Genomic DNA, 72089 nt, shown 5'->3' on the forward strand with positions numbered 1-72089 from the left:
GAAAATATAAGTAGAATTCCAGTTATATAAAGAAGTAACACATAGCACATAGAAAAATACAATAACATGCTTAACAATATAAATGTAATTAAACATAAAAACAAATAACCAACAAAAGGGAGACGAGGGGAATGGGATAGGCATGGAGAACAGATACAAAGGGGAAAAGAGGATGGACTATCATACAAAAATAAGTCATGATTAAATAAACAATAAAAGGGAAAGGGACAAAGGTAAAATGTCAACATGTAGAAAATAAATAACCAACAAAAGGAAAAAGAGCAAGGTGATCATGAAAATAAAGCAAAGAAAGTAGTAGAATCCCACATAAAATACAAACTCATAATGGTTAGAACCTAAGATCCCCAACAGAGTTGTCATTCTATTGCGCCCCATTTTTCTCATGAAAAGCAAGATTCGACGTGATAACTCTTTTTGAGATTATCTTAGAGATGTTAAGAGTCGCCACCTAATGAATTAAGGTGCGTTAGGTCACCGTTCTAGGCTAACTACGAACCTATTTTTTTGCTTTAGTCTAGTTCACCTAAAATTTGGGTAAGGGTTCAAATTATCTCAAAAGGAAGGTATTAGGCACCTTTCGAGGTCCACAAAGATGGTTCCCAGCCAAATTCGTACTTTATGTGGGGATTCTATATTGAATATAAGGTCACTTATTTATTTAACTTAATGTTACTAAGTGGCTAAATATGAACAAAACATGTAATTTAATTATTTTAACTATCAATTACCTAAGTGATAAAAATCAATAAAACATCAAGATGACAAGCAAGGAGAGAAAAGAGACACAATTTATTACACAAATATTTATACTAAACTAAAAAGTATAAACTACCCCAAGCAAGTAAACATATGAAAATAAGAAAGGAATAGAATAAATCTGCAAAGTTGGACGGGGAAATGTCTTGGGTTATTCAGATCAGTACCCAACTCGTCAATCATATCCAACCCAATAGCCAACAGTCGAATTCTAGATGAGTGATAATATCATATGTCGTACAGTCAATAAATGTTTGGGTATCATCACTTCTGAATGTCTCCCCCCCCCCCCCCCCCGGCTTGTTGTCAAACCTAAAAGCATTCTAAAGAAAGGATAAAACTAACACCTCTAAAATGCCTATTGTCCTAACCTATCATCCAAAAGGCATTGGACTTTGCTATTTTGGATTTGTGGCCTAGACAAACAAAGTTAGGTTTCCTAATTGGACTCAAAGCACATCAAACAATACACGTTGGAAAACAAGTAGCAAGCAATAATCTCAAACTGTCCTCTTGGTTAATTAAGGGTTGCTTAAAGTGATTGACATGTCAAAGCAAACAATTGTCCAATTTATTGTTCAAACCTATAAAAATGACAGCTAATGTTGTCGACTGGTTAATCGTGTTTCGGGAAAACGTATGAACAACAACTAGAATGTGATCATCATTTCAAATAGAATAACTATGCCACTGTGATAAAGATATACATAATAAAAATTATGCGTGGGTGCTAAAACAATATATATGAAATTTGTGGGTAGATAGAAAACATTTTTATCATACTGCTGGAATTCAAAAATCTAACTTGAAGTAATTTTTTAATCTAAACGAAAATTATTCTGTCCTAGAGGAATTAATGCCGGAAATACTTTTATATGTGTGTTGTGAACTTAATATTGAATGTATATATACTGTTAAAAAAAGGGTAATGTTGAAAAACATTATTTGTCAAGAATTGATAAGATGTATATGAAATTAATGCTAAAGAACATTTCCATTGTCAGAAATTAACAAATTAAGTTCTGTAAAATTACTTAATTGCTAAAGACTACTTTTTGTTGCCCAAAAAATGTTAAATCAGCCAACACTTTCTTTAGATATTGCTGAAAATTATTTAAAGGTCGAATTTATAAAAGGGACGATTGAAAGACTGTCATTCACGTGTTTTGGAAAGTTTAAACTAGATGATGCGCATGAGTCAAAAATTGACCAACATGTTACTACCTAATTTGGACCTACTCGGAGTTGATTTTAATTAATGACAAATTAAATGTTGATCCTAAAACATGCTTTCTAGGTTTCCAAATAAATTGATTAATCAACCTAAAATATATTTTCCTAAGTTATTCATGTAGCACATAAAACACATAAACCCCTCCCGTGAATAGTAAACATAATTTTATTGCATCTTTAGCGTTTTTACAATAAATTACAGACCAATAAAACTAGACTAAACTAAAAAATGAAACGCCCTTCCCAAACTCCCATGAGACTTCCTTTTCCAAAATACCCCCTAACAACACCTATTAACACAATCAAAATACAACAGCATATACAAAGAAAACTAGATACCAACACACTCAAGCGGGGAAAGCAATGAGATAAGAACGTTGGAAATAAGCACGAAATAATTTTTTGGATTAGATCCTATAGGCATGCTTTCTAATGATTTTTACAACATACCACAATTATCACGCAGAGAATGAAAATTACATCGATAGGGACTTACCGGTTGATGATAACAAATATTAATATGAAAATCAAAAAGCACAGGATTCAAGTACGAATTACCATAGAAAGGACAAAACCAATGCTCCAATAGTAACAACAAAAACGTAATAAAGTAAAATTATTTTTTTTTTGATTAAAGATTATGTGTGAGAGAATGTATGGGTTGCAAGTTGTCCCAAAGAATAGGGAGAGGTTATTTATAAAGTGTGAGGGAGTCTGAAAAATAAAGGAAAGGGAATACGTTTATTAAACTATTAAGGAAAAATAAAATCAATCAATTAAGGAAAAAATAAAAGGAAAAATCATACTTCACCATCAGCTAATAAAATTTCCTTTCTAACAAATTGGTAAAAGTTGGTTACTGGCCGGAGCTATATATAGTTTTAATATATATGAAAATTCAGCAAAGAGAAAGAAAATATTTAAAATAATATGTTCAACGAAGTCAATCCAAAATCATCTAAATAAGGTGCGGCATATCATACGATTTTTATCTCATAAAATTAAATATCCAAGCTGTCTAAAATATGAGAAAGGAATGTAATCAACACAGGCATATCAACCTAGTTTGATTGACCAAAATTACAACAAAAAATCAATTAACAAGGTTGTCTGTCTTAATTATATGAAAATCACCAGTAAACAATCAATCAACAAATATATGATGTCAAATTAGTATATCACATGGACAATCAGTGTTTACTCGTAAAATTAAGGCTAAACGAAGAATTTGAAAAAAAAAATAGGAATTTACACATATGTCAATCTTGGCACAAGAAATTACAAAAATCAACTCAAAATTTGTAATCAAGTTTTTTCAATTTCAAGTCTAAAGAAATAATCAAAAGAAAAAAGGAGGGAAAGAAGATGATAACATACTAGACATGCAACTAAAACAGGAAATCAAACCTTGGACGAATTCTTAAGAATCCTTCATACAAAAATAAATAATTATATACTCTCGGCAGGCTTGACTAGGGCAAATTACGGTGAGAGGCAGTGGCTTGAGGGACCGTTTGGTGTGTTCTTTTCACCGATGGAGTAAAGGTGGCAGTACTAGTCGCTAGTTGTTGTTGTTGTTCAGGTGATGGATGGTCTGCATAGATGTAACTCGCCGGTCATCAACTCCAGTGAGTCAGCGGCCTGAGAGAGGAGCAAGTGGAATGGGGTATGGCTATTCTGGTTGTTCACTCACCGGTTGCATGGTTGCTTGCAGCGGCGGCTGGTGGTGTTGGGCTGGTTTATTCACCGACGGCTAGTTAGTGATTACAACAGGCTAGAGTGGTGGAGTGGTGATGATAGAGGAGAGAATTGGAGAGATAAAAAAGAGGGAGGTAAGGCATCAGTGGCTGGAGAGGTGGCTATGGCTGGCTGGCGGCAGCTTCTGTTGTAGAGAGAAAGGGGAGAAGAGAGAGAAAGAGGGAAAGAGGGGAAGTGCGACTGTTTTTTTGGAATAGGATTAAGGTTTGGGGTGTTTGGTATAAAAGGAAAGAAATTGTTGTGTTGATCTCAGCCATTGGATCAACTTTGATCTACGACTGGGATTAAAATCATTTAAACACAGGTCAGAACTGGAATTTGATTTTATGGCCAAATTAATGTCAATTTTGACTACAATTAGCACAAATTGAGTACAACAATTGCTAAAAATTAAATACATAGGAGAATAAATTGAAATTGGTTGATATTTTAATAAATGTAATAAATATATAATAATAATAATTAGCAATTATAATAATAATAATTAGTCATTATAATTGTAAATTGTGAGTGTGCAGATTTACAAAAAGATAATTTATGAAATATTAATAAAATTATGCGAAAATGTTGTATTTAAATTAATAACAACAACGAACCTAGTGTATTCCCATAACATGGGTTCTGGGGAGGGTAAGATCTACGCAGTCCATACCGCTACCTCCGAAGAAGTGAGAGGTTGTTTTTGATAGACCCCCAGCTCAAGATAAGGATAATAAACAAGGGGATAGATGACATAACCGAAATAAAGAATAGGAAATAATATAATAAAATCATAGGAATATGAAATACGAGAAATAAGAGCAACACGGAATAAGAAAAATAATTTTGCACATTCTTAAATCATGAATTTAACGCATCAGTATTTATTTAATATCAAAATAATGCATAAAGAATGTTAATGTTAGAAAGTAATAATTTTTACAAAATAGCAGTGTAAATAAAGTATCGGGAGGTCAAAATTGGGTGTCAACACCATGCAAACCACTAGTTCAAAACCTTAATTAAAGCACAAAAATCATATGTAACCCATGGGAAAACATTGTTTGACAATAAGCATTAAAAACCCTCAACCCTTGTTACAAAACCAACATGAATTTTTCATGAACAATACATTAAAACATGTTCTTTTCAAAAATTAACTATGAGGGAAGAGCAACATGCCTTACATATCAAGAAATTTGAAATCGACCTTCAGCCCTTAGATGACCAACTTGATGAAACTCTAGCTTGACTTGCTTGAGGGAATTTATATAGCCTTTTGGAGTGTTTGAGAGGTAACATAGATTTGTTTTTTAATGATAATGACAGCCTAAAGGGGCTATAAGATGTGGGTTTCAATTTGGTTAAGAGGGGAAATATCTAGAATACCCTTAACTTAAAAGCTGAAAAAGGGCTGCCATTGACTATGGGTGAATCGTTTACTTATAGCCACTCCTTACGAATCGTTACCATGATTCATAACCAAGACAATGTCTAGGACCCATACTCGTTGTTTACCCTACAACTTAACCGGTACTACTCATAATGAGACACTACGACTTGTAGGGTCCAGTCGTAGTCGCATAGAACTGAATTATTTAAACACTGGCATCTTATGATTTGTACCCAACGACTTATTACAAGTCGTTACGGCTCATAGTGAGCCACTCGTACTTAGAGCAGAACTTAGCCACTTAATTTCTGATTTGGTTATGATTGGGACCATAGGACCCATAAGACACATTATGCCTCGTTAAATAAGTCATTGCCAGGTTAGAAAGCTCAGAACTCAGAAAAATTTTCAAAGACCAAGGACCCGGGGCATTACATATTCCCCCTCTAGGATCATTAATCCTCGAATGATAGGACAAAGCATTTATTAGCACCAATTGACTCCACATACCACTACTCTTACCATTAACAAAGATAGAAAACAAAGATGCCAAAGAAATCACCATTTTCTTTATCAAAGTCCGAAAACAAAGATGTAAAGAAATAAAGATACCTTAAGCAAAATTATTCAGAACGGGAAACAATAATGGATTCTTGGACTTTATGTCCTCCTCGTCTTCCCACATATCTTTCTCAAACTTTAGGATCCTCCAAACAACCTTTATCGATGCCACATCCTTGGTCTGCAACCAATGGACTTACCAATCTAAAATCTCAACCGGGACTTCCTTATACGTCAAGGAATCTGAAATAACCACCTACTCCAAAGGAACAACCATTGAAGGATCATCCACAAACTTTCTCAACATCAAAATATGAAACTCCAGATGAATGGAGCTCAAACTAAAGAGCAACTCCAATTCATATGTGACATTACCAACCCTCTTTAAAACCACGTATGAATTAACTTAACGGGGACTGAGCTTTCCCTTCATACAAACCATATCACTCCTTTCATGAGGGACACCTTCAAAAACACCGAATCACCAACACTGAACTCCAACTCCCTTAGCCTCACATCTATGTAGGACTTTTGGTGACTTTGGACGGCCTTAAGTCTATTTTGAATCACCTTCACATTCTTCATAGCTTGGTAAACCAAATGAAGGACAAATAACTTATTTTCACCAACCTTAAACCACCCAATAAGTGACCTACACCTCCTACTATATAAGGCCTAAAATGGAGTCATACTAATGCTAGAGTGATAACTATTATTGTAGCATATTCTATGAGAGGCAGGTGGTCAACCCAACCACCCCCAAAATAAAAGCATATCTTCCAAGACTTGAATTATACTTTTTACTTTCCCATCTATCTGCAGGTGGAAAATGGGATTAAGGGCTACCATAGTCCCTAAACATTGGTGGAACAACCTCCAAAAGTAAGATGAGAACTGAGTACCCCAACAGGATATGATGGAAAGTGGAGTACCACGCAACTCACGATCTTCTCAATGAATAACTTAGCATAATCCTCACAAAAGAAATTAGATCTCACTAGCAAGAAGTGGGTAGAACTATTCATCTTATCCATGATGACCCAAATTGAATCAAATCATTGGCGAGACTATCGAAGGTTGATAACAAAATCCATATTAATTATCTCCCATTTCCACATCGATAATTCAATCTCTTGGGTCAACCCATCGGGCCTCAAGTGCTCTACCTTCACTTGTTGACACACCATGTACTTAGCTAGAAAATTAGCCATATCCAGCTTCATATTTTTGACTAATAAATTTTCTTAAGATCACAATACATTTTTGTCGAACTAGGATAAATAGTATCATGTGACTCATGAGCTTCAGTCAAATTTCTTTCTTACAACCCATCAACATTGGGAACACACAGTATGCCTTGGTAACTCAAGATAGAATCACCAGCAATCTCTAAAACTATTACTCTAGGCCTACCTGCATCATTTTTGAGTTGTATCAGAGTAGGATACAACACTTGCTTCTCCTTTACTTCAACACCTAGAGATGACCTCGTCACCTCTTGAAAAATCACAACACCATCCTCAAATTCCAAGAGATGGACTCCTAGATTAGCCAAACGGTGAATATCCTTCACGAAATCCCGATTCTCCTCGTCTACATAGGATAAGCTTTCCATGCAAAACCTATTAAGAGCATAAGTGACCATGTTAGCTTTACCTAGATGATAAAGGAAACTTATGTCTTAGTCCTTTAGCAACTCAAGACACCTCATTTGCATGAGATTCAATTCTTTCTGGGTAAATACGTATTGCAGGCTCTTATATCAACACGGACCCCTATAAAAAATGTCGTCACTTCTTTAATGCAAACATCACAAATAATAATTCCAAATCATGGGTCGGATAATTCTTCTCATGAACTTTTAACTATCTAGAAGCATATGCAACCACCTTGCCATGCTCCATTAGCACACAACCTAGCCTTACCCAAGATACATCACAATAGACAACAAAACCATTAGTTCTCTCAAGTAGAGTCAAGATCAGACCCGAAGTCAAATTATCCTCCAGCTTCTTAAAACCACCCTCACAAATATCAGACCAAAAGAATTTTACCTTCTTCTAAGTCAACATAGTCAATGGGGAAACGATAAAAGAGAAACTCTCTACAAACCTTATATAGTAGCTGGCTAAACCCAAGAAGCTTCGAATGTCAGATGGAGTCATGGGTATAGGACACTTCTTAACCACCGTAACCTTCTATCCATAATGATCCCTTCACTAGAAATAACGTGATCCAAATAAGTCACAACATTCAACCAGAACTCACACATAGAAAAACTTGTATATAAATATTGATCCCTTAGGGTCTGCAATGCAAGGCGAAGGTGATTGGCATAATCCACCTCGCTCTTTAAATACACCAAAATATCATTGATAAAGACAATGACAGACAGATCCAAGAATTGATAGAAAAACCAATTCATAAGGTCCATAAATGTTGTCGGGGCATTGGTCATACCAAAAGACATCACCAAAAACTCAAAATGACCATACCAATTTTTGAAGGTAGTCTTAGGGATATCTGTCTCCCTAATCTTCAGCTGATGGTAATCATATTGAAGATCAATCTTTGAAAAAAACTTAGCACCCTTAAGCTAATCAAAGATATCATAAATCCTCGGAAGTGGATACTTATTCTTCATAGTTATTTTATTTAATTAGTGGCAATCAATATACATCTGAAGGGAACCATACTCCTTATACACGAAGAGCACGGGAGAACACCATGGTGACATACTAAGTCATATAAAACACTTGTCAAGAAGATCTTTCAACTTCTCCTTGAGTTTTTTCAACTCATCCAGCCATCCAATAAAGAGAGATAGAATTAAGACGAGTGTCTGGAAAAAGATCAATCCCAAAATCAATTTCCCTATTGGGAGGTACACTAGGAAGATCATCAGGGAACACCTCAAAAATTAACAGACCACACAGAAAGTCTACAAATAAGGACCTTTGGATCTAGAATCCTTAACATGCACTAAGCAATAAAGGCACCCTTTGGAAATTAATTTTTAGGCTCTAAAATACGAACTGAACCTTTCCTTAGGAACTAAGAAAATACCTTCCCATTCGATTACTGGTTCATTTATGAAATAGAAACTGACCCTTTAGGTTTGACAATCAAGAGACACATAGGACGAATACAACTAATCCATCCAAAAAATCACATTAAAGTCCAAAATGTCGAACTCTATTAGATCCACCAAGGTCTCCATACCATGAACTGACATCACACCACCCCTATAGAATCTTTTGGAAACAATGGACTCGTCCACTGGGGTGGACACCAAAAAGGTATCCAAAATACACTCAGGATTAAAACCAAAATGGATTTCAATATAAGAAGTCACATAAGAGAGAGAGTAGACCCGAGATTAAGAAGACAATATACATCACGCTAAAAAAGACGCTAAAAAGTTAAAGTGTACCAATAACTACCTAAGAGGATGCCTCAGAACCCTAGAGAATGGAAAAAACATACAGACGGTTTCAAACAAAGTCAGAGCCAGAAGTAGAAGTAGCACTCTCTAGTACAAGAGCGGATGAAGTGGCAACAAGAATCTTATTTGCCCCAAAAGCAACCTTAGATAGATAATACCATTGCAGATGACAAGTCTGACCATATTTAAAGAACTTACTCCTCCTTCCTCATAAAAACCATGATGCACTTGAAAATAAAATCTACAAGGAGGATATGACGGAGCTGACAGAGCCCCACTAGCCTATGACTGGGCTGCTAGTACTCTAAAACCACTATCATACTAAGAACAACGGTCACCCAATGACTTTGGATGCAGAGAATTATCCATAGAGTAAGAACCAGAATTTTCCCACTTCTTTTTAGACCACTGTCCACCATCTCTACCAATCTGCTGCTAACTTCCATCATGATTTGAATAGTGAAACTTCTTACTCTGGCTCCCACTAATCTCCGCTTGTTTATTCTTTTTTTCTCCATTTGTTTTGTATACATCATAAATCTAGGGATGTCTTTATCCTTGTTGAAGCCTTGCTCTATAAGATTAACTCACGGGACAACTCTAAAGAAAACTTCCTCATTCTAGCCCTTATGATAGACACCAATGCTGGAGTATATCATAATATTTAATGAAACTTCAAGGCATACTTCTTTGATGACATCCTACCTTACTCTAGATTCTCAAATTCCTTGGCCTTTATGTCCCTCAATTTCTAAGGAAAGAAGCGCTTAAGGAAAACACTAGAAAAATAATCCCACAAAGTGGACTCAGCATCATCACCCCAAGATTAGTCCCACTCTTCATACTATTGGTATGATATATCCTTTAATTAATAAGCAACAAACTCTACACCCTCAACATCAGTAGCATGCATCACACAGAAGATATTTTCCATCTTATTAATAAATTTTTGAGGATGTTACTCAACTTTAATACTAGTGAAAATTGGAGGACTCAACCTCATAAATTGGCCCACCCTGGTTGGCTAAGATGATGGAGAAACAGACGCAACACACTCATTCTAGAAGGCTACTATCTAGGTAAGAAAATGAATCGACTGGAAAAACTTAGCATTAGACACATCAACTCAAGTTGCCTAAGCAGTGGTCAGGGGAACTACTAAAGCTCACTTAAAAAAATTAAAAGCCCCTCGATCGGATATGAACTCTAAGAGTTTGATAAGGTTCATCCATATTATTCCCAAACGGGATAAAAGTGTTTCCGTGAGCATCAAATATTATGGGAGGCATGATCTAAAAAGTAAATAGATGTGAATTAGAGGAGATTTAAGACCTTAAAATCTATAGCTTGAAATAGAACTATAATACCCCGTATTTTTCTAGCTTAATTTAACTCTCAGTACATGAGTATTCCTATAGAGAAATTTGAAAATACTAATATTTTTCAGTTTAGAGCTTACCAATGCATAGGAAATTTAGTCAGCTTTTCAACGATATAAAGTTTACCCAAATTCAATACCCGGGCAAAGAGTTAGAGCCATTTTCATAAATCAATGTGCCAACTGGTACTTTAGCGCGTCGCGGAGCCAGGCCAAATGGCATTTTGTAATTTCCAGTGGAGTTCCATGATACCACCACATCCCACTACCAGCCAAGTTCCTAATTTTCATTTTTCAGTGTTCCGTTGCGATCATGGCATGTTGCACCAAGGGTGAAATTCGCATACAAAGGGGTAACGCAATTCCACTGCATCGCATTGATGATCCAGTTCATAATTGTCAGTTTTCAGTGACACAGTGCGAGAGCGCCACATCACGCCAAGAGCCTAGATCGGATTATTCAATTATGAATTTTTAAGTTATTTTAAGGGTACTTAGGTCTTTTACCACGACCCTAATCATTCCAAAACACGGGATTTATACCCTAAATAACCTAATATCTCATTATTCACTTACTTTTCTCAAGATTTAAAACATTGTCTCTCAAGAGGCAAAAACCCTAGCTTCAAGAATCAAGGCTAAATTTCAAGAAATCTTTCAAGAGCTTCAAGAATCCATAAAATTTAGGTATGTTAGGTGTTCTCATGGGTTTCTTTGACCCATGAAGCCCAAGAACCTCTTTTTAAATTACAAGTTATAGATTCATGATTCCAATACTTGAAATTGATTGTACACATATCAATGATGTTAATTTGGTTCTCAATCCATGATTATGATAAGATTAATAAAAATAGAATAGTATTTATGGGGAATTATAAGAATTGCATGTTAAACCCATGAATTTACAAGTTTGGTCATTTTATTTGCAATGTTTATATGTTATCCATGATTATGTGCATTAAGTTATTCTTCCCAAGTGTTTGATAGAATGTGCACGTGAATTAAATGAGGCAATCATGACATGCTAGTATATGTACAAGCTTATACCCTACAAGTGTTTAATAAAATGTCTCTATGAATAAATTATGGACAAGTAATTATTATTATGTCTTTCAGGATTATGCTATGATTTATTTTCATGCTATCGAGTCATAGGGGTATTTAATACTCGATAATCTAACTGTTTGCCTAGAGCCAGTGTTAGTTACAGAATAGTATCAATCATGTCACGATTAGTAGAATTCAGTCAGCTATAGAACTCAATAGAACTCAGTCAGTTACAAAACTCAGGAAAACTCAATAAACTCAGTATCAGTCCAGTCCAATTTAGTATACTCAGTTAAGTGTCTTTCAGTTGGGAGTAGGATTCAGTATCGAGTGAACCCAAGGATGGGGGACACCTGCCAGTAGAGGGTGTGATCCTTAAAAATATTCCTTGTATTCCAGAACTACGTAGATAGCATAGGTTGAGACATCAACCTACCAGTTGAGGGTTGATGAGGTATTTTAACCTGCCAGTTGAGGGAACTACCATTCTCATTAGAGTACCTACCAGATGAGGGTAACTCTTTAGTGTCTTTACCCGAAGCACGATACTGATACCCTTCTAGCTGGGGTTATAGGTTGGACCCCAAATCTATCCAAAAAAGGGGTGTGTCAGTTAGATGATTAATTCCTACAGTCTTAGTTTCAGTCTCAGTATAGAACTCAGTTCAGTTCTACAAAATCAGGACTGTCAGATACAGTCAATCAGTTATTAGTAACTCAGTTATCAGTAATCTTAGATATTAGTAATCTCAGATATCAGTTACTCAGTTATCAGAACTCAGAACTCAGCTTCAGCAAAGCCTCAGTTACAGTAAGGTTTTGAACTTATAAATTTGACAAAAGTCAATATTTAGTGAAGATGAATTTGGAATAAAATTATGATAGTTTCATTTGGTATACAAGCTTATTTTTAGGTTGGTTAGACTTTTGATTTGAATCGTGAGATTTTCGAATGCATTTGGAGTCATTGGATGGAAATTTGAGAAACTTAAAACTTAAAAGTTGACTTTGACCAATAGTTAATCAATTAAGATGTCCTTGGATCAATGGTTTAATAATTTTAACAGCTTTGAAATGTCATGTTTAGTGTAGTAGCATATTTGGTTTGTATCAGATAGATGAGTTTTGGATACTCAATTTTCATTCTAGTTGAATTGAAAGTTAAAAATTGACCTTAATAAAAGAGTTGATTAAATAAGTTTGTATTCATGATCTGAAAGATCAAGCAGGTTTATATAATGATTTTGAACTTCATCATAAATTTAGTTTTAATTTTAATGAGTTTTGGATGAATTTGAAATATTTTGGGTGTTTTAGCTTTGTTTAAGAATAAAAATACGATGTCTTAGAGATCCATTTTTAGTTCTGGATATTTAAAGATTATTTTGATAGTTTCAAAGTTTTAAGCATGAATTATAGGACTGATATGAAGAGTTCAGTACATTTCTCATAGTCGATATCATATTTTTTTTGCAAAACATGAAATGATTTTTGAACGAGTAAAAATAATATTTGGCTGGGTAAAGATGTATAAAATAGTGTTTCGATTAGAGGAATAGTTATGTATCATTATTTATAAATTGTAGAAAAAATAATCAATGCATTTTGAAATTGTGTGAGTGAATTAAGAATATTTTAGTGAGAATTAAGTTGTCAATGTAAAATTTTTAGTAAAAAAAAATTGTTGAACAATGTAGTTAAATTTTAGATTTTGTTATTAAGTATTAAGAGCATATTGAGAGTTCTAGATCTTGAAATTAAATTATTTTTACAGTTTTTTTCTTCATTTAATACGGGATTAAGTACCTAATCTTTTTGGGGAAAATTTCAAAAAAAGCAACTATAGAGTCTTAATTGTAACTTTTATAGTAGCAGTTTCATAATTATAAAAAATAGCAAATTGGATTTTGTATTTAAGTAAACTATTGCTATACAAATACATATACAACAAGATTTATTGTCCTTGTTTTACTCAAATTAGTTGAGTTAAATAAGGAATAATTAGCTTATCTAATTAAATTCCCGTAAATTACTCTTATTTATATTAGTACATTCTTTTTCCAAATCACAATCAAATATGAAGATTATTATTTCCATGATCTTCAAAATTTCAAAATATCATTCTCTTATATCTCTAACTATTTATTTTTTCAATTTTTTTATCTTTTTTTTATTTTAATTTCTTTTTCTTTTTCATTTTTCATTTTTTTCTTTCTACTTTATTTTCTCTCTTTTACTTCTCCTCTTTTTTTTTACCTTTTTTGTTTATTTATTTATTTTTTCTTTTTTTTTTCCTTTTTTCATATTTTTTTTCATTTTGTTCTTCTTCTTTTTTAAAAAAAAATTCTCTTTTATTTTTACACTTCTATTTCTAGTTGCTATTTCTCTTTCTTCTTTTTTATTCCTTTTCAGTTTTTTTTTAATTTTTTTTTACTCTTCTATCTTTATCTTTTATTTTTAAAAGACAAATATCTATATGATATATACATATTCAAAAAATATACAAAATAAATAGACATACAGATCTGCATATGTATTTACGGTAAAAAATATGTATATATATCTGCATATGTATTTACAGAAATACATATCTGACTTACATGTATATATAAACATATATGACACAAAATCTCTATAATAAAATGACAATTATATACATATACATAAAGGTAATAAAAAAATACATGATAGATATCTTAGAAAGTAAAAGAAAACAAATAAGTACATATGTTACCCTCTAAAATAACCTAGTATGTATAGTTCAAAGAAAAATCCAACACCGTATAAAATACATATAGCTCTACATATTTATTTATAGAATACATACCTGATCCATATGTATATTCTTATTTTATATGAGGCACTTTTGTATTTCGCAAATACATATGAAGATATATAGTATAGTTATATTTGTTATTGTGTAATATGAATATGATATGTATATCATAAATACATATGTATGTTTTGTATCGTAAATACATATTCAGATCTATATGGCTATGTATTTTATATGTTTTTTGAATATGTGTATGTGATATACATATTTGTCTTTTCTAAATAAAAGTTAGAGATAAAAGAGTAAAAAGGGGAAAAAATCAAAAATATAAAAAGAAGAAAATGAAAAAAAGAGAAGTGAAAAAGAAAAAAAAAGGAAGAAAGAGAAATACAAGTGTAAAAATAAAAGAAAAAATAAACAAAATAAAATAAAAAGGGGGAAGAAGAAAACAAAAATAGAAAAAGATATGAGAAAGGAAAAAAATGAAAAAGGAAAGAAAAAAAGAGAAATAGAAGAGTGAAAATAAAGTGGGAATAACAAAAAAGAAATCAAAATAAAAGAATAAAATGATAAAAAAATAAGATGAAAAAAACTAACAAGAAAAAAAAGATAGAGACATAAGATAGTGAAAGACAGTAATGATGTTTTATTTTAAAATTTTGAAGATCATGAAGATAATTATCTTTAAATATGAAAAAGGAAAAAGAAAATTTTAAAAAACAAAAAAGAAAAAAAGAAGAGAAATATAGCAGAGAAAATAAAGTGAAAATAAAAAAATGAAAAAATAAAATGATAAAGAAAATAAGATGGAAAAAAAGAGGGTAAAAGATATGGCTATATTTGGGGGAGGTGAAATAGTGGAGTGAAAATAGAAAAATGTAAAGTTGTGAGAGTAAAACATGCACGTGTCTAGTTAATGAGTAAAATAATGCTACTTTTGCTATAAATTGTAATTTTACAAAAGTGTTGCTATTATTGTAATTATAGTCTTAAGTATACTACTTTATGTAATTTTTCCATTTTTTTTTTTGGTATTCGTACATTATATCTTAAGTTGGTTTTCTTCTTTTATTCATTTATTGGAGAAAATCAGGGTTTTGTCTATTCAAAATCAGATTTTTGATAAATTTCATATTAAGGGTCCTTATATTATGGTAAATCAATTTTTGGCATCAAAGATATAATTTATTGATTATTTTAGCATTTTAAACCGCATATGAATATTAAATTTTGTGATTTTGAGACGATACTAAAGAAACCAAATTTTCATGATTTGGTCTATTCGAATTTTGTTTTTGATAAAATTTTATATTTAAGTTTTTTATCTCATGGTAAACCTATTTTTGAATAAATTATTATTTTATACTATCAATAAACTTGTAATCACTCGTATATAGTGTTCTATTTGAGGATATTTTTGAAGAAAAGACAAATTGTTGATCGTTCACTGCAAATTTGCTTGTCATTCAAGATAGATTATGACTTATACTCTTACGAATTAATTTAGGAAGTATTATATTGTGTACCGCATGTAAGTTGTTTTGCAAAATACCTTATTAGAAATACTGGATGTATGGTATTAATAAAGTAATAATTCAAGGTTTAAGAATTTAGCAAATAAATGTTTTATGACTTTATATATAGGTTCATATAATAGGATTTGAGACTAGAATTTTAAATTGAATCATCATATGTAACATTTATCCATCTCATAATTTCAATCAACCAATTCATTGACATTTAGCTAATAGAAAACATACGGCTTGTAAAATATACTTTTGTTAAGTTGTTCTCAATTTTCATACATTTTTAGTGATATTAGAAATCATTGTGCCAACATGGACAACGAGTTAAACTAATTTGCTCAAATAAGGAATTTCAACCTTAGGACTCGAAATATAAAATAATCCTTTGCATATTGTATTTTTTGAGTTGTTTCTTGTTTTCTTTCTCGCACAAGAGAGATTGAATAGCCTGATGAGCACCAAAATGTAAAGTAATGAGTTGATAAAGGATTGTGGCCTTCAGACAAGTTTTTGAATCCTTGATATGAAGATGAGTACTTTGTGCTTCTGAGTTGAGACATACTTTGTGCTTATGTCTATTGCATCAACATTCATATTATTTTTTGTGATCACGCATATATGTTCATAATTACGGATCACTATGGGGAAATAAATAAATATAAATATAAATATATATATATATATATATATATACATATATATATATATATAGAATATAATATATACACACACACTCATAACTTGAAATCATTAACAGAAAAAAATTCTAGGTGAGAGATATATAGACCTTACAGATTCTTCATAAGTCTTACCTCTACAATATGCTATGGTAGAGGTGTATATCGATGCATAATTACCATTATGTTTTACAACATAACACCATATTACATCAATCATTTAATCATTTTATGTGGCCAAGTTCTTATTACACTGTATTATCAAATTGCTTAGACTTTTCTACATGCAGCATTAATTACAGTATTATTTATTCGATATAGCGTTTGCTAAAATTTGGCTGACTTATGATTCCTACTATGTACTAATGATTTTTTTCTTACCTTATACTTTTGCATCTTTCTGCTGCAGATCTCAATACCAGTGCCTATATTGTGAGCTTTTGCCTTTCAAAGGTTGATCAATTTTCTTTTCTTTATTCTGTCTCTTTATTTTAGACAATACTTCTTTAGACTCAATGTTTCATAATCCTTTATTTAGTAAGATCTTGTACACGTGACTATGAGTTATAAAATGGATCTTGTATGTCTTTTTTCATATATTTTTAAGTATCTAAAAAAACATTGAGATGTTCATCTTGGATTTTCTTATTTGTGCGATATTTATTTTAAATGTTCTATATGAGAATTGGCTTGTCCACCAAAATAGAATTTGTGTAAATAGCATCACTATTCTAAGATTTGAGTTGTTGACACTACATTTATTATAATACATGGCTATAGTTTAAAAATATTATATATCATATCTATGCATAGGGGTCGGTACGTGAATAGTCCTATGGAATATTCCAATCCATAGGATATCACAACTTATTTTATCCGGTTTACCAGACGATCCTTAGGGTTTGATAACAAAATCTCCCTCTAGATCGCCTCTCTTCTGTCTTGTTGTCCTCTTTATATCCCATCTTTTTCCCTGTCTTCTCTCTTACCCCCCCTTCTCTCTCTACTCAATGAGTTGTATATGTGTATCAAATCTTCCTATAATTTCTTTAAGATCTTTTATCAGATAAAATCTAAACATGCACAAAATCTCTTAGTAAGCACTAGTTTTGTATCTAAAATATACAGTATGTACAATTGGTTAATGAAAATAAATCATGAATCCAAGTTCAGAGGACAGAAATTTTCGCTGAATTGAACTCTTAGTTTTCTCTTTGATTCAGAGCAATAGTTATTCCAAGTTCAAATGTATCTTTTATCTATCTGTTTATCTGATACATATCTCTAACTATTTCAAAATATATGTATCTTTTATCCACTTCAACATTTTTAGCCACGGTTGCATCTGTTATACAACCTCCATATTATTAATACATTTTTTTGTGTGTTCATATCTATATTTGGTTGATGACTGATACATATGTCTATCTATGTTTTGATTTCAAAATATCAAAGTTAATACGTGTATTTGTATATTTATGTTTAAATTTTTAAGCTAATATGTGTATTTGTGTATTTATATTTTGATTTCAAAGTTAATGTGTCTCTGTGTGTGAGATTGGGAGAGAGAGAAGAGATTCCCCGCTTCTCTCCAAACTCTCGCTCGATTTTCTCTCTCTCTATTTCTATCTCTATCCCTATCTCGCTCACTTCCCTCCTCTTTACAAATGTTGTTTTGAATTGATATTAGGCAAATTATAGCTAATATTCATAATTATGATCCAAACTATAGCTATTTATGAAAATTCGTCATAATTGAATTACTTTTCAGATTTTTCCCTGTGTTTCTCTCTAGTTCTCTGTCTTAATTGTTTTGATTGATTCTTCACATCTTCCTTCAGTTCAACAAATCAACACTTATAACATCAGATTTATCTGAACTCAATATTTTTGAAATAATATATAATTTTATGTGTAAAAATTAATTATACCCAAAATATAAAATAGATAAGAATTCATAATTTTAAAAGTAAAATATCTTCAAAGTTAATATTTTAAAAATTGAACCTATAAAATTTAAATTCAGAACCGTTTTCTGGTATGAAGATAACATTTTTCTCGTGTAAGGATTCTGCATTTTTCACAATATATTAGTGTAAGATAAAGGTGTATGCTTACCTAGTGACTGTCATTTTCTTCTTCATAATTGATGCCATTACTAATTAAGGGAAAAGACATCGCTTTCACCTTAAACTATACTCGAAAAGTTGAAGCCATACCTAAACTATACTAGTGACCTATTACACACCTAAATTATAAAAAAGTGAAACTATTTACACCCTGTCAGGCTACCACCATTTGCATGTGGTGTAGTGTTTTCCACGCGCTGCCACGTCAGCACCACGTCAGTAAAAAAGTATCATTATTTTTTAGTTAAAGTATGTAATAGGTCACTTATATAGTTCAGGTGTGGATTCGACTTTTCGATTATAATTTGAGGTGGAAATGATGTCTTTTCTCTTAATATTTTTGGCCGTTTACTTTTGTTATTTAATAGGTTGAATGCGCCTAAAATAGGTGTAACACACGCGCCTTAGAATGGGGTCGCGGAGAGGTAATAATATCACTTTTATATAGTTAAGGCGTGTAATAGATTACTTATATAATTTAGATGTGACTTAAACTTTTCTTATATAGCATGGGATGGGATGAAAATAATGTTTTTTCCCACTTATAATGCCGGCTGCGCGCAATTCAAATTCGGCAATGATTAAAGGCATACCATGACAACTTCCTCAAGATTTCAACGCTACAACTATTCTTTTATTAGTACAACAAATCTCTTTCTTATTTTCTATTAATGTTTTTTTTTTTTTCATTTTTACTTTCTCCATTTAAAAAAGAATGATCTAATTTGACTTGATACGATGTTTAAGAAAATAAAGAAAATTTTTAAATTTTGTGATCTTAAATTAAAGATGTGTCAAATGTAGCAAAATGTGCTTCAATCTTGTGGTCTTAACCATGTCATGTGGAAAGTTAAAATTAAAAAATTGTTAAAAAAATTCATTTTAAAACGGACTAAAAAAAATAGATCATTCTTTTTTAAACGGTGAAGTACTAGGTAAAATCATAAAAGTCATGGAATCTAATATTATTCAAGAAAAGAAACAGACATTCCGTTTCTCCCTATTCATTTTCTTAATCGGCTTAATAAAGAAATTAAATCATGTCTGGTCAAGAACCAGTTCCTTGCACTTGTGTAGATTGCGTGCACAAATGAAGGATAATAGTGTGAACACATTCAATTTGAACCAATTCCAAAGTAATCTAATGTAGTAATCCCATCCCCGTGAATCGTGACATTAATTATGATTCAGATAAACAAAATACCACAAGAGCCTAAACACCATTTTGTCTGTTGCAGCGGCAATGGGTTACCAAAAATGTATCTAATACTCCTTTCGTGTACTTATACTTATTCATTATAAATCCACTTCCTTTATTTTATTTTACTTGATTTTTATTAAAAATAATTATTTTAATTTATTTGTTCAATGTACTCTCTCCGTCCCATTTTACCCGTCCCAAATTGGCTAAGTTGATGTCCCATTTTACTTATCACGATAAGACAAACTTTTCTTTCCATGTTTTACCCTTTGCATTAATTACCTTTTCTTTAAATTAAAATGTAATCATTTAATGGGGGTACTTTGGTAAACTAGCCATGTTATTTATTATTTTTCTTAATTGTTGTGTCATCCCAATTTGGAACAAGTAAAATGGACGAAGGGAGTATAAGATAAAAGAATTATAATTTTTTCAAATACTACTTCTCTCATTAAATAACTAATAACAAATTAATAGTAAAATTTAGATTTTCAACGTATAATTAATAAGGTTATTTAGTAAAATAAATACTTATAAATATTTTTGTAAGAGTAGTGTTAAGTCATAAACTAAGTAAAAAAAAAAAAATGAGGGAGTAATACCCCAGTTATTAATTATAGTCACTTTCCAAATACATTTAATTTATTATTGCCACTATTCAACCATGCTGATTCACTATTGACTTGACATACACCTTAAGAAATGATAAATAATATGATAATTTTATCATACCAACTTTTGAATATAATAAGTTTAATGCTTTGAAAAATGCATTGAGATATAAATAGTATGTAGTAGCAAATACTACATGTAGAGATATCTTTCAATCATATATTCAACAATCATGTTGCTACATATATTTTAAAATAAAAATACTTTTAACCCATCTAACTACTTATTTTTAATCTTGCAAAGGGCTTACTTTTATCCCTACGAATGACTAATTTTTAATACTGCGAAAGGCTTATTTTTAATCCTGAAAAAGGCTCATTTTGTTAGCAGAAGTTTTATCTAGAGCTCGTAATCAACCGTTTTATAATAGAGAATTTAAGAGATTTGGCATGCCTAAATGGAGTGACAATTTTAATTACTTTGTATATGCAGATGATACTATTATTTTTGCTTCAATAGAGGAAAAGTCTTTGAAACTGATCATGGAGGTGTTAGAAAAGTATGAACTACAATCAGGGCAAAAGATTAATAAGGAAAAGAGTGTTTTATATGTGTAACAAGGTTTCTAATGCAACAATTCAGCAGGTAGAAGTGGTTACTATTTTTCAGAGGGGTAAGCTTCCTTCGATGTATTTAGGGTGTCTTATAAGTCATGCAGACATGAACAAGTAGGATTTTCCTAAACTTATGAGAAAGGTGCAGAATAATCTTAATGTGTGGAAAGGTAAACAATTACCTTTTTGGGGGAAATCTGTACCGATTAACTATGTTTTACAAAGTATTCCTATTTATCTTTTGACAACTATTATTCCTCCTAAGTGTGTTATTAATTAGTAATGGCATCAATTATGAAGCAGAAAATGGGAGTCACTAGGTAAGCATACACTTTTATCTCACACTAATATATGGTGCAAAATTCGGAATCCCCTACAAGAGAAAAATTATATCTTTATACTAGAAAATGGTTCTGAATTTAAATTTTATAGGTTCAATTTTTAAAATATTAACTTTGAAGATATTGTACTTTTAAAATTATGAATTCGTATCTATTTTTTTATTTTGGGTTTAATTAATTTTTGCATAAAAAATTATATATTATAATTAATTTTTGCATAAAATTTTATATATTATTTTAAAAATATTAAGTTCAGATGAATCTGATGTCATAAGTGTTGATTTGTTGAATTGAAGGAAGATGTGACGAATCAATCAAAACAATAAAGAGAGAGAACTGGAGAGAAAGATAGGAAAAAATCTGAAAAGTCATTCAATTAAGAGGAATTTTCATAAATTGCTATAGTTTGGATCATAATTATGAATATTAGCTATAAGTTGCCTAATATCAATTCAAAACAACATTTTAAAAAAGGAGGGAAGTGAGCGAGATAGAGATAGAGATAGAAATAGATAGAGAGAGACAATCGAGCGATTGTAGAGAAGTGGGAAATATCTTTGCTCTCGACAATTCTCACACACAGATACACATTAACTTTGAAATCAAAATATAAATACACAAATACACATATTAGCTTAAAAATTTAAACATAAATATACAAATACACGTATTAACTTTAATATTTTGAAATCAAAACATAAATACATATATGTATCAATCATCAACCAAATATAGATATGAACACACACAAAAATATGTTTTAATAATATAGAGGTTGTATCTGTGTCTAAAAATATTGAAGCGGATAAAAGTTACATATATTTTGAAATCATTAGAGGTATGTCTCAGATAAACAGAGAGATAAAAGATGCATATGAACTTGGAATATCTATATCTTTGAATCAAGTAGAAAACTGAGAGTTCAATTCAACGTAAATTTATGTCCACTGAACTTGGATTCGATGATTTATTTTCTTTAACCAATTGTACATACTATCCATTTAGATACAAAAGTAGTGTTTACTAAGAGATTTTGTGCAGGTTTAGATTTTATTTAATAAATGATCTCAAGAAATTATAGCAAGATTTGATACACATAAAAATATCATTGAGCAGAGAAAGAAGGGGAGTAATAAAGGAGAGAGGGAAAAAGATGGGATATAAAAAGGACAACAAGACAGAAGAGAGACGATCTAGAGGGAGATTTTGTTATCAAACCCTAAGGATCGTCTGGTAAACCGGATAAAATAAGTTGTGATATCCTATGGATTGGAATATTCCATAGGACTATTCACGTACCGACCCCTATGCATAGATATGATATATAATATTTTTAAACTATAGCTATGTATTATAATAAATGTAGTGTCAGCAACTCAAATCTTGAAATAGTCATGCTATTTACACAAATCTTATTTTGGTGGACAAGCCAAATCTCATATAGAACACTTAAAATAAATAACAAAAAAAATAAGAAAATCCAAGATAAATATCTCAGCGTTTATTTAGATACTTAAAAATATATGAAACAAGACATACAAGATCCATTTTATAACTCATAGTCACGTGTATAAGAGCTTAATAAATAAAGAATTATGAAACAATGAGTCTAAAGAAGTATTATCTAAAATAAAGAAAAGAAAACTGGTCAACCTTCTAAAGGAAAGAGCTCACCATATATCCGAGTATAGCTAGCCTCTACAAGACTAGGTACCATATAGGCACTGGTATTTAGATATGCATAAGAAAGATGCAAAAGTATAGGGTAAGAAAAAATTATTAGTATATAGTAGGAATCATAAGTTAGCTAAATTTTAGCAAATGCTATACCGAATAAATAATGTTGTAATTAATGTCATGTAGAAAAGTCTAAGCATTTTGATGATACAGTGTAATAAGAACTTGACAACATAAAATGGTTAAATGAATGATGTAATGTGTTATGTTGTAAAACATAATGGTTAATATCTATCGATATACACCTCTACCATAGCATGTTGTGAGGTAAGACTTATGGAGAATCTATGAGGTCTATATATATCTCACCCAAAATCTTTTTCAGTCAATTATTTCAAGTCATGAGTGTGTGTATATATATAATATATATATATATATATATATATATATATTGATTTATATTTATATTTATAATTATTTAATTATTTATTTTCTCATAGTTATCCGTAATTATAAGCATATACGCGTGATCTCAAAAAATAATATGAATGTTGATGCAATAGACATAAGCACAAAGTATGTCTCAACTCAGAAGCACAAAGTACTCATCTTTATATCAAGGATTCAAAAACTTTTCTTAAGGCCACAACTCTTTATCAACTCATTACTTTATAATTTGGTGCTCATCATGGCTATTCAACATCTCCTGTACAAGAAAAAAATATGAAACATCTCAAAAAACACAATATGCAAAGCAGTATTTTATATTTCGAGTCCTAAGGTTGAAATTTCTTATTTTAGCAAATTAGTTTAACTCGTTCTCCATGTTGGCTCAATGATTTCTGATACCACTAAAAATGTATGAAAATTGAGTACAACTTAACAAAAGTATATTTTACAAGCCATATGTTTTCTATCAGCTAAATGTTAATGTATTGGTTGATTAAAATTATGAGATGGATAAATGTTACATATGATGATTCAATTTAAAATTTTAGTCTCGAATCCTATAATATGAACATATATATAAGTCAAAAAACATTTATTTGCTAAATTCTTAAACCTTGAGTTATTACTTCATTAATACCATAAATCCAGTACTCCTAATAAGGTATTTTGTAAAACAACTTACATGCGGTACACATTATAATACTTCCTAAATTGAGTCGTAAGAGTATAAGTCATAACCTATCTTGAATGACGATCAAATTTGCAATGAACGATCATCAATTTGTCTTTCCTTCAAAAATATCCTCAAATAGAACACCATATAAGAGTGATTACAAGTTTACCGATAGTATAAAATAATAATTTATTCAAAAATAGGTTTACCATGAGATAAGAAACTTAAATATATAATTTTATCGAAAACAAAATTTGAAAAGACCCACAAATTATGAAAATATGATTTTTTAGTATAGCCTCAAAATCTTCAAATTTAATATTCATATTCGGTTTGAAATACTAAAATAATCAATAAATCATACATAAGGATCCTAAATAAGAAATTTATCAAAAATCTAAGTTAAAATAGACAAGATCCCAATTTTCTCCAATAAACTCAACAAATATAAGAAGAAAACCAACTTAAGATACAATGTATGAATATCAAAAAAAGATTAGGTACTTACTCCCGTATAAAATGGAGAAAAATACTGTAAAAATCACTTAATTTCAAGCTCTAGAACTCTCAATATGCTCTAAATACTAAATAACAAAATCTAAAATTTAAATACATTGTTCAACAATTTTTTTGCACTAAAAATTCTACATTGACAACTTTAATTCTCACTAAAATATTCTTAATTCACTCACAAGATTTCAAAATACATTGATTATTTTTTCTACAATTCATAACTAATGATACAGAACTATTCCTCTAATCGAAACACTATTTTATGCACCTTTATCCAGTCAAATATTATTTTTACTTGTTCAAAAATCATTTCATGTTTCGCAATAGAAATATGATATCAACTATGAAAAATTTACTAAACTCTACATATCAATCCTGTTATTCATGCTTAAAAATTTAAAACTATCAAAATAATTTTTTAATATCTAGAACTAAAAATGAATCTGTGAGACATCATATTTTTATTCTTAAACAAAGCTAAAATACCCAAAATATTTCAAATTCATCCAAAAATTATTAAAATTAAAACTAAATTTATGATGAGGTTCAAAATCATTATATAATCCAACTGAAACTTTCAGATCATGAATACAAACTCATTTAATCAACTCTTTTATTGAGGTCAATATTTAACTATCAATTCAACTAGAATGAAAATTGAGTATCCAAAACTCATCCATCTGATACAAACCAAATATGCTACTACACTGAAAATGACATTTCAAAGCTGTTGGAACTATTAAACCATTGATCGGAGGTCATCTTAATTGATTAACTATTGGCCAAAGTTAACTCTTAAGTTTTAAGTTTCTCAAATTTTCATCCAATGACTGCTAATGCATTCGAAAAACTCACGACCCAATCAAAAATCTAACCAACCTAAAAATAAGCTTACAGACTAAATGAAACTATCATAATTTCATTCCAAATTCATCTTCACTAAATATTGACTTTCGTCAAATTCATAAGTTCAGCCTTACCTCATTTAGAATACTAGTACATTTCACGTACTGACGCATACTCTTTCTTTGTGCTATGATGTCTCATATCATAGGTTCAGACACTCAGGTTCCTGACCGTGCATAGACAGATTCAGTTATTAGCAACAGTTTCAGTAGTAAGTCCTCATCTATAGGGCATGCTTTTATTTTAGTATTTCAATTTATCAGTAATTCAGTAGTCAGAGTTAGTTGGGGGCTTGTCCCTTCAACACCGCTCCAGATAGTTCAGTTAGAGGCTTTTTAGACTAGACTTTCGGACAATATTTAGTTTTACAGATATATTATTTTAGTAATATACTTTATTGGTATTTCAGATATTTTGAACCTTATGAAATTTCAGCCTATTATCTACATTTATTATAGTATTGTTATTCAGTACTCATAACATATATCAGTCATGGGTTAGCTCATGGTCCTTCGGGGTCGTAAGCACCGTGTAGTGTCCAGGGTACAGACTCGGGCAAAATGAAATATTCCTAAATGCATTGTACCATCTCCCTTAGAAGTGTGGCATACTACACACCCATAAATAAGAATCTTGACACGACTTTGTTGGACACCCAATGACATCAAACCTAGGCCGTGATACCATTTTGGTCATGACTGAAACCAGGGCCAGATCGTGACGGGTATCTCAAGTCATATATGGATCAGAGATCACCCCTGCATCTAACCAAACCAAAAACATCATCCCCTAAGGTCAGATGAATTCCAAACTTATAACAAGGTAGCATGCAAAAATATAAGAAACTTCAAAACTTATTTGTAACTGATGACCGGTGACCAGCCAAACAACCAACCAACACTGCTAAATATCCATAGTAATTCAAACAAAGCCTTTTACACCAATAACAAAGACTAAATATCAATGAAGTGTAGGGACATGCCCCCGACTATAGTGAAAAACACATCTAAATAGTCTGATATATAAGAGATCAAAACATGAAATGTAGACTTCTAACGTATGGAAGCTCACCACTTTGATGTCAACTCATGAGATGATCTCCAATCCTAATGACTGAGCAAGAGGAGTAGAAGTATGACCAATTCCTACATCGCGTAGGGATACAAAATTGGAAGACGGTTAGTGATTGGAGCACTAGCATGAAAATCAGGGATAAGGTTAACATACTGACATAGTCAATAGTTCAAAATCATTCAAAAATAATGAATATAACCAAATACATATACATATATATTACATGTTGGAATATGGAACAAGGCTTAACATCTGCTTTAAAACTTTAGCCTGGATTTTGTAGCTCAACCGTCATAATATCTACCTACGGGCTATATGGCCCCCAACTCTCACCCCCTAGCCGAGCCCCAACGCATGTAGCCACAAGAACCATAGAATAATCTCATATATACATGGGAGACTTGAACCTCTCAGCCATATACTAAAGTGACTTAAGAACCCAATCATGTAATGATTTATGGGGGACTCGAACCTCTCTAATCATTTAATAATAATGAGGGAAACTCAAACCACCCTGGTCACTTTGACCCCCGTATCGACAAATGTGATTTCCAGTATCGATCACTCGATCCTTTCACGACTCTACACAACCCCCCATTAAAGTCCAATCAAAACATATAACACAGTCCCATTCATTGAGCCACAATACACATTTAGGCATATATTATTGGTATCGCCATACCAACTACACTTGCAAGGCAACAACAACACACCAAGATAATTACATCACTTGGAAAAATTCACAATTCATTCAATTTTACGAATTCCCATATTTCTCATAATTAAAAACTATTTTTACATTATAGGGTTGGGGTCATAACTACTTAAAAAGTCACAAGTTTGGAAAAATCACAATTCCTTAGTTCATTCACCATATCCATGCACCCACTGTTCAAAGCCATAATTAAAGCATGAAAAATCATATGTAACTTATGGGAATACATTGTTCGACAACAAACATTCAAAACACTCAACCCTTGTTACAAAACCAACATGAATATATCGTGAACAATACTTTGAAACATGTGCTTTTAACAAATTAACAATGATGGAAAAGTAATATGCCTTAAATCCCAAGAAATTTGGAGAGAAATAAACCCTTGAGCCCTTAGATGACCAACTTAATGTAACCCTATCTTAACTTTCTTAAAGAAATTGAGAGAGCCTTTTGGAGTGTTTGACAGGTTGCTTAGATTTTTTTTAATGTTCTAATGATACCCTAAAGGGGTTATAAGACGTGAGTTTTAATTTGGGTAAGAGGAGAAATGTCCAGATTGCCCTTAACTTAAAAGCTGACAAAGTGCCGCCAATGACTAATAGTCAACCATTGACTCATCACCACTCCTTACGACTCGTTACCATAAGTCGTAACCAAGAAAATCTCTAGGACCACCACACACTATTGACCATATGACTTAATTATTACCACTCGTAATGAGATACTATGACTCATAGGACCTAGTCGTATTCAACACAGAACCCAATTAGGTAAACACTAGACATCCTACGATTTTCACTAAACAACTTGTTACAAGTCCTTATGGATTAAAGTGAGCCACTTGTACTAAGTTAAAAGTTTATCCACTTAATTTCTAATTTGGTTACGATTAGGTCTATGTGACCCGTCAAGACTCATTACGACTCGTTAGATGAGTCATTGTCAGGGTAGAAAACTCAGAACTCAGAATTTTTTTTAAGGACCAAGAACTCGGGGAATTACAGAAGAGTCGACATAAGCCTACCTTAATACCGAACTACAAATACTTGAATCATACATAATTTTTCTAACATTACTCAACTATCTCGAAATTCCACTATGTTATCAAAATTACAATCTATGCATTATTAGGAGTAAAACATGATTCATATTTCTATACTAAAGGTCAGATCAAATTTCAAGTCAAGAATGAGAATGTAGGGCCCGCTAACTAAATCTAAAATTGAACCTATATGAGTTGGTTTTAACACTGCATACCATATGAGTCAATGATATGACTCGTATCCTAACTTATGGCTCATGATGAGCCACTCACACTCAGATTAAAGTTAAGTTACTAAGTCTTAGATTAAGTAAAGAAGAAACCAAACCATAAGAACTGTTACCCACCATACGACTCATACCAACCCAAGTAGTACCCATTCTAGAAACCAAACAAACCCACCAACCAATATTAGTTAACATACGTCCAAAAGCATACCAATTGTACCCAATCATACGACTATTACCCACAAGTCCTATGATGTCTAAAATCCAAAAATCCAAGAAATTTTCTAAGGGTCCAAACCCAGGGTATTTCTGTAACAATATCCATATTTATCACTTCCCATTCCATACATAAGCCTTTATTTCTTGAGATAATCCACTAGGCCTCAAGTATTCTATTTTTACCTATTGACTCACCATGCACTTATCCACAAAACTATACACATCTATCTTCATGTTATTCCACTAATAGATCTCCTTATGGTCATGATACATCTTTGATAAACCAGGATAAATTGAATAACATGACTTATAAGCTTCGACCATAATTCTACCTTATAGCCCATCCATATTGGGAACACACAACCTCCTTTGGTACCTTAAGATACCATCACCAGTAATCTTAAAAGCCATCACCTTCTACCTACCAATATCACTCTTAATTTGCATCAATATTGAGTCTAAAACTTGCTTCTCCTTTACCTCAGTGCCAAGAGATAACTTTGCCTTCTCTTACATAAGAATACCACCATCCTTATAATCTAAGAGAAAAAATCCAAGATTATCCAAATGATGAATATCCTTCACCAAGTCCCGCTTCTCCTTCCCTAAATGAGACAAGCTCCCTATTGATAACCTGCCAAGAGCATTAGCAACCACGTTAGCATAACATGGATGGTAGTAGAGACTTAAGTCATTGTCCTTGAGCAAATCAAGCTACCTCCTTTGCTTGAGATTCAACTCCTTCTTTGTAATTACATATTGCAGGATCTTATGATACAAAAAGATGTCAACATGAAATCCATATGGATAATGTTGCCAAATTTTTAATGCAAATACCACAACCAACAACTCTAAATCATGAGTTAGATAATTTCTCTCATAAACCTTCAAATACCTAGAAGCATATGCTACCATCCTACCATGCTGCATCAAAACACAACCAAGTCCCACACGAGATGCATTACCATAAACCACGAAACCAACACTACCTTCGAGCTGGGTCAAAATCGAATCAAAAGTCAATTTATCTGTCAGCTTCTCAAAACTCCCTACATAAGAATTAGACCATAGAAACTTCACCTTCTTCTAAGTCAACCTAGTCAAAGGTGCAATAATCAACGAAAAGATCTCCATAGACGTCCTATAATAACCTGCTAAACCCAAAAAGTTCTGAATATCTATTGGAGTCTTAGGTCTATGCCACTTCTTAACCTCCATAAGTTTTTGTGGATACACCATGATCCCTTCATTAGAAATAACATGACCTAAGAAAGTAAAAAAAATTAAACCTAAACTTACACTTCAAAAACTGAGCATATAGTTGCTGATCTTTTAGGGTCTACAACACAACACATAGATGATTGGCATGATCCACCTTACTTCCCAAATATACCAGAATATCATCTATAATAACAATCATGAATATGTCCAAAAACTAAAGGAATACCCAATTCACGAGATCTATAAATATACCCATGGCATTGGTCAACCCAAAAGACATAACTAAGAACTCGTAATGGCCATACCAAGTATGAAAGGCAGTCATAGAGATATCCTCTATCCTAATTGTTAGCTGATGATAACTTAACCGAAGGTAAAAGAGGGTACTTATTCTTCATTATTACCTTATTCAACTGACGGTAATCAATATATATCTGAAAAGGACCATCAATCTATGCATAAAAAGAATAGGATCACCCCATGAAGATATACTAGGGCAGATAAAACCTTTGTCAAGAAGATTTATTAACTACTCCTTAAGTTTCTTCAACTCGATCAGAGCTATTCTATAAGGATGGATAGAGATAGGGTAAGTGTCCAAAATAAGATCAATCCCAAAATCAATTTTTCTCTCAAGAGGAATACTAGAAGATCATCAGGGAAAATTTTAGGAAATTCCCTAACCACGAGAATGGATTGTAAAGGAGGACCCTCCTAGTTAAAATATTTAACCCAGACAAGATAATAAAGACACTCCTTGGAAATCAATTTTTGGGCTCAAATATATGATACGAACCTTTCTTTAGGTACTAAGGAACTCTATTCCCAATAAATAACCAGATCATTAGGGAATTTGAAAATAACCTTAGGGTCTGACAATCTAAAGAGGCATAACACAAATACAACCAATCCATCCCCATGATCACATCAAAATCTAACATGTCTAATTTAAATAGATCAACCAAAGACTCCCTTTAACCAACAGATATCACACAACCCCTATAGACCCTTTTACCAACTATAAAGTCACCCACTGGGGTAGAAACAGAAAATAGGTCCAAAATACAATCAGGACAAAACCAAAATGCACAGCCAGAAATAGGGTCACATAAAAAAGAGTGGACCCTGGGTTAAGTAAATAGTACACATCATTAGAAAACAGTCTTAACATACCAGTGAAGACATCAGGTGATGCCTCAGACTCCTAATGGTTAGTAAGAGCATACAAATGATTCAGACCTATGTCGGTGCTAGATGTGGCACCCCTTGGTACAAGAGCTAACTATTTGGCAACTGGAACCTTATTAGCCCCCAAAGCAACCTTGCCCTCAGGGAAACCCTCAGTATATGGCCCAGCTGAAAATAATTATAACACTAATTCTTCCCCATATCAGAGAAGCTATGATGCAACTAACCATATAGTCTACAAGAAGGATATAATGGAGCTTATTGGTGGCTTAATAATGGGAACCCTATGCCCTAGAACTATCACCACTCTAAAAACAAAGATCTCCAGATAGTTTTACAGCTTTAAATAAGGAGCACTAGCTACCGACTATGAACTCGAGTTGCCCCACCACTTCTTAGACCATTTCCCACCATTTTTACCACTCTACTATTGATCTCTACCCTGATATAAATATTAAAACTTCTTACTCTACCTCAACCCTATCTACTTGCTTTCTTTTCTTCTCTTCAGCCTATTGTATATACACCAAAGTCTAGCCCTCATGCAAAATACTAGCTCAGGAGCATATCGATACAACTAGTGGAATTTAAAGGCATACTTCTTCACTAACTTCCTGCCATGCTTTAAATTTGCAAACTACTTCATTTTTGCATCCCTCAAGTCGTATGAAAAAAAGCAGTCAAGAAAGGAACTAGAGAAATCCTCCCACAAAGAAGATTCAGCATTATCACCCTAAGCTTCTCCAATTCCTCATACCATTGATATGCCACATCTTTCAACTTATAAGTAGTGAATTCCACACCCTCTACCTCAGTAATATGCATAGCCTAAAATATCTTATATATCCTATCTATAAAACTTTGAGGATCTTTTTTAACCTTAGTACTAGTAAAAGTCAGAGGGCTCAGCCTCATAAATGGTCCAACTTTAGTGTCCTCAGATGAACTCCCAACAATACCAACAGAACCTATCTGCCATGACTGAGATGTCACCAACTAAATCAACAGATAAATAGATTGTCAAAACTCAACATTAGTGATATCTCCCCAAGGTAACTAAGTATGAGTTTTAACCTCTGGAGAAATATTAGTGGAGACAAGTAGGAATCCATAGGGATAATCAGAAGCAACAATCCTAGACTGGGTCTGTACCCTATAAGTTGAATAAGATCCATCAACATTGTCCTCGGGTGGGACTGAAGAGTTATCTTGATCTTTATATTATCTAGGAGGCGTGATCATAAAGGCAAATAAATAGGAGTTAGAGGAATCTAAGTCCTTAGACTCTATACCCCTAAAATATAACAAACAAGAAAGAAAAACATTCCAAGGTGCCTTACAGCCTTTCTCTTACAAGTGTGGCATGCTACACACCTAAAAAGAGACTCTACTTGAAATATATTTTTAGACACCTAAATGACCATGAACATACGCTCCGATAATAACTTTTCTATGAGACAAACCAGGGCCTAGCCATGATGGATATCTCTAGTCCACTAAGGACCATAGATCACCCCATAGCCTATTCTAATGTAACTAATATATATATGACAAGATAGGAAAGATAAACCCAAAAGTCTATATGAGATTAGTATCTAGAAACCATCCATAATACCAAGACTAATACCGAACATCAACCATAAAACCTATGTCCACAATAGTCCAATAAAGCCTCTAACAAAATTGAATACCATTTAAATATTGGTACATGCCCCCGACTATATCCAAAATAAATCTAAAATAAAATCTAAGACAAGAGAAACCAAAACATGAAATGAAGTCATCCAAAGGATGAAAGCTCACCACTTTAAGTCAACTCTTGATCTAACCATGAACACCTGATCATTATGTAGGAAAGGTAGACTTGCCTTTGAACCTTGCATTACATGGGGATATAACATTTGAAGATGGTTAGAGATTTGAGAGCTAGTATGTAACTCAGGTATAAAATAGTAAAGTAATACCATATTCAATAATATGAATACAAGTAAACCCAATGCATAACATCATAAGCAATACATACATATATATGTATATCATATGTCGGGGTAAAGGAAATAGGTTTTAGCATGCATTTTTAAATCATTAACATAGACTCTGTAGCTCTACCATACTAAAGGCACCCATAGACTATATGGGTTCAACTCCTCCTTCTGAAAGGGCCAGTATATGTTTAGTCGTATATAGCTGAGAAAACCTGAGAAGACTAATGCCATCCCCTAAAAATAAAATATGTCTCATGCACACACCATTACCATGACCAAACCTCATATTGGCAAATATAAGTTTCCAGTAACAGTCCCTTCAGGGCCTCCAACTTCCATGACTTTGATACAAAACCCCCTTTAAGCCTATATTAAAACAAATAACATATTAAAAATCATTTAGCAAGGAGTATTTTAATTAGGTATTTCCTGTTGGGATCATTACACCTAAATTATACCTTGCAAGTCTATTTTATTTTGCCGTGCATAACCTTTAAACTAAGTTAACTCCACAGTTTCCAATTTAAAAATCAAATCCATGGCCACCAAGGACTTTCAAAAACTATTTGAAAGTAAACCAAACCAATATATGTTATATTTACCATTTATGCAATGCAAGGTTACAAAAGATATAGCCAAACCAAGTGATAAATTATATTCCAAAGCCAATTATGTAGGTGAGTTGAGGTTATTATTAATTTCCATATTGAAATCATTTATTTTGGGAATCCATTATACCCCTATATTCATTTACCATACCTATGCACCCAAAGAGCTCATAAACAATTAATTTAATGCATAAAAATTCAATAATAATCTTGGGAAAATATTTTAACAAAATACATTCAAAACCATCGACCTATAGTTCAAAAACAGATGCCTTAATTGCAAAGAAATTTGAAGAAACCACACCCTTAGGAACCTAGATGAACACTAGCCTTGAGTTTAAAAGGGGAATTTAAGAAAGGATGGCTATGAGTAATGATGAGGACCTTTGTATATTGAAAACCGATAGAAATAGGTCTTTATATTGATTAAAAATCATTTATAGGTTAAATTAACCCTTTACCCCTCATCCAATTTTAAAAATAACAAGACAACCTGAAATTACTATAGGTTCATGGCGCAGACTTTATTGCGAAGATCCAGCCTCCATGTCACAAACCTTATTGTGGTGATTATATTTTGTGTTATGAAGGTTATATCAGAGACTAACCTCCATGGAACGCTAATATCGTGGAGGCTTATGACCTTCGAGACCCAAAACCACCTTGAACCTCATCTGAAAATTTCAAAACACTTTTGAGTTACCCTTTTAACATCCCCAAACATAGTTTGAATCAAAAACTTTATTTCAAACATGGGAAGAACAAAAAGAATATACCAAAAATTTTAAGGATGTTACAAAATTTGAGCACTTTATATTTTGATGGAGAAACCACTTTATTCTAAATTCTCTAAGTTTGAATGTCGATCGTGTTCATTTTAGGGCATATGGTTTCTTAAAAGTGGGTGATTGTGGTTACCCAAAATATTGAACTATGAAGAGTAAGGCTAGGCCTAACTTTGCGACTGAAGTTTAGAGGTTTTTTTGTCTTGCTAATTATTCCAGGATATGTAACCCCTCCCTAATTGTCTTCTAAGCTAATTAAGCTAGTCTTTGGTATTATATGGGTTGGCTGGTATTGGGTCCAAGCCCATACTACTTGTTTAACAATATCCAAAGGTGAAACATGATGGTACTCTAACCCTTAGAATGGATAAGCTTTCAAGGACAAAAGTTTTCCTTCATCCGATAGTGGGTCCTATTATTATGGGGACTGATTATAATATATTGAGTAAGTTTCTAAAAGTTATACCCCTACCTTTACTTGGTTCTAAGTCAGTGGATGCCTTTGTATTTTTTGTAGACTATTATATGAGGTTGCACAAGATGGGTATAATAGAGTAGCATGTTGTAGAATTTGTAACCTTACAACAGCAAGATAATGCTAAGCTATCATAGTGGGTTTAAGAACATAATTGATCTTCAACTTTACTTCCATTGACATGGTCTATGATCCAAATTTTGATTCATAAGAAGTATATTCCACTCACCCTGTGTGATAGGAATAAGAAAAGTTTTCCTAGCCTAGAGTAGGGTAATAATACTATTACAGCCTATGAGGTAAGTTATTTTCCTTATACAAAAATTCCACCAGTTACTTGATACTTAAGAGTAGATACTTGGCCTATTTATAAAGGTTTTGAATATTAAATTGTAAGTTATGGCATTTTAGATAACTTTTTCAGGTTAGACCTTCAATAACATGTCTAACTTTATAGACAAGGAAAAAGGAGTTAAATATATTAGGCTTGCAAGGATGGTAGTAATAAAAGCACATAATACGAGAAGCTTTAGCAGATCTTACTCTAGAGGTCATGGTCATAAGGCTAGCCTTATACATCCAATATAGTCAATTCTTCTAATATTTGCATGGGGTTCATCAGGGACCACTCAGCAAGCTTTATGTGTAGGAAAAAAAGTGTCTTTGTATTTTTCTTTTAGCTAACCTTTATTAGATCAAGCTTGTTTTAATTGTTGTATTATTGGGCACATGAAAAGGAATTATCTTAATGGTAATTTGATAATTTTTAAGGTCAGTAGCTATCAAAATTTATGGTTCTAATCGATAGATGAAGTGGTGAAAATTATAGGGGTCATCTACAGGGTAGGCCTGGTGGTTATCAGGGTATCTATGGGGTATTTGGGTGGTAGAAATTTAGGTATAAGTATTGCATACCCTCCTAGAGAGGTTTCTCAGATTGATGATAACTCGTATTGTTATGCCTTTAAGGCATATTTGTTGTTGAGGCTTCTAATGCAATCAGTAACATTCTTATTTGTGACCAAATGACTATGGTCTTATTTGATCCAAGTTCAACTTATTTGTATGTTTTTGTTAAATTTGCCTTGGGTTTAGACATGGTTTGTGATATGCTTGACTCCCATGTGTATGTATCTACTCTAATTAGAGACTTAGCTATAGTGATTCAATAATTTTATGCTTTCTCTATGATGTTTATTATCTATCATACTTGGGAGCATTTAGTGATTCTAGGTATGTTTATTATGGTATCATCTTGGGTTTGACTTGGTTGTCCCCATATGATGTTGTTGTCAATTATAATGCTAAAATAGTCACTTAGATAAGTTAGATGGATAAGGTCAATTGGAAGATGTTTATAAGTCTATCCTAGTGCAAATAATTTCTTTGAACCTTGATAAGAAGCTACTCAGGGAATGAGTGTTCGTCAAACTAAGCACAACTTTATGACACTAGTGTAGAGGTATGATGATTGGTAATTTTACCACTCATTTTCACTCAACTTTCATGCACACTACCAAGTTTTGTATAATAAATGAGACATAATCATGATTTAATATACTAATATCCACATTTTGCAGGCATAGAGTTGCTGAGATGAAAAAATGTGGATTGAAGCTAAAAGAGATCAAGTGGAAGCAAAGAAATGCAGCTGAAAATGTGGACTAGTCACCAGCCCCAGTTACCACGATCGCATTCAGTTAAGATGGTCGGTAGAATGAGATCACAGAACCATACCATGGTCATGTTGGCCGTATTAGCGGGAATCCACACGCGATCACGATTAAGTGGGAATGTTTCCCAGGGAAGTTTTGTAATTTCACATGGACGAATCCCGAACCTTATATAGGAAAAATACATTTCTTCTTTGGGGATTTCTTACCTCATAGACATTTTTTCAATTTCAAGCAAGAACCCTAGTTGGGCAAGATTGTAACTACTATTGGAGAATTAAAGTATTTTGTGAAGAATGAGTGCTTTGGATAATCCTTATGGTTTATCTTTCTATACTTTTTTCATGAGTAGCTAAGTAATTTAGTCTTGGGATTATGTTGAACTGAAGTGTATTTGTGTGCGGGTGTTGATGGGTTTGCATGATTTTTAGTTGTTGATTATGGATTGTACTATTACTTGAGATTAATAGTTGGAATTTATGGGTGAAAACCCCAAATCTCTAAATGGGTTTGATAGGTAAAAACCCCAAACTCTAGAAACCCTTTATTATCCTTGAAAGAAGGATGAAGGTGAAGTTATGGGAGCCCATAGCATCCTTAAAAGAGGTCTACAGAGTGACAAGTTGATGGTGGACAATAAAGACTATGGTTTACTACCTTTTACAATCTTAGAAATAAGTGTGATGGGTATGTGCATCATGTCAAGGGTATCATCCTAGAAATAGGGAAAGGTTTTGGGAGATTACTAATTGCACACTTGTTAGGTGTTCAAAATAGCCAATGGATGAAATCCTTATGGTTTTGTTGAAAGACTAACCACAAAGACCTTTGACCTAGCATATTTCTTACTCAACAACTAAGTTTCATGTTAAGCTTTCAACAACCTAAGTACGTCTTACCTTTAGGTAGGCATAATCCAAAGATCTTCTCAAACCTTCCATTTAAATCCAAAGTGCTAAATTAGTGTGTTGTTAACCAAAGATTGTTACAAAAATATTACAAATCATTTCCTCCATACTTTAATTTCTATGTTATGTTTGTTAGCATTCCCTGCAACCCTTTATTTGTTATAACACCTATAGGATTTGAAATTTATACTTCACTCCATATGGATTCGACCCCAATGCTAGTTGGATTATTGACAATGACCGCCTCATCACTCTAACATGGGAGTGAGTTAAGCATTATCAAAATACTGTTATCGCTGGGGAGTCGAATATTGATTTCACTTGTGTGGTATGATTCTTACTTTGGTATACCTGGGGTGGTGTAAATTACTTTTATTTATTAGTTTGGAATTTTTTGTATATGATCGAAGTGTTAATGGAACGATAAGTGATATCACAAGAAACATGGTACTCTTTGATTATCCCCTAGATAATTGGGCTAACTAAATAAAGTTGGGCAAACAAGTACAATTCATATTCCATCAACCAATGGAAATAATGTTTTTCATGTAACTAGTATCATGCTTTACATATTGTAAATAAAAGGGTTGTACGGGGGTTAAGCGTATGTGGACCCAAATGTCCGTTTGAAGAATTTTGTGGAAGTGTGTGCTCCATTCAACTTATCACACATTACTTAAGAATCCATCCGGCTTTGCCTTTTCCTATTCCCCCTAACAGGCAAGGAGATTCTATGGCTTCGCTCACTTCTAACCTACTCATTTACATCTTGGGAAGAGCTTACCACCACATTTCTTAATACATACTTCCCACCATCTAAAATGCTTCAAAAGTGGGATAAGATTGTGAATTTTTTGCAAATGAATGGAGATCCGTTGTTTGAAGCTTAAGAAAGGCTTAATGGAAAATTATCATAATGCCCAAATCATGAGGTCCCAAAGAAAATGCTTCTCAAGATCTTCTATTGGTCCCTTGATCCATTAAACAAAATGGTGGTGGATAATTCGGCGGGTGGATCTATAGTGACGATGCACCACCATGTGACCTTTCTATTTATAGGAGAAGTGTCAAAGAAAAAATTAAGGATGGCATACCTGAGATACTGAAGCTCCCAAGATCCCTTCTACTACTTTGGTGGTTAATAATGAGAAAAGAAAGTGAAATGAAGAAAATGGGGAGAACATGGAGAAAATGATGACCCAACCTGAAATCTTGACAAAGCATGTTATAGGTGCACCTGAAAAAGAGGTAAACGCCATAGAATCAAAATCTTATGAAGATGATGAAGAAGGAAAGAAGTTGGACAAGGAAATCTAGTATTTGGCCAATTATTCGGGGGGTTCCCGCCCCACCCATCAAAGGAAATGTGGGAACCAAGGTTGGATGAATCATGAGCGGGATATAATTGGAGAGATAGGGAACGTGACTATGATTATGTTTCCCCTCATAATCGAGCTAAGACCAAGTAGTGAAGCATAATTGACCCCGAAGAATTCAAGACTGAGGATGTGTTAAAAAAACTTGAATAAAGTAAAAGGTATGGACAAAATGGTCTGTGAGTTTAAATGTGACTTCTCTCAGCTCTTTCCAACTGTGGTGGCTCACTCCGCCTGTATCAAACCATTGGACAACTAAATTGGGAAAATCTCCACATAATTAAATGCTAGGCCTAGAGGTAGACTCCCTAGTGACATAATTGCTAATCCATAAAATGATTCTCAAGTCCTACAAATTGTCACAAGGAGTGGAAAGACACTTTATGAGCTCTATAAAGGAAACTTGAGTGAGCAAATGCTGAAGACTAAAGCAAAGGAGGTGTTACCTTGAAGTTAAGAAGAAAATGATTAGAAAGAGAACAAGGAAAGTAAAGAAGAAGTTGTTAAGGTTCAAAAGCCACAAAGTGAAGCAAAACCCAAAATCTAAGTTCCTTGCCCATTCCCTCAATGATTGCATAAAATAGAGGAGGGTGACAAATTGAGGAAGTTCATGGCAAAACTTAGCTATCTATTGATAAACATTCCGTTGCTCGATGCAATCCAAGAGATCCTAGGATATGCTAAGTTAATCAAAAATTTGATGTTTAAAAAGAAACTTGTCAAAGGTAACACCATTGAGGTCACTCATAGGTGTAGTGCTATCATGGATAGTGAAATTGCCAAAAAGAAAGATGACCCTGAAGCGTTCACTATTCCCTGCACAATCAAGATGTATGAGTTTTCAAAAGTTCTATGTGACCTTGGTGCAAGAATTAACTTAATTTCATTTTTCATCTACAAGAAGCTTAAATTTAATTCCCCTACACCAACCTCTATGCACCTCTTAATGGTGGATCGATCTATAAAAAGGTCGGTTTGAATTTTGTTTGATATTTTTTTTAAAGTGGACAAGTTTATACTTTTGGAAAACTTTATGCTATTAGATTTTGAAATGGACCAAGAGGTACCTATCATCATTGGTATTCCTTTATTGGCCACCGGATGAGCCACTGTCGATTTAGATATGGGGGAAATGACGTTTAGGGTGCAAAAGGATGAGGTCTCTTTCAAAATTTGCAAGATAAAGAAACAAATGAAGGAACTCTAAGTTTTATCTATGGTGGATATTAAGAGTGAGAAGGTTAGTGAGAAATGGCTCGAAGGCCCACCTTGAGAATAGAAGAGGGAACACATCGTGCCACGATGATAACTAATGCGCTAAGTGGGAGGCAACCCACATATGCCATGAAAGTGGTTCATATCCTTTTTGTTATGTTTTTGTAGAATAGATTTTAGTTCATGCATATGAATGACTCATGCATTTGTGGAACTATGGAGCACATTGGATGAGCTTAAAAAGAGGGAGTGTGCAAATTTGCATTGAAAACTAAATAGGGGAGAATTCTGTAAAAAGTGAGAAAAGAGTTGAATAGGGGAAAATAGGGTAGCAGAAATGCTCTTAGTTACCGAGATCATGGTCACTAGGTGCAATCGCGATCACCTGCGTGTTTGCAATTGCAATTACCTACCCACGGTCGCGGTCACTTTAGCCTTTTATATCAATAGATTTCTCGCTATTTTCCTTACAATCCCTTTCAAGTTTACTCTTTAATTGGACCAAATTATAGATAAGTTTGTGAGCTCTCTGACAATATTATTGCATCTCTCTTTCATTACAAATCCGGTAGGTGTCATGCATCCATCCTTTTATATTTGAAAATAGGCCTTAGAATAAACGATTAAGAGAAGGCCTAGAGTTTTGATTGTTATGCTTCCATGATTTCCATACCTGGTATTTGTGTGGTATTGGATTCTTAAGCAAGGTGTGTACACAAAAGGGGAAATATTGAGTACCCAAAAATATGTGAAAAATATATATAACTGAGGTTTGCACACCAAGTGTTTGATACATTTTCCAAATTAACATTTAATAATAATGTTTGCATTTGAAATGGTACGTTTGAATAGTTATTAGCATTGCTCAATTGGTCTTCATGTAAATCCATTTTGTAAAGCATGCTAGTGGCCTACAAGTTTGGAAGAGTTTTGGACATGAAAACCTGGTGCGAAACCAACCTCTGGTATCACAATCATAGTCATGATCCATGATCAAGGTAATGTAAATATGATCATGGCCTGCGATTATGGTAATCGAGGCCAATTTCCTACCATGCCAAAACTCCCGCGCTTTAAATTTTTAGCCAAGTACCACAAAGTACCTATTCTAATAAGCTTTAGTGAATAATGTGATATAGTTTGCATGTTAAATTATCATTGTTTGTTATCATTTATGCCTATTGATTTTAGGACAACCTCATGGACAAGTATGATCACATTTGATTCTGGAACTCAAGTTACACACTCACTATTACAGTGATCGTCCAAAGACAAAGCTACTTTTTGAAAAAGGGATTTGCTTGGAGAATGTGTCAGAGAAATTACCAACGTTTTATGACAAACTTGAAGCCATAGGGTGGTGGTGCTTTTCCCCATATCCGTACATTGCACTGAACAATGGGTCCGTGAATTTTATGCAAGCATCAGTGAAGTTTCTTTGTTGGACCTACTCAATTTAACTATTAAGATCCAGGAACAATCGGTGACAGTTGGGGTGGAGAAAACCAATAATGTTTATGGGCTCCAACATGCAGATATGTAGATAGTCGAGTCACTCCTTACACTTACATGATAATAGTTCTAGATCTATTGGCTCAGATGATTGCTTGCATTCTAGATATCATCCCTTTGGATGTTGGTCAGCTCGTGGTCAATGAAGTAGATCATTTCAAAAATCAAGGTGGTATGCATTTTTTTCCTCTCTCTGATTACTGAGCTTTATAGGAGAGTGGGGGTTGAAAATTATGCTAGTGAAACATGGGTATGCCCTGGTGCCCCAATTTACCCCTTGAGGATTCATGGAGAGGGCAAACCTGGCAAAGGCAAGAAGAGAAAGATCAACTTGGAAAAGTCGACATTTATTGAGCTTGAGTCTTATAGGCCACCCACCATCAAACCTATTGAGGAGATTGGAGTTGATATTTCAGCCATTAATGAGCTTTTGTCTATCCTTCCCCAAAGATCGAGAGAGTCTTTCACCACTCACCATTCATATGTGTCACAACCGATTATGAGAAGTACATAGAGAACTAAAAAAAGCAAGAAGCTACCATTGCTAGGATTGATAAAGCCTACTCCTCTTTGGTGGAGTCATACCAAGACCTCTAAAGCGTACATAGAAAGATGGTCACAAGAGGAAAGAAGAGGGATAAGTTTTTTTATCAAGATGTGGAAAGATGTGAAGGGCCTATGAAAAGGTCTTAAAACCCTGATATCAACTTCCTTCCTCTTAGGTGGAGAGTGATGATTATTCCCTAACAGAGAGGTTCGACTTTTAGGAGAATGATGATGATGCAGAATGTGAAAGAGATTGCAGCCCTTGATGCGATTTTAGGGAGCACCTTTATCTCTTTTATCCTTAATTATTTATGCAGTGGAGACACTGCTACCTTTTAGTTGGGGATGTCTCCACATTTAGTTGATTTAGGCATGTATTATTGATATTTATGCATGTTTTTCTGCTTTTTAGGATGATTCTTATTTCATTTTATTTGGGTTCTAATATTCGAGCACTCTATCGGTGCCCAAATTTGCATAGATTAATTAATTTGGTTGTATCTTGTTACTTTATTTTATTTATTTTTGACAAGCTTTTCCCAATGATAGACTGAGTGACGACATTATTAAGTGGAAAGTATCATAATTGGGTCTTTATCCATGGATTATAGGGGATGTATGAGTACCCGTGGCATCATGGTCAATGCAAGGAAAGTCTGAGTACCTGTGACATTGATAATTTGGGATCATATTCATACCCATTGGCGAAGTTTGAGTAGCCATATGGGTGATTCACCTGTATTAGATCCACAATGTGAGACAATAGCTTGGGTTGCTTCCATGATTAGAAAATTACGTATGGTGACAAAGTAATGCAAACACACACCTCCATCGAAAACATATTTGCAAAATTCAAAGGCATGGATGTGAGAAACCTTGTGAAAAAACTTATTCTCTTTTTATGACTCCAAAAATTGATTTTGGAAAATTAGTTGGTACTCAATTTTTGGCTCGAGCGGGAGGAACAATTGAATTCCCTCGATGAGATTCATATGCCATGTGTGGGAGCTTATTTGTGTATATCTCATGTGTACTTGTAACATGTAGAAATTTCCCTATAGTTTTTCTAGGCTAAATTTTAATCATTTGTAAAATAATCCTAGGCCATCCTTGTGACATTGGAAGCCCACTTTAGTCTAAAGAGACTACTAATACATAGATATAATCTTTAGTCACCCACTTTGAGCCTTTGGAATTTCCTTTGGAAAACACATTGTAAAGCTTAACCCTTCTATTATGCCTCTCTTAAAACCTATCCTCCTGGAACTGAAGAATGCAAGTTGAGGCTAAAAGCCTAAGTTGGGTGTGGTAAAAGTTTAAAGAGGTGTCGTTGGGCCACGAAGTCATAAGAAAGTTCCAACATACTTAAGTAAGTAAAGTAACTTTATTAGAAGAAAGAGAGTGTCCAACAAATGAAATAAATATATGAATTATGCACAAAAAGAGAGAGCGAGAGAAGTGGAAAAAAAGTGGGAAAACCAATAAAGGCAGTGTAGGCACAATAGTGAAAGAAAAGAAGTGGCCCAATATCAAAATTGAAAAAAGTGTGTTGTAGAAGTTTAAGGAGGGTTTAGCCTTTTTGTCCTAGATTGACATCCTACCCTACCCTAAACCTACATTACAAGCTCAAAAAGCCCATCGTGATTCCCAACCAAATGTGATCATCATAGTGATGATTGAAAATAGCGACAAGCTTATGGCATGGTACTTTTTAGCATTGAAAGGTCTTGAGAGAGAGAGAGCGTTTTCACTTAAACTCCTTATTTCATGGTTGATAGATAGGTATGTGAAATCTTCTTTCTTTTGAGGAGGCATGCGATCAACTTGAGATGGGTGATTTTGTCACGTTTTGAATAATGAGACAAAAAGAAGTATAATATGGTTAAGGTTAAGAAGTAAGTCATTTCTACAGTATTAGTAGTTGTCACATGGTTGCTCCTTAAAGTCTATTGTGTCCTTTAATATTCCATTTTATGTTGAGGGGTGTATTCAAAATAATTTTTCCCATGGGTGAAGAGCTTTTTGTGGTAATAATCAAGTTAAGGTCATCATGATCATTGGGTAATAGAATGTGGTCATACATGTGAAATTGTCTCATGATAAGGGATGGTGTTACTTGAGGACAAGCAAGGTTTTAAGTTGGGGGTGTTGATGATTTGTGATTTTACCACTCATTTGCACTTAACTTTCATGCACTCTATCAAGTTTTGTATAAATAAATGAGACATAATCATGATTTAATGCACTAATATCCATATTTGCAGGCATAGAGTTAGTGAGATGAAAAGACGTGGATTAAAGATAAAGAGATCAAATGAAAGCAAAGAAGTGCAACTGAAAACCTAGAGTAGTCATCAACCCCAGTTACCGTGATCGTAAGCCAAAGGCCGTAGTCACGGGTAGTCAAAATGGTCAATAGAATGTGATCATAGAACCATACAGTGGCCGCATTGGCTGTGGTCACAAAAATACTCACGCGATCGCGGTTAAGCAGGAATGTTGCATAGGGTAGTTTTGTAATTTCACTTGGCCTAATCCCAAACCTTATATAGGCAAAAACCCTTTCTTTCTTGAGGATTTCTTACCTCATAGACATTTTTTGAATTTCAAGTAAAAGCCCTAGTTAGGCAAGATTGTAACTAATTTTGGAGAATTAAGTTCTTAGTATTTTGTGAAGAATGAATGCTTTGGATAATCAATATGGTATATATTTCTATACTTTTTTCATGAGTAGCTTAGTAATTTAGCCTTGGGATTATGTTGAACTAAAGTAATTTTTGTGTGGGTCTTGATGGGTTAGCATTATTTTTTGGTGTTGATTATGGATTCTACCATTGCTTGAGATTAGTAGTTGGAATTTGTAGGTATAAACCCTAAATCTCCAAATAGGTTTGATGGATGAAAACCCCAAACTCTATAAACCCTACATCATCCATGAAAGAGGGATGAAAATGAAGTTATCAGAACCCATAGCATCCTTGAAAGAGGGCTATAGGGTGACAAGGAAATGGTGGAAAATCAAGCCAATGGTTTACTACTTTTTGCAATTATAGAAATAAGTGTGATTAGAGTGTGAATCATGCCAAGGGCATTATCCTAGAAATAGGGATGCCCGATTGAGGTTTTGGGTGATTATGAATTGCACACTTGTTAGGCACTCGAAAGAGCCAATGGGTGAAATCCTTGTGGTTTTGTTGAAAAACTAACAACAAAGACCTTCGACCTAGCCTATTTCTTACTCAAAAACTAAGTTTCATTTTAAATAACAACAAAGACCTTCGACCTAGCCTATTTCTTTCTCAAAAACTAAGTTTCATTTTAAACTTTCAAAAACCTATGTACTTCTTACCTTTAGGTAGACATATTACCATGATCGTCTCAAACCTTGCATTTAAATCAAAGTGCTAAATTAGTGTATTGTTTACTAAAGATCGTTACAAACAAATTTCAAATCATTTCCCCCCACACTTTATTTTACATGTTGTGTTTTTTAGTATTTTGGGTAACCTTTTAGTAGTTAGAAAACCCATAAGATTTGAAAAGTATACTTCGCTCCTTAGGGATTCGACCCCAACTCTAGTTGGGTTCTTGACAATGATCGTCTCACCCCTCTAACATGTCAATGAGTTAAGCATTATCAAGGTCCCTTCTATTGAGTTAGTTTTGTAATGTCTAAATTTTAGGAGTTATTTCCCACGGACTTGCAAGTATGCTTATAGATTGAGACATTGACTTTTTTATTAATTAGGAGCTGAGCACTCACCTCATCTTTATTCCTCCCATAGGATAGATCTGACTGAGTTAACAGAACTTAAGACTCAATTGTAGGAGTTTTTTTAAGGGATCCAAATGTCCAAGTACTTTTCTATGGTGTGCTCCATATTGTTTGTTAAGAACCATGATGGTATCATGAGTGTGTATAGATTATTTATATTTGAATAAGGTGACCATCGAAAATCTGTTCCCATTGACTAAGATATATGATTAATTTAACTAGTTATTGGGTGCTTTAGAGTTTTCAAAGATGGATTTGAGGTAAGTGTATCATTAGTTGAAGATCCAGTCCAAGGATATCTTTAAAATAGCTTTCAAAACATATTATAGTCGTTATGAATTCTTAGTGATGTCCTTTGGGTTAACTAATTTGATGAAAGATTTCATGAGTTTGACTAATGGTATAATTAAACCTTTCTTTAATTCAATTGCTATTTTATTAATTAATGACATTTTGGTTTACTCTAAGAGTAAGGTGGAGCATGTAAGATAATTGCACATAGTCTTAGGTATTTTGATGGAAAATCAACTTTATGCTAAATTCTCTATGTGCAAATTTTGGATGATGTTTGTGTCTTTTTTAGGGCATATGGGATTTAAAAGAGGGTGATGGTGGCTCCCCAAAAGATTAAAATTGCTAAGTGTAAGGCTAGGTCTAACTCAGTGACTGAAGTTCAATGTTTTTTAGGTTATGCTAGTTATTATCGAAGGTGTATCCCCTCATTAATTATCTTCTAAGTTGAATTAGAAGGTCTTTGGTTTTATTTTGGGTCGGCCGGTATCGAGGCCAAGCCCACAATGCTTGTTCACTGGTATACAAGGTGCAAATTAATGTTTTTTAACCCTAAGAATGGATAAGAATTTTAGGATAAAAGTTTTTCCTCATCCAATATTAGGTGTTGTTATATCTGGGACTAAGCTTGATATATTAAGTAAGTTTTTGTAGATGAAACCCCTATCTTTCCTTGGTTCTGAGTTAGAAAATGCCTTTGAATTTTTTTGTAGATTATCATGTTTGATTGTACAAGATGGGTATTATAAAGAAGTGTGGTGTAGAATTTTTAACTTTCTAACTAGGGTGATGCTAAGCAGTCATAGATGGATTATGTATAGAGTTGGTCTATAGCTTTACCTCCATTAACAGGGACTCTATTCCATGTATTGTCTTATAAGGAGTATGTGCCACACACTTGGTGTTATAAGAAGAAGGATGGGTTTCTCACCCTTGAGTTGGGAAATATAACTGTTGAAACCTATTAGGCTATATTGCATGCCTTGTCCAAATATGTCATTCGGTTTCTTGATACTGAAGAGGATAGAACTAGCATATTCATTTATGGTATTGAAGATAACTTCATCAGGAAAGACCTTTAAAGATATGTTTTACTTTGTAAAGAAGGCAGAAGGAGTTAAATAAGTTAGGCATGAAAAAATGGTAGCAAAGAAAGCCTAGAACCCAAGTAACTTTCACAGATCTTACTTCAGAGGTTGTGGTCATAAGGCCTACCTTGTATGTCCAAAAAACTTAGTTCTTCCATTATCTACATAGGGTTTGTCAGTTGCCACTTAAGAATCTTTAGGTGTAGAAATCAAAGTGGCTTGGTATTCTTATGCTAGAAGACCTTCGTTAGACCAAGCTTGTTTTAGTTCAAGCAGTGTTGGGCACATCAAAAGGAATTTTCTTAATACTAATCAATCTATTTTTTAAGGTTAGTAATGTAATGAACCTCAAGTTTATTTCCTTGATATACCTGTATTTGTAGTGTTTCAAGCTTTCCCACATTGGTACAGGTCATTTATGACTTGTCAAAACTATTGGTTCGATGGTCGGATAATTGGTTTGGATTTTAGGCTCACTTCCCTATTTTAGAGATTTAGATGTTTAGGATTTAGTCTTGGACCAAAATTCCTAATAGATTATGTTGGATTACAATTTCAATAGTGCCATCAACTCTGGAATACTGATTTTAGGGTAAATGGACCCTTGGTTCATGTCTCGAGGCTTTCAGACTTATTTTGGTCTATTTGGTGATTTTAATGAAAAATAAAGTAATAGGTGTGGGAAGCACATTTAGTCAAAATGATCTTTGATGAATGTTTTGATGCTTTATTGGATCTGGAATGTAATTTACAATAAAATTTCACTATTGGATCATGTTCATAATGTTCCAGATGAGTTTTAAGGGTTAAAAACAAGATTTTGACTTTGTTGGTGCTAGTGTATTTCCAAAAGAGAACTTTGACCATTTGACCTTATCGCATTAGTAACAAAAATCTTGCTTAAGAAATATTACTACCCACTTATCAGGTCACTTAAGAGATTAAAGTGTCGCTTAAGCGACCATCGTTGAGTATAAGACTCCATATTTGTTTTTTGACACTTTGGGAACTAAAAAGCTTTGGTTTTGATGATTTTAAATGTGTTTTTCTTATAAAATCATTTTCTATCAATTTAGGACTCTATTTTACCCATTTGTTAATAACCACTATTTTATTTTTCATGATTTCCATTCAAGTTGAGAATCAAAACCCTATTTTCACCATTTTTGGGGCTTGGGAACTCAGATTTAGGAGATTCCAAAGGATTTTTTGAGATTTCTTCCATCGGTAAATTTTCTAATCTTATCATTATAATTTCTCTTGATTTAATCTTCAAAATAACTTCAAATTCTTGATTATAAAATAGGATTTTGGGTTTTAGTCGGTAAAGTTTGAAAATGTTCTTTCTTAGATATGAACCTCATTTTTAACTCATTTTGCATGGGTTTTTAGTTGCAGTCTCCTATTTGTATGAGGAACGTATTTCAAAAATATATTATGTTCTTACTGTTTTTATTATCGAACCCGTTTTGGGGTCCATTTTAGAGTCGTCTTGAATATAGCAATATAGATCTTATTTTAATCCTAATGTTGTGTACATTACAATTTTGATAGCGTGGTGGCATTTTAGGATCATGGAGTGATGATGAACTATTTTTGGATGATTCAAGGAATTTTGGTCCGACATCGAGGCAGGCTTCTATCTACACTTTTCATGAGAGTGTATTATGTATATATATTTTTTGGTAAGAGTGTATTATATATTGCTTGTTACATAGGGATGTTAGTATTTAATATTGGGTAGAACACCATGAATCAACCTAACTTATGAGTTTGGGTGCGAGACGGGTAATTGACCCGTAAGGTGAAATATTTATTATGCTTTTAGGATTCTATTACCCTAGGTACTAGAATATTAGGTATAGTTGAGACTAATGAACTATTAGTATGATATTTAATACCATACTTGGTGGGTTGTGATGGTTCTCTCAGATTATGATGTAATGGTTATGTCGTATATATTATTTGCCCAAAGGCCATGATTATGATCTTTGCTAGATTTTGAGAAGTGGTTTTATCCTGGTGAAGGACGTGGCTATAGTGTATAGACATTTAGATGCTTATAATCATATTGATTGGATACTGGTGATGGCAATCATAGATTTGGTACAATTCTAGCTAATAATATTATTTTACTATTATTTTCCTAAAATAGTTTTATTTCAACTTGTCATTTTTGAATGGAATCTTTCTTAATGGGAATCGTACCACTTTTATGGATGATATATGAGCTTCTGAGACATAAAATGATGTTTTCCATATTTAACCGAGATAGATTCCAGTACATGACTCTACTATCTAATTAGATCGAGAGGGACTCTGACCCACTCTACACTTCTATGATGATTTTGATAATATGAGTTTCAATTCAAGTCCAATAGATAATAATAGTATTGATAATATGAGCTTCAGATTGTGTCTAGAAATTGATGATAATATTGATAATATGAGTTCCAGTTTGAGTTCGGCAACTAATGATAGTATTAATACTATGAGTTTCGGTTCAAGTCTAATGATGGATGATTGGTTATGATATTATGGACATACTTGGGATTCATTCTTGCATGTGTATTACCTATCAATAATATCCGCCTATATCTATCAACTTTATAGGGGGTGCATAGGTATAGGTGATGAGGATTGCTTGTGGTGTATTATATGTTGATTAGACCTTCCTGGACTATGACAGTAATGGCATACGAAAGGGTCAATTAGGTATTGTTACCTGAACTAATTGGTTACAATATTTTGTTTCTTTAATGGTTAGGTCGTGAAATATTAATTATTGTACTAGTAGTGCAATTCGAGCTATGTTTTTTATTCCTTTATTTTACGGCTATTTTATTATGAATGATTATCTTATGTTTAGACGTATGGATTAGAGATCTTAATTATTTTAGCACTAGTTCCTTCTATGATTGGGAGGCCTTGAGATACTAGTGTGACTACCTTGGTGGTACCATGGTCTAGCCATTTTATAGACTTACATTTATGTATGTAGTTATAGTATTATCGTAAATCCCTTTCTTTCTTCAGTCATATTGTATATCCATTTCTCGGCCTAACATATCCATATATATATATATATATATATATATATATATATATATATTCTTCTATCCTTTATTCTACTATTGGCTAGTGATAATACAATATAGTTCTTAGGTTTCTAAGTATGGTTAGAATAGGATAAGTTCATCATTATTGTCTTCTTAGATTTACTATGTAGTGCTTTGATAGTTGGGTGTAGTTTATATTTGTGTTGCATGTCATTTGCATTTTTATTAACTCTGGAGCTTTGTCGACAGTTTCTTACTAAGTAACACGTGGTTGGTACTCATACTATACTTCTGTAGCCTGTAGATCATAATACAAGTTAACACCATTGTTGTGTTCATCATATGGAACAGATATGGTTCAAAGATATAGGGTGAGCTCCTTATGTTTAGAATATTACGTTCCTACCTCTTATGTTCTAGACTAATCTCTATGTTTTATTCAAAGATGGGTGGTATCAATATATTTATTTAGTACTTCTCGTTGTAGTCTAATTTTATTAGAAACTCTTATACTTATTCTACCAGGTTTTGGGACTATCTTTTTTATTTTTGTTGTTTTACTATATTTATTTTACATTATTCCTTCATTTCTCTTGGTAGTCCATTACTAGTATTTTCAAATTACGGGTTGGCTTACCTACTGGTGGGTTAGTAGGTGCCATCATGACCTATGAAAGTGGGTCATGAAATATTTGTATCAAAGCTAGGTTTACCAATATGTTAGTACAAGAGCTACGTGTCTGGTAGAGTCCTACAGACCGGTGCAGAGAAGTCCGTAACCAATCTTTAGTAGGCTACAGGACATTCCTAAAAAATTTTAATCATGACTTCTTATCGTGTGTTCGTATTTTTATGTGCCTCCAGTATATTCTTTGAATCGATTTTGTCCCTTATGAGCGATATAAGGTTATTGATTGATGAAGATGAGACTTTGACATGCATTTTGAGAGATTCAATGCAATGCTAAACCAAAGAGTTAGGGATGGATGTCGAAGATCTTCAGTGTTAGCCCAAGGATTTGGGGCCATCCCATGATCTAGTAGAGTTTACGATCGCTTCAGACTTTCGAGATTCAATATTGGGGATTCAGGGACTCCTTACAGATACCTCAAAGCCAGGGATAATATTTGATTTATCAAGAAATTCTAAAGCTAGAGTTGGGCCTTTTTGTGTTTAGTAGGGTTCCATGACGGCTTTAGAGTATGATATTTGGTTTCTTGTGTGTGCTTGGCATATTTTATGCTACATCTTTCACAACATGACATGGTGCATAGATATATTAGAGGATTAGAATTGCCACTCTATTTGGAATCAGAGAATTTGATAGAAACTAGATCTTTCTTTTCTCAGGTTATTGACCATGCAAGGGCCACAGTAAAATTATGTATGTAGATTTATGGTGTGGCGGTAAGATACAATATCATCATTATAGTATTATTAATATACCATCCAAGAGTAAGGATCTTTTTGATATAATTCAGCCTCACTTGGAGCATCTCGATTTTACGCATGTAATGTTTTATATTATGGGTGCTCAAATTAGTCATGGAGAACTCCATAGGCAGAGTTTTTTATGTGGGTATTTGAATCATGGAAACCATTTTGGATTAGGAGGTGCAATATCTTGGAGTATTCTAGGACCTTTTTTTGTTTGTGGCAAATTAGACATTAGTCTAGAGAGTGCCCCAGGCATGAATTAATTGTTCAAATAGAGTCAGCATATACAGCCTAGAGTTCCTGAGGTGTGTTATGATTGTAGGAAGGATGGTCATTTCTGTAGAGAGTTCCCTGGGTATTGGTTCATCAGCCAGGTAGTATTATCTTGTGTTCCTCACTAGGTTAGTGCAGTAGTCATTTGGTATGACTGTAGATATATAAATCATTGGTCCAGAGAGTGCCCCCAACAAGAGATTATTAGTCACTCACCTTATTTATATAAGTCTCACATTGTTTCGGCATCTTACATTTGAGGTAGTATGTATAGTGCCTTAGTTGATAATTTAGATACTCAGTATGAGTTTAAACCCATTCAAATTTGTTCCCCCTTCGATTCGCCAGGCTTGTGACTTTGGGTTTAACCATGATAGGTTTGGCTTTTTATTTGATTTCTTTACCTCTTTATTTTTGTGTATTCGGGTTCTGAAATGCATCAATGATTATATGATATAGTAGGTTTATATTTGTTGTTATGTACCTTGATAAAAGTTCATGATTATATGACTACCCCATAGATGATTTCTTTTAGTAGTGCATGGAGTAAATCTATTGTAATATTTTCTCTCTATAGTTGTACATTTTAGTTCAAGTCCTATTTACCTTTGTATATTGGCCTTCTTATGGCCCTAGAGTGGTACTTGCTATTAATTTCCATTTTTGTACCACCTATTCCTTTATATTTATGTTATATCATTGTAGCTATTATTTTTATTGTTTGATACTGATCAACCCTTGCTTGGTAGATGGCTAGATTTTTAGTATCTAGTAAGAATTCCTTTCCCCGTGATTCTTATTCGTTGACTTAGGCAGCTGGATTGGTTGGAATATTTCTCTCTTGTACTGAGGTGAGGTTGGTTGTTCTCCTCTTTTATTGGGTATACTAGACCGATTGTTGAATGAATAATGGTATTAAAGGTAAGTTGACCTTCTGTGGTTCTATTATGGTTCTAGGGTTGGCAATTTGGTTATATTACTCATTCTTGAGTTTGGGATTCTAAGATTTGCCTCCTTGGTTGTGAAGGTTTTTACACTGGCTATACCTCTCTATGTAGTTCGTATTTAAGGTAGACCAGTTTGGGTTTCATTTTTCTGACTTGGCTAGTTCATCATCCAATAGTGGTTTTGATATTATTGTTGAAACGTCTTGGATTCATCTTTCAGATTTGTCAGGTTCGTCTCCTGGTGATGATTTCTCTTGGTATTGTTGTAGATTTGGATATTCTATTCCTTCCATGATGTGGTTCTTCTTTTAGTGGAGTTAAGAGAGTTGGAGAAAGGTGATCCTTTCTATGATCGCTTCTTAAGATGATAGTCAAGTCTTCATTGCCTAGATAGTGTATTGGATTGATCAGTTCCTAGATAGGGTGTGTATCTCTAAGTTTCTAGATTTTTAGGCTATTACTAGTATAGTTTGTATCCTTGGTAAGTTTTTGACTTTGTTTTGGTGGTTCATTCCCTCCATTAGATATGGAATCAATTTCTTATATTTTTTAGTTAATGATTTATCCTCCGTGGTGATTTTGCTCTTCAAATATATTTCATTTTTGGTTCTGGCATGATTTAGTAAGAATATGTCTGATTTTGATGGTAGGGTCGATTTGATAATTTGACATTAGTTTAGACTTGTTGGCTCCACTTTGGATTTGGCACCTTGGAATGGTGGCTTAGAGGTTATTATAGATTTAAAGTGTGGATGCTTACCCATCTATAGGATTGGTATGGATATTTAAGATTGGGTGGTTCAACCTTGGTGTTGAGATTCAATCGGATGTTGTTGAGGTTGGGTGTGGCATTAATTTTCAAATTTGTCTCTATTAGGATTTCATCTATAAGTTGGTTCAGCCTACTCTATAGTTAACTACTCAATCTTCTTAAGTTCGGATGGATTATGGCAGATAGGTACTTAGATGATAGTCCATGGACACTATATTAGTTCCTTCAGCTTTGACCTCGGTCTTTCAGTTTTCATTTAGATTTTTTAAGATATACTCAACAAAAGTATTATGCTTAAGTTGTCTTCACCATTTCTTAATTCTCAATCGATAGGACATTCTTTAGCTTATTGTTCGATGGTGAATGGTGCACTTCAGACTCCTTGCTGATAGTTTCAAGGAATATTCAGACTAGTTATATCATTGACATAGATTGAAAACCTTGGTTATCTCCATTTGTGTCCCAGGTGGTGCTTTATGAGCTTAATCGCACGCTTTCTAGTATGGACTTTTGATGGATCAACTTCAGTTTTTTTTAAGTTAGTGTGATGATACTATACGAACAGGACTTGGGTGACTTTCTGCTTAGTTTGGAGTGTTAGAAAGTTTTGAAAGACAATAGAAGTTTATATTTGGATTTTGACTTGGTTGCCTCACTCATGCCTTTGTTTTCCTTTGTCTTTAATAAGTTTTCATATGATTGCACCGGTATCAATATAGTATTCGTGTGTCACAATTTGAATTTTCACGCGTCAGCCTTCCTCGATTCAATTGGGAGCCATTTGTTTTGTTAAAGTCTAGTTTTGGTGTTTATGAAGTAAAGTGAGAAAGTTGGTTGAAAAAAGATACCTATGGAAAAATCCCTTGGAAGTGTTTCTTTTCTTAGAGGTTATCTGGGAAGTCGTGCTCGAAGCATGCAAGACTTGTACCTCATCTTTTTTAGTGTTGATGATCTTCCTATCCATTGCCTTTCACATACGAAAGTCCTTTTAGTAGAAGATATTGTAATGATCCTCTATGTCATTTCCTTAATTTGTATGCATTTTCGGCATTTCAAACCTTCCCACAGCAGCTATAGGTTATTTATGACTTGTTGGAACTGTCGGTTCAATGATTGGAAAGCTTGTTTGAATTTTAGGATTATTTCTCAATTATTAACCTTCCACTATTTAGGATTTGGTATTTCACCAAAACTTCTAGTAGATATCCGCGGATGAGAATTCCAACAGCTCCATTAGGTCCAAAACATTAATTTTAGACTAAGAGGACCCTTAGTTAAGGTTTCGAGGCTTCCAGACTTGTTTTGGGTTATTGGGAAGATTAAATGAAAAAAAAAACTATAGCTGTGGGCGACAAATTTATTCAAAAAGATCTTTGATGAAATTTTTGATGCTTTCATTGGATACGGAATGTTGTTTACAATCAAATTTAGCTATTGGATCATGTTCATTGGGTTTTGGATAAGTTCCGAGGGTCAAAAACAAGTTTTTGACTTTTTTGGTGTTAGTTTATTCGTGAATACAAAGTTTGACCATTTGACCTGGTCGCATAAGCAATCAGATATTGGATTAAGCAACATTTTTACCCTCTGACAGGTCACTTAAGCGGTCGAAGTGTCGCTTAGGTGACCATTGCTGAGTGTTAGACCCCATATTTGTATTTTTTACATTTTGGGAGCTAGGAAATACCAATTTTTATGATTTTTGATGTGATTTTCTTGTTAAGTCATCGTCTATAAATTCAAAACTCTGTTTTCCTTATTTACCAAGAACTTCTTTTTAATTTTCGTGATTTCCACCCAAGTTGAGAATCACAAACCCCATTTTCACCATTTTAGGAGCTTGGGAGCTCGAATTTGGGTGATTCCAAAGGATATTTTGAGATTTCATCCATGGATAAGTTTTATAATCTTATAATTATCATTTTCGCTCTATTTCATCTTCAAAAAAACTTCAAATTCTTGATGACAAATTGGTGTTTGGGGTTTTTGCCGGTAAAGCTTGAAAATGGTTTTTCTTTGATTTGAACCTCATTTTCGCATGGATTTTCAGCTATCGACTCCTATGAAAATGCGACCCGTGTTTTAAAAATTAAATTATGGTTGTACCACTTTTATTTTTGAACCCATTTTAGTGTCCAACTTTAGACCCATCTTGAAAATAGTAATATAGATCTAGTTTTACTTCTAATGACATGTAGATTACGATTTTGATAGTGTGGAGGAATTTCAAGATTGTTGAGTGATGACAAACTATTTTTGGATAATTCAAGGAATTTTGGTCTAGCATTGAGGTAGGCTCATTTCTACTCTTCTTCAAATGATAGTGTATTTTGTATAATAGCAATGTTAGGATGTAATATTGGCTAGAACACTGTGACTTAGCCTAATTACTTATTATGCTTCTAAGATCCTATTACCCTAGGTTTGTAGCATATTTGGTAAGTTTATATTAATGAAGTATTATTATTATGTTTAAAAGAATACTTGGTGGATTGTGATGGTTCTCTCGGATTATGATGTTATAGTTATGCCGTATATATTTTATTGGGCCCAAGGCCGTGATTATGACATTTGTTGGATTTTGGGAAGTGTTTTATCATGGTAAAGGACATGGCTGTAATTTATAGAAATCTAGATACATATAATCGTATTGATTGGATACCATTGATGGCATGTATAGGTTTGATACATTCTTGTTCACTTAATGGTACAATTCCAGCTAATAATATGGTTTTGCTACTGTTTTCCTAAAAAGAATTTATTCCCACTTGTCACTTTTGATTGAACTCTTTCATAATAGGAATCGTACAACTTTAATGGATGATTTATGAGCTTTCAAGACTAAATTAATGTTTTAGAGATTTGACCAAGATAGATTCCGCTCTGTAATTTTGCTACTACTATCTGTTTCGATCGAGAGAAACTCTGCCTACTCTACACTTCTATGATGATTTTGATAATATGTCTTCTGATTTAAGTCTAATAGTTGATGATAGTATTAACAATATAAGTTGTGATTTGGGTATGACAATTGATGATAATATTGATAATATGAGTTCCAATTTCAGTCTGGCAATAGATGATAGGTTATGATATTATAGACTTTGTCGATATTCATTCTTGTATATGTATTACCAATCACCAGTAGGCACCTATATCTATCAACCTTATGGAGGTAACATCGGTATAGGTGACGAGTGTTGCTTTTGGTGTGTTCTGTGTGGATTGGAACTTATAGGGCTATGACAATGATGGTTTATGAAAGGCTCAGTTTGGTATTGTTTGCCCGGAACTAGCTGGTTACTGTATTGTGTTGCTATTATGGTTAGCTCATGAAAACTTGATTATTGGACTAGTATTGAGATTTGAGGTATGTTTTTGATTCCTTTCTTTTACTCTTATTTTATTAAGGATGATTATCTCATGTTTAGACATATAAATTGGAGATCTTGATTTTGTTAGCACTAGTTCCTACTATGATTAGGGAGGCCTTCACATGGTAGTATGACAACTTAGGTGGTATGATTACACTTACCTATACCATTGTTTTGGTGTAGGATGATCGTTGTCAAATATAATAACCCAACTTTAGTTAGGGTCGAATCTACAAGGAGCGTAACTAGTATCCAGATACTATGTGTTGAAGGCTACTAAGTAGTTACCCATTGTGTAAACATAAAGTAAAATATAAATTAAACTTGGGGGGTATGGTTTGAAAGTCTGTTGAGAAAAAACTACTTGAACTACTAATTTCGAGAAACAATTATAGATAAGATTCCAATTGGAGAATTGTCTTGGGATTTTGTTTTCCTAGGGGCAAATAGTGCATGGGTATATGAGAATCAAATGAAAACTCTAGCTAATGGCTCTATGGGTAGGCTAGGTTAGGGGTTTTGATATTAGTTTTTCAACTAAACACCAGATTATCACCCATGGATCCTTTCGGATACATCATGGGTGTGGCAAAAAAATCAACCAAAACCTCAATTGGGCATCCCTATTTCTAGGAAGATGCCCAAGCTATAGCAAATTAACAATTCATCGTTATTTCTAAGATAATGCAAAGAAATAAGCTAACATCTAATTATTGTTCACAAATACTTGTCACACACATCCCTCTTTCAAGGATGATATGAGATCTAAATGAATACCCACATCTCTCTTTCAACGATGATGTGGGATTTTGGGAATTTGGGGATTTCCAAGTATTAGTGAAACCCAACATCATTAACCAAGAATGTACACTAACAATCAGAAAAACCACACACATTTTCACCCCATTCCTACATAAAGCAAAGATAGATGTTTAGTTACTCATGAAGTTTGAGAGAAGAAGTACACCAAAAATGACATTCAAAGCTTCCATTGAAAAAGAAACTCAACGGTATTTTCAAATTCAACTTCAATTACAACTAAAATCCTTGGAAAATCAACCTCAATAATGTTTCCCAATTTATTACAATTTTTTCGGAGCCAAAACTTGAATTATAGTTTCAAGATATCCACAAAAGTGAATGGAGTTTTTCCTTATAGAGAATTTGGGATTCAACTAATTAAAATTACAAAAATGCCCCTATGCATTTGGCCTCGTGATCGCCATTGCTTGATCGTGATTGTGGTGAGTCCATAATGATTGCCTATCTTGACTGATCTTTCCTTGTCATGATTGCGACTCTTAGACTGCAATTGTGTAACTGAGGGTCAGTCCTTGCTCCTGATTTTCTAGCTTTTGTACTACTATGCCGTTTTTTGTTCCTTTTTTTAGCTTACTTCACTAATTTTCTTCCATTTACCTTTGAACCTACAAAACATGGGAATTAGTGCATTCAAATGATAAATTTGGATGTTTACCACTCATCAACACCCCCAACTTAAACCTTCGCTTGTCCTCAAGCAACACTACTACTTACTTATTGAGACTATACAATTATAAGCCTAATTATACGACTATATAATCACAATGACTTCGAACTTGGTTAGAACCAACAAGTAGCTCTCAAGCATGAGTAAAGATATTCACACAACTCCCCTACAAATGAACCGCAATTTGAAAGATGCAAAATACTTTAAAGAATAACAATGTACCAATTACTAACTTTATAGAAGTGACTCTCCATCGATAGCAACTCAACTACACTGTTTTGCCTCATTTTTGGAAGATGATAATTTCACTTGCCTCAATTAGTCTAAATTCCTTCTCACTAAATGAAAATCCGACACACTTAATTATATATCGTGTTTCAAGGGATTTAATTGCAAACAGTCACTCTCACCAGTAATCTCTTAATGCGAAAGAGTATCATACCATATACCTGCCCTTATTTTGAATCAAAACTACTAGGAATACGCTTGATTGGTGATCTTGAAGGAATTTTTCAAGCTTGTAATGTAAGTTCAGGGAAAGGGTATGGTATATTTTAGGAATAAAGTGATCACACCCTCCTTGAACATCTATGTCACACTATCAATCAAACTTTGGACCACAGGTAAGTTCATTTATTTGTAACTTCACACATGCCTACTTTTACTTTCTTGATTCACCAATCTCATTGAAAGCATTTTCTTCTAAATAATTATTTTTATTCAATCTATGCTTTTTCCTTTGTTTTGATGATTTCTTTATTTTTCACTTTTTCACTTGCTCTCTTTGCTTAACTTTTAGGTATCCACTTACAATAACATGGCCCATGGTCATCTCTACCAATATTTACCACCCCTAACTTAGATTTTGGCCTTAAGTTGCATTTTCAAGTTCAAGGTGGGTAGAGTTCAAAAGAGAGGTAAGATTAAAATGGTTCAAGGCTTGCAGTAGGGTTGCTAAAGAAACACTTGAGGGTTCAAAATGGGTGACTAGGGATACTATTTTATGTACGGGTAGGCCTTTTAGGCTAAAGTAGGTTTCCATGTTAACATAGAAGGCATAATATCATCTCACCAACCAAGCATAGTCACAATTAGCCTTGAGAGACTAACGGGGCAAGTTCTAGATGGTACAAGCAAGCATGAGAGTTAAACAACTATGCTCACTACACATAACCTGCAAACTTTTCAAGGAGTTTCAATTGCATTTCCTATTTGAGACAAAAGAAGTAATTACCATATATTACAAACTAAGGATCTTGGATTCTCAAAAAGAGGTAAGGCATTGTTACAAAATAGTTCACATCCATTCCATTCATTTTCAAATGTTTTTTATGGAGTGAGGTATTTTCTTTCCATTTACACCATGCAAAATTTTGTATTGATGGTACCAAACCAAAACGTCATTTCGTATTTCAATTCTCATGAGGGCAAACCTTATGGCTACTCAGACTTCACCATAGGCATAAGGGCGATACAAAAACTCCAATGTTATGGGTTCTTAGACTTCCACTACATCTATTGCACCAAACCCAATCACAACGATTTACCCTTAATAATAACATCACTCAATCTTTCATAGGAAAAGGCTCTTCCAATATCATGACAAGCAAAATAAATTAAAAATAAAAATCGATGAATGAAACAAACAACTAATACATGAAATGTAGGCACCATCGGGATGCCCAATTATTACAACCAAAAAATAAAAATCAACCAAATCAACATAAAAACATCCAACAAATATTTCAATAATATAGTCCAAGGAAAAATAAATAAATATGAAGATGGCGATCCCCCAAATAAAAGCTTGCAGTGACCTCACTGCTTCACACCTAAAATCCTATTAGGGCGGATAGACACCCGTAGTTGTGAAGGCCCGAGAGAACCAAGCCATGACCTTGTACTCCTAATTCATGTAACTATAATAACCAAATGTTTTACTAAACATGGATATAATGCATTGATGAAAAGTAAATGACATGCCCAAAATTATATATATACCAGACTTGGCCGTTGGGGCCATAACATTTACAAGACAAGACACTATCATGCTTAACTTTACATTGGTCTACAAAGCCTCTAAAAGATACATAGGCATCTAGTTAAGGTCGGGGAAAACCCCACACCATACTCTTGACTACTGTACAATACCAAAATATATAAAGCAGACTCGTAAAGCCCCAAATCAATTTGGAGCTCACCAATAGCCGTTGGATATCTTGGGCTCCTACAGAGAAGGTGTATTTGCTGAAGAACCTGTGCCTATAACATAAAATACAGGTCCCCCATAATTGGAATCAGTACGAAAGTATGTACTGAAAATGTAAGGCTAAAATTAACCACAAATGATATTGGAGCTCAACAAAAATCAACTATAAGTTACAAATAGTGCTATTAGACTACCTTTATTTATACTTGTAGGGTTAGTTACATTACATTTCTTTCTTTATTTTACCTTTATTACTTCATAATATTTGTATGTCATATGATAGAAATGACCAGCTGATCAATGGTAAATAGACAAATAGGGATTGGCCTATACTAGGCTTACGCCTCTGAGCCGCAATCAATAAATAAACATTGGGATTGTCCCATGCTAGGCTTATGCCCCTGAGCTGAGCTGCCACCCACATATAAAGTATTTGTATTAGCCCATGCTAGGATTATAGCACTGAGCTACCACCCATTTAATACAGATTTGCGTTACTTAGTTTATTTAGCCTTTCACATTTTTACTTTGGTGGTGATAACATTATTGTACCTTGAACAATAATATACAAAGAAGATACATGTAAATTGGCACTTAATTCAACAACAATAAGGTAGGGAGCCGTTGGCACACAAATGAAGTGTTTAGGAGCTGAAAATAACACATGGGTATTATTTGAGTAAAGAGAGAACTCCTAAAATTTTCTAGTGAAAATAGACGTGCAGGCTTAATAATAAGCATGTATTGAGGTGTTTTAACATGTTAGAGAGTAGGAAAAAGGTCATTGGCTACATGGGATAGAATACATTGCTAGTATGTATCACTTGTTATAGGATAATCTTGGAACCTTACTTGATTGAACAAATGTTTGATTTCATGCCAAAGAGAGCTAAATAGAGTATGCCTTACATACCTGGTCATACAACTATGATACTAACCCAACTTGACTTACCACCTTTTGGATTACTTATATATAATAAAATATATGGTAAACTAATATTAGCAACCAACCGACATAGTTGGGATATTTAACTTCACCAAAATAGTGGCCGGGCAGTAATCCCTTAATTTATCAATCAAGGGTGTTATCTTAACCCTTTTATTCTCCAATTACATCCACATACCATACATATTCTTATAAGATCCCCAGGAAAAACTTGGGGTTTATTAAACCCTCCAAATAATACACAAAATAGAATGGGCAGTAGACATGTACAAACATTAGTTCGGTGGTGTACTACCACACCTTTCTTCTATTTTTCAATAAAAAATAATTACACCTTTCCCCAACATCAACCTAGTAGCCCCCAACGTATACACACAAAACAGTCCACAAAAAAGCCCCAAATCCCTTTTGTTGTAGCAATTAATTATTGAACTCATCTTTTCTTGAGTTCTCAATAACAACACATCCATAATTCTTTCCCAATTTCATATATAAGGAGAAAAAAATGGGGTAGTCATATTACCTCAATTTTCCAACTTATCCTTTAAATTTGAACTCCTCAAGAACTTCATCTTTCACTTTCGTTCACATTTTAAACTAAAGAATAGAAAAGATATCTTAACAATAAAGAAAAAGTGAGCAAGTAGCTTGTTCTGTATTCTACCATAAATTTATAATTAAGCACTTATAGCATGTTTTCCTAATCTTCCATGATATAATTAAGCTAAACCATAAGTGTTTTCACTTACCTTGGCCTACAAAGGTTGGGGGTTTCTTAAGTAACCCTAGAAGGAGAATGAGGCTGCTTTTTTCTTGTTCTAGATAAAGTAGAGAGAACTTTACGAAATATGGAACTTTTGTGACTTAGAATTTAAGGAAATGTCCATCAACTTAGCCTTCTAAAGCCCCTACTTTTGTCCATCTATTCAGCTACATTTTGGAACTCAAAATTGGTCATATGGGTCCAAGTAGGTAATGCACCTACTTAAAGAGATCAAGTTGCTCAAAAGGTCAAAGTAGGTGATGCACTTACTTGATTAAGTTATTATTTGGGCTAAATTAACTTGGGCCTTTCGTAGATTTAAGTGTTGGTCCATTTCTTCATTTGCTTTTCTTTTACTTAAGTTAGGCCCAAATGAGAACCTTAACATAGGATCAAATCTGATCCATAACCTTGGGTCCATTAACTTGGTCCATATATCTTTAGTAGGTGACTCACCAACTAGCTAAATTAAGTCAAGAAATCACCTCAATAAAATACTCTATTTCCAGTTCTTAATTCCTTGGATCTAACTTTAAACTTATATAACTTGGTCACTTTAAACTTTAGATTCAAATACTAGCTTACAATCCTAAGTTTAAATAGTTGCATTGACATTAACTTAGTCGCATCACATTAAAACATACGGGCAGCATCTATAATTCCATCAACACCATTGATACTCGCATAACAAATATCATCAGTTACCTATACCACAAGGCTATACTAAGCTCCATATAATTAGAAAAAGTACAAGCAAAATACGGGATGTTACATCCTCCCCTTGCCCCAGGAGCATTCATCCTCAAATGTTAGCATAATTTTCCAACCAAAACAAGTTCATGCCTAAGTTTAATGCTCATGTTATCATGTAGTACCTATATATTACACTTACTTGTTATTGTCGCAATTTAACATCTTGAAGTCAAATGTTAGCATAATTATCCAACCAAAACAAGTTTAAGTCTATTTTTAATGCTCATGTTATCATGTAGTACCTATATATTACACTTACTTGTTATTGCCTCAATTCAACATCTTGAAATTTCTCTTTGTATTTGAACAAATAGGGGTACTTGGACTTCCTCGCTTCTTCAGCTTCTCGTGTTATCTCTTCTACTTGTTAGTTTCTCCAATGCACTTTACAAAAGCTATTTATTTATTGCTTAACTTTTTAAGTTATTAATCTAGGATAGAAATAGGTATTTCTTCATAGGTGAGATCTTTCATAATTTCTACATCTTCAGTAGTAGTAATATGAGATTGATCTCTTATGCACTTTCGAGTAATATTATATGGGCCTATATAATGTGGACATAGTTTTCCTTTCTTACAAAATATCATAATCCCTTTCATTGGTGATACCTTTAAGAATACCCAATCACCTATAGCAAACTCTAGTCCCCTTCTTCTAATATCTGCATATGACTTGTGTCGACTTTGGGCTATTTCTAGTTAATGTTAAATTACTTTAACCTTTTCCATAGCTTGATAAACAAAATCTGTCCCGAACAAGGCAGTTTCACCCATTTCAAACCATCCAATTGGTCATCTACACTTTCTTCCATATAAAGCTTCATATGGTGCCATTTTGATGCTTGAATAATAGCTATTACTGTAGGTGAACTCAGTGAGAATTAAATGATCATCCCAACTACCTTTAAAGTCAAATAAACAAGTTCATAACATATCTTCAAGTGTTTGAATACTGCATTCCTCTTGTCCATCTATTTGAGGGTGGAAAGTTGTACTTAAATTAACTTGTGTTCCCAAATTTCTCTGAAAAGAATTCTAAAAATTTATAGTAAATTGAGCTCCCCTATCTTATAGTACTCCGTATAATCGAATTATCTCTTTGATATACAATTTTGAATACTCTTCAACTGTGTAAGTGGTTCTAACTGGTAGGAAGTATGCTAATTTGATAATCCTATCAACTATCACCCATATGGAATCAACTTTTGAGATGTACGAGGCAAACTAGTGACAAAATATAAGTTGATCATGTCCCACTTCTAGATTGGAAGATATGTACATTACATATAAACCCGAGGCTTTTGGTGCTCTACTTTAACTCTTTGATAATTTGGATATTTGGCTATAAATTCTGCAATTTTCTTCTTCATTTCACCCTACCAATACATTTATTTCTAATCCTGATACATTTTAGTTGAGCCTAGATGGATGGAAGACCTTGAATGATATTCCTCTATCATACTCCACTTTCTTAGCCCATCTACATTAGGCACACACAATCTGTTTTGGCACCGAAGTACTCCCTTTTGTGTATGATCAAATGTCTTTCTCATACCATATTGTACATTCTCCTTAAGCTGTAATAGAATAGGATCTGCATATTGATACTCTTTCTTTTTAGCTAATTATGAACATTCTTCCACATTATGCCTAATAAGCTCCTTATCTAGAGTTTCAAGAAGGTAAACCCATAAATTTGCTAGTTGGTGTAGATCCTTAGTCATCCCTTCTAATTCTGTAGGCTGCCATAAGTGCCCACCATTGCCTTACGACTTAAAGCATCAGCTACCATATTTGCTTTTCTCAGATGATACAAGATGTCAACATCATAGTCTTTTAATAGCTCAAGCCATCTTCGCTGCCTGAAATTTAGGTCCTTCTTATTAAAGATATATTGTAAACTCTTATGTTCAGTATATACGTAAACTTCAATCCCATATAAGTAGTGACACCATATCTTTAAGGAAAATATAACCACTGCTAGCTCTAGATCATGCGTTGGATAATTCTTCTCTTGTGGCCGGAATTGTCTTGAGGCATATGTTATGGCTTTACCATGCTGCATCAACATACACCCTAATCCAATTCTTGAAGCATCAAAATACACTACATACCCTTCTATGCCTTCTAGAAGTACCAATACGGGTGTAGAAGTCAACTTATTCTTTAGATCTTGGAAACTCCTTCCACATGCATTATTTCATTGAAACTTGGACTCTTTGTGTGTTATCTTTGTTCATGGTGTAGAAATTAAATAAAATCCTTCAAAAAACCTTCTGTAATAACTTGCTAATCCGAGGAAACTACGAATCTCTATAGGTGTTATAGCTCTTGGCTAGTTCTTCATAGCTTCTATCTTTTGAGTATCAACATTTATTCTTTCATTAGATATAATATGACCCAAGAATACCACAGATTTTAACCAAAACTGACATTTAGAGAACTTTGCATACAACTTACTATCACAAAGAATCTTTAATAGCTATTGTAAGTAACTAGTATGGTCCTCATTTGATCTTAAAAAAACTATAAGAATGGCTTGAACACCCTATTTATCACATCTATAAAATATGTGGGTGCATTAGTTAGCCCAAAGTACATAAATATAAACTCGTAATGACTGTACCATGTTCGAAAGGTTGTCTTGTGTATGTCATTATCTTTGAACCTCACTTGTTGGTAACCTGACCTCAAACAAATCTTCAAAAAAAACATCGCACCTCAAAACTGGTCGAATAAGTAATCAATTCTCAAAAAAGGATATTTGTTCTTAATTGTCACCTTATTCAGTTATTGGTAGTCAATACACATTATCAATGAGCCATCTTTCTTATGCACAAATAACACTGGTGTGCCTCAGGAGGACATACTAGGCCTCATGAATCCTTTTTCTAGAAAGTCTTTTAATTGATCTTTCAACTCCCATAATTCTGCCGGGGCCATTCTATATAGAGGAATTGAGATTGGTTGAGTACATAGAATCATATCAATACCAAACTCCACCTCTCATTCTAGAGGCAAACTTGGAAGATCTTCCGGAAATACATTGGAAAATCATTTACCACTAGAATAGTTTGAAGAGTTGATGGCTCTGTATCTGTATCTTTCACTCTAACTAGATGAGATATGTAACCTTTACAAATCATCCTTTTTCCTTAAAATAAGAAATAAATTTACCTCTTGGTGCACCAATATTACCCCTTCATTCAAGGACTGCCTCTTTTGGAAAATGGAAATACACCTTTGTAGTTTGGCAATCTACTGTGGTATAACAAGAAGCCAGCCAATCTATACCCATTATAACATGAAAATCTACCATTTGTAACTCAACAAGGTCATCCATTGTATCACGACCACTAATAGTTATTATACAATTTTTATACACTCTCCTAGCTATAATAGATTCACCAACCGATGTAGACACTTCAAATTATGTTAACTAGCAATTATTGTGTTCTTTTAAACTTTCCAGAAACCAATGAAGTAATATATGATAATGTAGAACCCATTTTAATTAGTACATATGAATCATGTGAAAATAAGGATAATGTACCTGTCACCATATCCTAGAAACCTCTAAATTTTGTCGATCTGCTAAAGCATACGTACAATTCTAAAATCTACTAGAGCTAGATTCTCCCTTAGCACCTCTACCTAAATAAGGCATCAATGATGATGATGCAATGGATGATCCAGTAGGTTGTTTCATACCACCTATGCCCTTTGTTGGCATTCTCTCATCATATGCCCCGACGTACCACACCAAAAGGAAGCATTTTTTCCAAACTGACATGCACCTAAATAATGATTTCCACATTGTTTAAATGGCAGTCGAGGAGGTATTAATTGGATTACACTCCCTTTCTCTTGATACCCTATTGTTCATGAACTCTGACTCTTATTTCTTTACAAAAACTAGTTGCCTTTAGACCCTTGAAACTGTGGTAGAGCACTAGCTGCAGAATAGGAAGATAATGGCCTAGGCGGCCTATTAGAAAACCAAGGCCTAAACTCTTCTTAGGATACCATAAATTGCCTCATAGATCTGGCTCTCTTGGTATACTCTATTTCTAATTCTTTTGTTCTTCTTCTTTGCTTATGATCCTCCATTTTTTATGCAAAAGCTTGTATCCTTGATATGTCCATGTCTTTGTTCAACGCCAGAAAATTACAATATCTAACTATATATGGATCCAATCTATCCACGTGTTGATAAACTTTATCATCCATAGTAGATACTATATTAGGAGCATACCTAGACGAAGAGTTAAACCTGAGGTTGTAATCCCTCATGCTTATATTCCCTTGATAAAAATTTAGGAACTGATCTGCACGAGCCTCTTGAATCTCAAACGGAAGCTAATGATCAAGAAATTCCTCTTTGAACTCTTTCCAAGTAGCTGAAGGTGCATCGATACACCTAGATCTTTTCTAATCTTCATACAAAAATATAGCCTCCCCTTTGAATCTATATGCCACTAGTTCAACTGTTTCTTTACCCGATAAATTCATGACATCTAGAGACCTTTGGATTTGATCAATAAAGTCCTGTAGGTCTTCATTAATATATGATCCAATGAATGTGGGAGGATATGGATTAAGTACTTCCAGTGTCCGTAGGCTAGCTTCCCTATCTGCACTACTAGAACCTATGGTTGGAATAGTTTGCCCAAAAGCTTTCCAAGCAACTAAATGAGCCAAAAATTGTACTACATTCCTTATATCTTTCTTAGTAGCATTAATAGGTGGCTCTGAGGATACGGTTCTTCTCGTTCTTAGCCCTTTTGGAGATGATGGAGTAGAAGAAGTTTGAGATACAAAATTAGCTTGATCCAAACTTTGATTAACTTGCCTAGGTGGTGACTTACTGGTCCCTTCTTCGAAAGCCATATCTATTCACTTGTCTTATTACTCCTACTTGTAACCGGCATCTTTACTATAATAAGAGAAAAAAATAAATTCAATGGTGAAATATGACTTCACCTACAACATGGGCTCTATGGCATGACCTAGGATATGAGAAAAAAAAAATACAACCCCTAAATGTCCTATAGACTCTATTTTATTGATATGGTGAACAATAAACCCATAATCAAGACTCTACATAGACACGGATTTGTAGACTCCCTAGGATGACCTGCCCTGATACTACTTTTGTTACTCCTCAAATCCTATTGGGGCGGATAGGCACCCATAGCTGTGAAGGATCGAGAGAACCAATCCATGACCTTGTAATCCTTATGTATGTAACTATAATAACCAAAGGTTTTACCATACATGTATATAATGAATTGATGAGAAATAAATGACATGCCCAAAACTACATATTTACCAGACTTGACTGTTGGGGACATAACATCTAAAAGATAAGACACTATTATGCTTAACTTTACATTGGTCTACAAAGCCTCTAAAAGATACATAGACATCTGGTTATGGTGGGTATAAACCCTAACTTTACACTTAACTACTATACAATACCAAAATATATAAAACAGACTCAGAAAGCCTCGAATCAATCTAGAGATCACTAATAGCTACTGGATATCCTAGGCTTTTACTGAAAAGGTGTATTTGCTGAAGCACCTGTGCCTACAGCATGAAATACAGGTCTCCCATAAGGGGCATAAGTGCAAAAGTATCTACTGAATATGTAAGCATAAAATTAACCACACATGATATAGGAGCTCAACAAAAATCAGACATATGTGTACAAATAGTACTAGTAGACCACCTTTATATACACTTGTAGGGTCAGGTACATTACATTCCTTTTTTCATTTTACCTTTTTTAGTTTATATTCTTTGTATGTCATATGATAAAAATGACCAGCTGATCAGTGGTAAACAGACAAATAGGGTCGGCCTATACTAGGCTTACGCCCCTTAGCTACCACCCATAAATAAACATTCGGATCGGGCCATGATACCTAATTTTAAAGTATTGAGTTTAGACCATGCTAGCCTTATGCCCCTGAGCCTTCACCTGTTTAATACAGATTTATGTTAGTTTATTTAGCCTTTGAGATTATTACTTTGGTGGTGATAACATTATGGTACCTTGAAATAATAATTTACCAATAAGAGACATGTAAATGGGCACTTAATGCAATAAAAATGAGCTAGGGAGCTGTTGGCACACAAATGAAGTGTTTAGGAGCTGAAAATAACACATGGGTCTTATTTGAGTAAATGGAGAACTCCTGAAATTTTCTAGTGAAAGCAGATATGCAGGCTTAATAATAAGCATGTATTGAGGTATTTTAACATGTTAGAGAGTGGTAACAAGGTCATTGGATACATCAAATATAATATGATACTATTATGTATCACTTGTTCTAGGATAACCTTGGAAGCTTACTTGATGGAAAAAATGTCCGATTTCATGGCAAAGAGTGCAAAATACATTATGCCTTACATACTTGGTCTTACTATTATGATACTAACCCAACTTGACTTCCCGCCTTTTGGATTACCTATCTATCATAAAATTTATGGTAATGTAATATTAGCAACCAACTAACACATTTGGGCTATTTAACTTTATAAAAATAGTGGCCAGGCAGTAAGCCCTTAATTTATCAATCAAGGGTGTTATTTTAACCTTTTTATTCTCCAATTACATCCACATGCCATACATATTCTTATAATATCCCCTACTAAACTTTGAGTTCATTAAACCCTCAAAACAATATACAAAACAAAATAGACAGTAGATGTATAGAACCATTAGTTTGGTGGTGTACCACCATACCATTCTTCCATATTTCAATACAAACAGATACACCTTTCCCCAGCATCAACCTGGCATCCCCCAACATATACACACAAAACAGCCCCAAATGCCTTTTGTTGTAGCAATCAATTATTGAACTCATCATTTCTTGAGTTCTAAATTACAGTACATCCATAATTCTTTCCCAAATTTATATATAAGGAAAACAAAATGGGGCAGTCACCTTACCTCAATTTTGCAACTTATCCTTTAAATTTGAACTTGTCAAGAACTTTAACTTCACTTTCCTTCACACTTTAAACCAAAGAAGAAAAGAGATCTCTTAATAACAAAGAAAAAGTGAGCAAGTAGCTTGTTCTATATTCGATCATGAATTAATAACTAAGCACTTATAGCATATTTTCATAATCTTCCATGAGATAATTAATCTAAACCATAAATGTTTTCACTTACCTTGGCTTGCAAAGGTTGGGGGTTTCTTTAAGAACCCTAGAAGGAGAATGGGGTTTCTCTTTGTTGTTCTAGAGAAAGTAGACAAAACTTTATGAAATATGGTACTTTTGTAACTTAGAATTTAAGGAAATGACCAGCAACTTAGCTTTATAAAGCCCCTATTTTTAGCGATCTATTTAGCTACATTTTGGACCTCAAAATGGGTCAAATAGGTCCAAGTAGGTGATGCACCTACTTTAAGAGATCAAGCTTCTCAAAAGGTCAAATTAGGTGATGTACCTACTTGATTAAGTTCTTATTTGGGCTCAATTAACTTGGGCCTTTGGCAAATTTAAGTGTTGGTCGATTTCTTCATTTTCTTTTCTTTTACTTAAGTTAGGCCTAAATGAGTACCTTAACATAGGATCAAATATGATCCATAACCTTGGGTCCATTAACTTAATCCAAATATCTCAAGTAGGTGACTCGCCAACTAGCTTAATTAAGTCAAGCAAAAACCTTAATAAAATACTTTATTTCCAGTTCTTATTCCCTTGGATCTAACTTAAAACTTGTATATACTTGGTCATTTTAAACTTTAGATTCAAATACTAGATTATGATCCCAAGTTTAAATAATTGTATCAACGTTAACTTGGTCGCATCACATTAAAACGTAGGGCAACATCTATAATTCCATCTACACCATTAATACTCGCATAACAAATCGCATCCATTACCTATACCACAAGTCTATATCAAGTTCCATATAATTAGAACAAGTACAAGTAAAATACGAGACGTTACAACTACATAATCAATAAAGAATAAAAAAGTAAAGGGTGTTCCCTGTATCCGCATCAAGGACTTTCGTCGCCCTCAAACTCTACATCATCTCCACCACCACTAGTATAATCCAAATATGATCATGCAGCTGGGACCTCATAATTACTCTCAACTCTAGGAGAAAGAAGCCTATCCTTGGGTTTAACGACCTTCCACAGCCCTTTTACCCCCTTCAACATCTTTGTGAAGAATTTATTTCTCTTCTTCATCTTTTCATGCACATCCCTGAGCTCCTTGTGTGACTGTACCAAAGATGAGAAGGACCTCTCAATCCTATAAATAGTGTCTCCCTAATTCTTCTTGTGCTCCATTTATTTCGTGTATTCAGATTGACCAACACAAGAGTGATAGGTGGTAGAAGGCTCTCTCGGTCCCGTAGGCAACCCAACCACAAGCTCATTAATTAACCTTATCTCAACTGAGATCTCCTTAGAAGGCCCTTCTGCAGATAGTCTACAAGAT

The sequence above is a fragment of the Capsicum annuum genome, chromosome 5 (genome assembly GCF_002878395.1).
Source record: "Capsicum annuum cultivar UCD-10X-F1 chromosome 5, UCD10Xv1.1, whole genome shotgun sequence".
Taxonomy (NCBI): Eukaryota; Viridiplantae; Streptophyta; class Magnoliopsida; order Solanales; family Solanaceae; genus Capsicum; species Capsicum annuum.